This window comes from Lathyrus oleraceus, chromosome 7 (genome assembly GCF_024323335.1).
Source record: "Lathyrus oleraceus cultivar Zhongwan6 chromosome 7, CAAS_Psat_ZW6_1.0, whole genome shotgun sequence".
Taxonomy (NCBI): Eukaryota; Viridiplantae; Streptophyta; class Magnoliopsida; order Fabales; family Fabaceae; genus Lathyrus; species Lathyrus oleraceus.
Window position 1 is genome coordinate 236,404,519 of NC_066585.1, and position 63,242 is coordinate 236,467,760.

A 63,242-nucleotide genomic window follows, 5' to 3' on the forward strand; every position below is an offset into this window, starting at 1 on the left:
TAAAATCTAATTTCTAATCTAATTCTAATCTAATTCAAATTAAGAGGATTAATCCTAAAATTAATTGAGGTTAAATCCTAATGATATTTCTTAACTTGAAAAAAAACTCAACATTAAAATAAATATTTTCTTAATGAAAAAAAAAGAAAAAAATTTATTATGCCAGGGGGTGAGTAACCCAAATAGGGTGCGAAAGATTATTGGGGAGCTAGGCTCATGGTCACTTGGCCCAAGTTAATGTTTATATTCCAGAATGGGGGTGTAATGGGTCAAGAGGAGTGTGAATATAAATGGGGCCCTTAGGCCAAATTTCACTTAGCATAGAACACAAGTTGAAGGGGCAAATAGAGCTGAGTCGTTCACTCAGTCTCACTTAGCTCCTCTCTCTCTCTCTCTCTCTCTCTCTCTCTCTCTCTCTCTCACACACACACACACACACACACACACACACACACACACATTCTAATAAAAATCTATCCAACCATAAAACTTCTGGTCTCTTTAACCGCCTTAGGAGTCTCCCACTGCAACACCGCATCTACCTTTGACGGATCAACTACTATTCCACCACTAGAGATCATATGACAAAGGAAACTCACTTATCTTAACCAGAATTCACACTTGGACAACTTATCATACAACTTGTTCTCTTGCAAAGTCTTCAACACAACCCTCAGGTGTCCTACATGCTTTTCATCTAACTTGGAATACAACAAATATCATATATGAACATCACAACAACCTGATCCAAGTAAGGATGAAAAATCTTATTCATATATTCCCTAATTAATCCTTGCGCATTAGACACACCAAACAACATCACCAAATACTCATAATGACGGTAACGAGTTCTAAATGCAGTATTCGGTATATATTCTAACTTTACTCGAATATCATCATAACCTAATCTCAAATCAATCTTGCTAAACACACAAGCTCCAACCAACTGACCCATAAGGTCGTCAATACTAGGAAGATGATAATTGTTATCAATAATAACCTTATTCACCTGCTGATAGTCCATACACAACCTCATGCTCCCATCTTTCTTCTTAACCAGCAACATTGGCACTCCTTACGATAACACAATAGGTTTGACAAACTTCTTCTCAACATATCTTCTAGTTGTTTCTTCAGCTCGCTCAACTTTTATGCGAACATTATATACGGTGCCATCGATACAAGTCTAGTACTAAGTACTAAATCTATGGTGAACTCCACTTCACACTCCAACGATAAATCACTAATATCCCAAAAAAAACATCAGGGAACTCACACACAATTCACACACAACAGGCAGGTCAACACACACTACTTCGCTCTCCAATCTCAAGGAAGAAAACATCACGAGCACTTGATCGTCCTACTTTAAGCACATCTCTACTTAATTGGCGGATATGAATTTCAAATTCCTACTCTTTTCGGACTCAGGAAATAATACAGTCTTATCTCTACAAGCCATTTCTTCCTGCACAATCGGCCATAGAACCAGTTGCAATGGTAAAGTAAATAACAATTTACGAAAATAAACATCAATAATGTTTCACACACATGTTTCATACTAGGGTATAAAGAAGTTCACAAAACCTAGGCCGAATTGATCGACCTGCTCTGATACCAACTATGTAGTACCCTAAACTCCGAACATTTAATTTATAAAAACATGCGCATAAATTACTAAAAAATAGGGTGTAACGTTTTCACAACATAAACAACTTTCTCAATTATCATATTATAGTAGTGAATTAAATAATAACAAATTAATTTCATTTGTCTCATGAATAAAAATCAACTTCATTCCAACTCATAAAAGAAATATTCAACAACTCTTAGATAACACCAAACATAAAGATAACACATCCTAGTGTTACACTACCCCAACGACACACAGAAACTAAAATAACTCAAAAATGATAAATAATGAAGAAGGCTATCCTCCAAATACAACAACAACTAAGGCTCCTTTACCTGAGTATCCGCACCACATGTGTAAAGACAACAAAGAGAATAAATAGGGGTGATAAATAGACTCATATATGTTAATGGTGCATAAAATAATAGGGATAGTGTAATTAATATCACTCATCAATCACATAAATTAGCCACAACAAAAAAATCAACTACAATGCAATGTATCTAGTCTTATCTAGTTTGATGCAAGTGGTACCAAAGTTTATTTGGATATCATAGGTATGTTACTCATTAATCCACTCCTCACTAGTTCCATCTCTGAACCACTAGACTCGTTATTGGTTCCTCACTGAACATGGTTCCATTTTTGAGCCATCAGACTCGTCACAGGTTCCTCTCTAAACCTGAGACTCATCACTAGACTGAATTCCATCACTTATCTCTACTATACATGATGCATAAATGTGACAAACAAATGCAATACTCGTTTCAAACTTCCAAATCCAATACTCGTTATTTGTTCCTCTCTGAACTTACAACTCAGCATGAACATCGCCAATACAAGGCAACAACAATGATTTATCTATGAACAAACATCTCAGGATAACTCAACAATTCTATCATAACTTAACATAATAATTAAATACTCATCAATAATCATCATTATAATTAAAATATATAATTTTCTCATCAACATGCATCAAACAACATCAAACAATTGTCAGAGTCAAAACTCTGTTCACAAACAATCGAGTCAAACGACTCAATTACCACATTTAAAATATCTTCGGACATCACCATAAGATAATATTATGCATTATCTTTTCAACTCTTCGAACCGCGTCTCAACCGGAGTCACGAAACTCAAGTTATGATGAAAATAATATCTGAACAAAATCAACCTTTTTTGATTCGAATCATGTTGTTTTCCTGATTCGAATCAAATAAGTCAGAGGCATTTTTTTCTCTCTAAAATTTAACCTTTGATTTGAATCATGTTGAAATGGTGTTTCAAATCAAACTAGGCAATAACTTTTTCAGCTAAATTTTAACTTATGATTTGAATCATGTTGAAATACTGATTCAAATCTAACCCGGATGCAATGTTTTTCTCAATACAACAACCCTAACTCTAATTCTCTCGTCTATTTAAATAAAATCCTACTAACTTTATTAATTTACTAACTCTCCTCAATTCTCACTAATTCTACCATTTTCCTTAATTTTAATTAAAATTCTAATTTACTCCTCAAAGCTTAACTTCTCATTATTTTTATTATTTAAATAATTAAAAATTAGCGATAATTCTAAAAAAATTATAACCAACCACAACAATACCAATAAAATAAATATAGCACTTAAATAAAATAATATAAATCATTTTAACTTAATTCAAATAAAATTAATCAAAATCAGGGTGTTACGTATCTCCGTATCAACAATGGGGTGAGTCCGGAGATGAATCTCCGTAAAAACCCTTAATTCAAAATTTAAGAATTTTTTCGGAGATGCATCTCTGAATGTGTTATTTCATATACTTGCAAATAACCCTTTCCTCTTCCTTTTTCATTTTATGCAAAGTCACACAAAAATCCCATGTGAGCTCTTTTGGGAAAACTGATTTCCAAACCCTATCTGAGAAAGTTTCTTCAAGTTCATTAACTCCATTCTAATTCATTTGCTACAAAGTCATTCACCCTGTTCAAGCTTCTCTTCCACAAATTTAATTTGGTAAGTTTATCATCTCATTCCTTTTTTTTTGTGATTTGAATGATGCTTTAGGTAACATATGGCGTTTGAGATGCATTAGGTAGTTGTACATTCAAAATAGGTAGCTGATATAGATATGCATTCTCATTTGGTTAGAGATTAGAAAATCAATGAGGTTTATGTTATTTCTACATATCGTGAGTTTATCCGGAGATGCATCTCCAGATTTTGTATGAATATTTAGAGATATATATGTAGATTTTGCCTGGTTGCATTTTGATATGATTTTCTGGTTTTATTACTGGTACAATGGCTGAAAACAAATAGGACATAATTAATTTTGGAAGTGTGTCTCAACACGTATCTGTATGAAATGAGAGGGATAGGGGCATAGCCACGAGTAGATGCTAACTCGTTTAATGGGTCACAAGGTCGGGGTTCATAATCACCTGCTTCTACTTCCCGAAGTCGCTTGTCTCAGGAATCTACTTTACGAGAAGCCCATGAAGCTTATGAAATAAATTGGGAGGAACCCGTTGTTGATTCCCCTATAAATATTTATTCAAACTAACAATTTGATACCTCATTACTTCATCTATATGGATACCATGCCGCTAAGCATGTCTTAGCAGGAGAGGTCTATTTTTTTACTTTTGCATTACATATGTTATTACATATACTTTATAGTAATTTAATTGCGACTGACGTTCCATGTTTAAAATTCGTAAAGCATAGAAGGAAGATTTTAGATTTGGAACAACCCAAAGACGATTGGTTCAAGAATGTTATTCGCTACTCTATGCTTACAGGTTTATGTTCTGTTACGTATAATACCATAAACCATGGCATGCATGCGACATTTGTAGAGAGATGGCATTTAAAAACTTCATCTTTCCACCTTCCTCTTTGCGAGATGACCATTACCCTAGATGACGTCTCATGCCTTATACATCTTCCCATTAGAGGAAAGTTAATGGACCAAGGAATGCTCAATCAAGAGTAAGCCAACGAGGTGATGATTGCCTATTTGGGAGCTCACCCAACTGAGGTTGCAAATGAGATAGTTGACACCAAAGGTGCTGATGCTAGATTTAAACTTTTGGAAGAACTTTATAAATACCACCTGCAGATGGTTGTTGATGTCTAAGGTGATGATATGCATGTTAATTACCACCAAAAGTGTGCATTGAGGTGTTACCTCTTGTTCTTGGTTGACATGTTCATGTTTGTGAACAAAAGTGCAACCTGTGTTGATGTGGTCTTCCTAAAATACTTCATAAACTTGACGGTGATTCACAAGTACAAATGGGGGGCCACATGTTTGGTCTACCTGCACTCGAAGTTGATCGAATGTTGTCCTTGGAAGGAAAAATAGTTGACAAGAAACTGTATGATGCTTAAGATAATTTACCGTTACTAATATTTTCATAACTCTCTTATTACACTTGTTACTAATATTGTATCTGAACCATTTTCAAGGATGAACCTTCTCCCACTTTCCTCACATCTCCATGTGGGAACATATGCTTGAATACAATAAAGATTGGCCGCGTGCTTCCGCTTTTTCCCCGCTCATATGGAATCAGGAGATCAAGCACTTTTGGGTGTATTTTGACTGTCATGTAATATATGACATTGCCTTCTGCCCATACAGCGCTCACGCGAGACGACTCAGATGGGTGTCATTTCGTTATACTCTAGTTGGCTGCCCCATGGGTAAGCTCCAATGTATGCGCATATGCTCGAGCTGTGATGCACCTGTTTGGCTATTTGTAAGTTAATTTGAGACACCCTTAGAGTCTACTCCTCCCACTATCCGCCACAGAGATCTTGGTACCATACTTGAGGATCTTAAGAGTCATTTGGTACTAGAGGACTATCATTGGGTGTCAGATCTTGTATAGTGGGCTTATGTAGATAACTACATTACATGGTTCTATAGGGTGTCATATCCTATCATGACATCAGATGTTCCAGAAATACCACCTTGGTCGTCTAATCAGGAGGTACAAGAGGCTAGGGATGACCACACCTAGGACGTACATAGCGTTTGTCGATGTATTGCTGATATGGAGAGATCGAGCATAGAGGCATAATTTTTTTAGGAAGATAATTCCTAGTTGGACCTCTTGAAAGGTATTATTGTCGAGACCCAGAATGCTTTTCAATACAGGCGGAGAAGCCCGAGGGGTTAGACATACATAGTAGTTTTTGTTTGATTTTTTTTTGTTTGCACTTTCAAACAAATATTATGTATGGTCGATACTTTTTGAATTTACTTTAATTAATGCACATGTAGAATGTTTGAATCAATTAATGTACGCACTTTCTAATTTATGACCTAAAATGGTCTAAAATATAAGTTGATCTCAAAATGAAAAAGTTAGGACAATGTTGCTGCCTAAAAAACATTCATGGGATTTTCAGAGATGCATCTCCAAAATATTCTATACTATATGTAATAAACACACATTCAATAACTTAAAATGAATTCGGGAGGATTTACGAAGATGCATCTCCAAATACACTCCAAATAATATTCAGAGATGCATCTTCGAACTATATTTTAACATAAACCCCCCTCTAATTTACTTGTTTTGATGGATTACTACATGCCCTATGATTCTCATTTTATCCTTTTTCATATATTACAATAGGTGAATTGCACTCCCTTTACATAAAAATAAATAAAGAGTTTTGTTTTAAAAAAGAAATGGAGCAGGAAGGAAATTGGTAGTACTGTTGCTTTAATAGCAAAAGGTTAATGGGTGCATGTGCCCCCTAAGGTTGGTAAACCATGAGAGCCAAAAACCTATGTGCCCCACATGTATTTTGGAGATTTTCCCGCTCCCATTCTACACAACTGACCCACCCATTTCCTGCCACAAAAACAGCTTTTATGCAACACATACCGCTCTCTCTCACGTTTCAATTTAATTCAAACCTATAAAGCTCATCTTTGACTCAATAGCATTTAATGCCCACACAATTAAACTAATAACAAGTTTTATCTTTTAACTATATTTTTTATAAAACAAATTTTTCATCCAATCCAAAGGCATTTGGATAGATAATTAAGATATTTTTAAAATATAGTTATTCTTTTTAGAAATTAATTATTATACATTTACACTATCGATTTATCACCATCACCCGTTTGTATTATTTTATAAATTTTTAAAATAAAAATCAAATTTATTTTAATATCCAATGTAATAGTGTAAAATTCTTTTAATTTTTTTTTATTTTTTTTATTTTTATAAGTTAGTTAACTACTAATTGAAATTTGAAACTAACAACTTGCAAGGTCCAAACAGTTGAAAATAGTTAGTTAAAATTATGAGTGTGGTCCCATGCTATGTTCCTCAAACCCTTCAACCTCAAGCTCTATAAATTAAGGGGCACTCCCACCAACTCTCTTCACTCACTCATCAAACTAATTGCTCTCTCTCTCTAACTACCTTCTACTCCTCAAAGTAACTTCCTTTTTCATAACTACCTCATATTCCTTCTTCAGTTGAATAATAAAGTTAACATCTTTAACTAATTTCATGTTCTTAAATGCTATATTACAAAGAAATGTCTCAATGTTTTGTTTTGTTACATGTTCAGGAAACAAGAAATGGCTTTCATTGGCTTGCTTTTGGTGTGTTCCCTCACTATGTTCTCATCTGTTCATGCCTATGCTGAAGCATGGACTAATGCTCATGCTACCTTCTATGGAGGCAGTGATGCATCAGGAACAATGGGTATGCACCATTTCTCCATTTAAACCAGTCCTTGAATAAATTTCAATTTTTATATTTGTCTGTGAAAAAAATCAGATCTTGAAGTAACATAGAATAACCCTTTGATCTGATTTTCTTGTATAGGTGGGGCTTGTGGATATGGTAACCTTTACAGTCAAGGGTATGGAACAAACACTGCTGCTTTGAGCACAGCACTTTTCAACAACGGTTTAAGCTGTGGCTCTTGCTATGAAATTAAATGTGCAGGTGACCATAAATGGTGCCTTCCTGGCTCCATTGTTGTCACTGCTACCAACTTCTGTCCACCAAACAATGCCTTGCCTAATAATGCAGGTGGTTGGTGTAACCCTCCTCTCCAACATTTTGATCTTGCTCAACCTGTTTTTCTTCATATTGCTCAATACAAAGCTGGAATCGTTCCTGTATCTTACAGAAGGTAGATCACTCTTTCATATACTGTCGACAGTTTTCATCTTTTCTGTGTATTTTACAGTGGTGTTTTTTTTTGTATGTGTAGGGTATCCTGCAGGAGAAAGGGAGGTATAAGGTTCACTATCAATGGACATTCTTACTTCAACCTTGTTCTTATCACAAACGTTGGTGGTGCTGGTGATGTGGTTGCTGCTTTCATCAAAGGGTCAAAAACTGGTTGGATTTCGATGTCAAGAAACTGGGGACAGAACTGGCAGAGCAACAATTATCTTAACGGTCAAAGCTTGTCTTTTAAGGTTACAACAAGTGATGGTCGAACTGTGGTCTCCAATAATGTTGCTCCAGCTGGATGGTCATTTGGTCAAACATACACTGGTGCTCAAATCCACTAGAGCAGCAACATGTTGAAGTCTTCAATTTAGGAATACTATACATGTTAGTAGTTTAGTACCATTCAATAGTATACTAGGTTATTAGATAGTATGCTGTTTGGTAAGAGGGGTTTGGTTTTGGTTGGGAGTTTTAGAGGAAACTGAAGGGCATATATTATCATGGCTCTTCATTTTAGGTCTATCTTGGTTAGTGTGGTGTTTGCTTTTTGTGCTTTTGAGAAGTTTTCTTTTTTTTTTACCATTCTGCTAAGAAATAGTAGAAGTTAGCAGAAGGGGATATTTATGTTTTTTTTGAGTTAAGTACTAAATTGGAGGAGGTGGAATATGATACCACCCGCTATATTTAGTATTGGAGTGTGGTGTTTTTAATATTGGAGTATGTCTTTGTTTGTATTAGAGAGTGAAAGTGTAAAGTTTCTTATTAATGATCAATGAAGTAATTTAACTATTAAGCTTTGTTTGTGTGTATTTAGATTTACCTTTTAAGTGCTATTTAGTTGAGAAAAATGTTTGGAAAGATGGATTTAGAGAATGATTCTTAAGGCTTAGGAAGTTGGGCTACACATGAAATTGAAGCGCAATTTTGGGCACATATTTTGGATCTGGTAGTTTTTTGAGGATCAAATTATAGGCCTGGTCGCTTGAGATGTTCTTTGGAAGTTTCTCAAGTCAACCATTTAAGACAACCTATGACAAGTGACAAGTAAGGTACACTTTGAAAGGATTGATGTATTTAAAGAGGGTATAGCACACTAATTGTGTCCTGTGTTGTTACAATGCCCATGGGGTACAGTACAGGGTCAAGAAAGGGTTATTTTCTCTCTTTATTAGTTAGAACTCAAGTTAACTTTTGTGTAATTAAACAATAAGAGTAAAATGCGGATTTTTTACCAATATACCCCACATTTTCAATTAATTTCCCAAAATAACCCAGGTTTCAAAAAATTTCCCAATCTACCCCAGTTTTAGGAGGAGGCGCCAATTGGATTGGCGACCCCTCTTAAAAATTACAAGGAGGCGCCAATTGGATTGGCTAGGGCACCTGCCCTAGCCAATCCAATTGGCGCCTGTGTGTATTTTTTAAGAGGGGGCGCCAATCCAATTGGCGCCTCCCTTAAAAAAGCCTCAAATGGAAAAACTTCCAACATGAAAGTTGTAGATCTTTTCAAGACAATGAATTTGGATATAAATTTTGCAACATTTGGATTTGTTTTGAGAAAGTTATGGGCAGTTGAAGTTGGACTTCTGAGTTTTTCAACTGGTATCTGACCTATAATGTGTTGCATTATTTCATGTGTTTCTTTTAGAGTTATGAAATTTTGTCCAACATAACATTTGAAGTAGACATATTAAATTTTCCAACGCACTTGGTCCCACCTCAAAATAATTAAAAATGAGTGAGGTAGGTCCTTGCGAACTTGACCCAAAATTAGGGTTTCAACTGTAATCTGACCTATAATGTCTTGCATTATTTCATATGTTTCTTTTAGAGTTATAAAATTTTGTCCAACATAACATTTGAAGTAGACATCTTAAATTTTCTAATGCACTTGGTCCCACCTCAAAATAATTAAAAATGAGTGAGTTAGGTCCCTGCGAAGTTGACCTAAAATTAGGGTTTCTGTCAAAATGATCTATAATGTTTTGAAATGAATGATGAGCTTCCAAGTTTCAAATGGATTTTTGATGAACATGAAAGTTGCTCATATGGCGACTGTTGTTAAAACTTGAATGGAGGCGCCAGTTGGATTGGCTAGGGCAGGTGCCCTAGGCCAGGGCAGGTGCCCTAGGCTAGGGTAGGTGCCCTAGCCAATCCAATTGGCGCCTATGTGTATGTTTTAAAAGGAGGCGCCAACTCAATTAGCGAGTCCCTCATAAAATGCCTTTTTTGTCTTATAAATAGATGCGTTGTGTGACCTATTGTTCCACAACTCATATAATCATTTGCCTATCATGTTTGGTGTTCGTCGCCGATACGGTAAGGTGATTTATGCGAGAGACAAACCTCAATTGCTGATGCTGTTTTGGAACATCACCACGTTAGATCAACTGAAGAGGGAGCTGGTTCGATGGTTAGACGGGAAAATACCAGAAGGGGAAAAAATCAGAAGTATTGAGAGACTTGACAGTATCTTTGGTTGGGTGCGAATGAAGACTGATAAGGATGCTAGGGAAATGATGTTTGGTCGAGACGACATTAATTTGATTGTTGTAATCAGTTAGAATTATTTATGTTTTCAGATGTTTTGTACTGATGTTGGTTATGAAACTCGTTGTAACAAGAACTTAATGATATATATTGATTGATTGTTACAGAAATACAATGTTTTAAAAAGCATAAGAGCAAGATAAAATGTTACAAAAAGCTTAAGGTCTAGATAAAATGTTACAAAAATCTTAAGATCTAGATGATGCTCCTTGATTGGGACAGTTATTTTTGTTATGTCCTGGTTGACGACAGATACTACATAATCTTATCATTTTATCTGTGGAATCCATCTCTGTTCTGATACGTGTGCTGTTTGGCCTTCCTTTCTTCTTTCTACGCATCTCTTCATTGTGCCAAACAATATCTCCTTCATATGGAGGCCAGTAATCCTCCATTGGTAGTACTGAAAAGCTTTGACTATATACGTTCATGATGGTGTTTGCCTTGTACACATCAGATAAATGGGTGTAAGCGTCTTGACGAGTATAAGCGCATGCTGCAATGACATGGGAGCAAGGTATGCGGAAGGCCTGAAATTTTCCACAATCGCACCAACTTCTGTGTAGTTTAACCGCGTAGGCTAAGTTTGGTCTCCCGTCGCTGTTGCCCATTGTTTCCTGGACGCTGAAATTTTGTCTTTGACGGTCAAACACTGTTACAGCGTGTGTCGTAGCTTTGATGCTCTCCTCTTTCATGACCTTCATGCAACACTCACTGAATACTTGTCCAGACATTAACACTGCACTCCATCTTTCACCTCTGGTTGCGAACATAGAAGCCAACCTATAATAGGTTGATCTTACCAAGGCGGTTATCGGCAGGTTTCGAATTCCTTTGAAAACCCCGTTCATGCATTCCACAATGTTTGTTGTCATGTGGCCCCATCGACGACCACCGTCAAATGCTCTTGTCCACTGCTCAACTGGGATGTTATTTATCCATCTCCCCACGTCTTCATTAGACAAACGAATCTCATCACGATAATATTGAAAAGACGGTTGAGTTAAAGCATACCTAGCATTCACCACCTTCTTGCGAAGATTCTTATCTTTTATAGCACGCATGAAGTTTTGTGCAATGTGTCTGATACAGTAGACATGTGTAGAAGGAGGATCATGCCATCCGTTGTCATGGTTGTTGTAGGCACTTTCGATGGCAGCATGTCTATCAGAAATCAAACATAGATTGGCTTGTGGAGCGACATGCGTTCTGAGATGTCGAAGAAAGAAACCCCATCCACCAGCCGTTTCACCTTCAACAAGAGCAAAGGCAATGGGAAATACATTGTTGTTACCGTCTTGTGCAACTGCCATGAGCAACGTACCCTTATATTTTCCGTATAACCAAGTGCCATCAATTTGTAGGAGAGGTTTGCAGAAAGCGAAACCTCTGATGCACGGGTCAAATGCCCAAAAGAGACGGTGAAATATTCTATTACCTGTAGCACAGGTTCCGTCTGGCATCATTGCTGGCACTGTCTCCAGAATTGCCACAGTTCCTGGGACATAAGTTTTTAGTGCCCATAAAAACCGTGGTAATTCCTTGAATGAGTCCTCCCAGTTTCCGAAAACCTGCTCAACAGCCTTTGTCCTCGCAATCCATGCTTTCTTGTAAGATGGAGTATAATTATATGTTGTTCGGATATGGGATATAATTATACTCACCTTCACTGATGGGTCTTTATTTAACAATGGCAGAATGTCTCGACATATCAAAGCTGTGCTCAGTTTACGGTGATCTTGTTCAACCGTTGTTGCGACGCAACTGTGTGGTGGGTCTATTGAAGCGATCTCCCAAGAGTCATTTTTCTTCTTGTAAGATGCAGCCAAACGAAATTTACAAAGCATGTTACGACATTCGATAACATACCTTCTAGAATCAGTGCGTTTCACCGTAAAGTCAGCAAAGTTGTTCATGTGGTATTTTTTGATTGCCAAGACACATTCCTCTTTGGTACGAAACATGTCTCCCACCTTTAATTCGCCTACTGGTCTCGGATACGGATTATAGAAGACACTGTCGGACATTTCATCGTCGTTAAGAGCCATATTTGTCATATGTTGAGGAGGAATATAGGCATGAGTAGGAGGTATTGGTGGTGGTTGAGCCTCATCTTCATCGTCGTTATTCAGGATGTGATCAACCTGTATCTCAGTCTCCTCTTCTTCTTCATCAATAACGTCGACCTCTACTTCTGCTTCTGGGTTGAGTTCATCTGACCATTGTGCATCATCTGCAGCATCTCCACCAGCTGGATCCTGATCTGTTAGTTGAGACTGTTGAGACGGTATACATGGCTGTAGAGTAATGTACAACTCGATACAATCCATGCCTGAATGTTCATGACTAAGAAACATGCTTTCAACATCTTCATCGTCTCGTATCTTTAGGGGGAAAAACTTGCATTGACCATTCTCAAAAAATATAGGATTCTGATATGTCATCTTTGACACATTACCTGATGCTATGAAGGATTGTATTCTTTTTTTGAAATGCAAAAAGGTTGCATTTCTCTTCATCGTCACTCTAATGGTATCAGTGTTTTTAAAACAAAAACCATGAATCTCAGACTCAAAAGTTTCACCGTTGCAGTGAACGTTGATACTGTATAATGATGAAGATGACATTTTGGAGATGAAAACTATTTTGCAAGTGCAGATGAATGTGAGTGAAGATGCTAGGTATTTTGCAGATGATAAGTATTAATGTGAGTGAAGATGAATGTGAGTGAAGATGAAAAGGATTTTGCAAGTGCAGATGAATATGATAGTAAGACACTTAAATAGATGGTATCAGTGTCTCACATTGAAGCAAGTCTGAGATACCGTGTCAAGCATGCAAGTAATTTCATAGATGAGGTGTCTGTCATGCAATACAGTGTGACTTGATGTGTCAAGCATGCTAGGTAGTCAAGAGTTGATGTGTCTGTCATGCAAGACAGAAGTGAGTATTCAGCATGCAGGATAGTAGAGAGCCACGTGTCTGAGACGATGTGTCAATCCTGCAAGACAGTGTGAGTTGATGTGTCAGCCAGGCAAGCTATCAAGAAGGTAGTCATCAGCATACAGGAGACAATACAGACACGTGTCGGACACCTAAGATGGTCAGAGATGAGGTGTCAATCATGCAAGCCAACCATAAGTGTTTTGTTAAGCATGCAGGAGACAACAATGCCACGTGTCAGACATGCAGAAGGTGGCGCCAATTGGTTTGGCGCCTACCTTTATGGCTTGTACATGGTCGCCAATTTGAATGGCGCCCCCATGTAGTCAGTCCTCGAAACCATGCATTCAGAACTAGCCTTGCATGCATGTACCCTATGGTGTCGCCAATTTGAATGGCGCCCCCTCCTTAAAATTGTACATGGTCGCCAAATGAGGTGGAGACACCATGCAAACACATTTTTTCATGCACTCCTCCATTTGCCTATAAATTGATCTACTCCTTCAACAATTCTTCCACACAAACATTCTCACTACCTCATCTACATTTCTCACTACTTCATCTACATTACTTCTTTTCCATTTTCATCTACACCAACTCCCTAACAATATGTCTTTACTCACAATGGGCGAAGCACACAGAGGAACAGTTGCAAACATCGCGACATACGTAAGTTTTTTCGTGTACTTCTTTTTTATGTTTCATCTCCACCAACCCCATTTTATTTTGAAATACCGACTTAGTCAAGTGTTACATTATTTCTATTATAGGATGTCTCAAGGTTTCGCACTCGAGTCCACGAATTTGTCCCGATGGACCCGATGATTCAACCTTATGTTGAACTCGCCGGTTTTGGTCACCTTAGCAAAATTATGTCTTGGTCTATAGATAACAAATTCATTCTAGCCTTATGCGAAAGATGGAGGCCAGAGACACACACATTTTGGTTTCCAACCGGTGAGTGTACCGTGACGTTAGAAGACGTCTACATGCTTTTAGGACTACAAATTGAAGGCAAAGCTGTTAATGGTAAGACCAACTTTCCAAATTCAATTTGCATGGAGCTTTTAAACGTTGATTTGTTAGATGATAATGCTAGGGGACAAGGTATACTACTATCACGCCTAAAGTCATATTATAATAGTTTTTATTTAGATGAGCATTCTACCGAAGATGCTCGAATCATCAAAACTAGGTGTTACATTATGTTGTTACTAGGATCCTTTTTATTTCCCGAAGGTAGTGGTTCTAGCATGCATATTATGTACTTACCTTTACTTAGACATATAGATAGAATAGGTAGTTATAGTTGGGGATCCGCATGTCTAGCCTATCTGTATAGTTCTTTGTGCAAAAACTGCCACAAAGATACTTCTACATTTTCTGGATGTGCTGTTTTGCTACAAGCATGGGGATGGTCAAGACTACCGTCTCTAGCACCGGTCAATAGCAACCCCTTCACTTTTCCATATGCAAAAAAGTAAGTTGTTTAAATTGCTATATCTTTACTTCCTTCCTTACAGTTTATTACCCATAACTAATTTATTTTAACTTTTTGTTGTAGATGGTCGGCACGCGGTATGAATTACAGTAGATGTCCGAGACACTGTATTACTCAATATCGCAACCTTTTGGATCACCTTCGACCGGCAGACGTAAGCAAAATAATTACATTATTTCTTCATATTATATTGACTTTTTCTACATTCATTTAAATCCTATTGTCTTTAACATTTCAGTTCATTTGGCGTCCATACCTTAATATGGATCATGAGCATCAGATCAACCCTGAAGACGCAGCCGTATGGACAACATGCACACCAATAATACGGTTCACAACAGTGGAGCTGCACAACACCGATCGTGTGAAGCTGCAGTTTGGTATGGTCCAGAATATCCCAGATCCCCCAGCTAGCCTAGGAGAATGGCATATGCGTAAAGTGAACGACCAACGGAACTACAACCCTTGGCAACAATTCGCAAGATCAGAGTGTCGCAAGTGGAAGCACCGTCATGACCATGTCTTAACTGACGCAGTCATGCCAAATGAGGTAAAACCAAGTCGTACTTATATGGCTTGGTATAGATCAGTTGGATTTCAATTCATCGCCGATGATATGTACCTCTACGACCCACGCCAGACAAGTTACACACAAGAAGGCTCAACATCTAACCCCCAACAACATTCTCAGCCCGATTACTCACAACCACCTATCCGACAAACTTTCCGTTCCACAAACACACAAACATACAACCAAAACATGCCATTCACCCAACCCCAAAACCAAGAACATCCCCCATACCACCACCAACAAATGGACCATCAACCTTCGACCGAACATCGCTTCGCACCCACACCATCACCCTACCAAAGTCGCCTTACCCAAAACACTAACCGCCCCATCACCTACCGTAGCCAAGAACCCCAAACATCACAATACCAAAACATCCCACAACCATATCTCTTCCAAACACCCCAACAACCTTTCCAACCTTTCCTAGACCCATCATTGTCACCCATGTCCCCCTTCAACCGTCCTGGTCGCCCATCCATGAGTCAACCACACCCCAACTTCTCTGGCATGGGTCATGAGCTCAGCTACGCCGGTACACCATCATTGAATACTGAAGACTATGCTGAGTTGGCTGAATACCTCAACGGACCTTCTCCTGTAGGCGGTAATGACGCTCCTGGACCATCAGATGAACAAACACCGGTGCAGAATCGTCAACGTGGGTTAGGGCCAAGGGTTAGGGTAGCTAGGGGATGTGGGACCGGAGGTCGGTTAGGTGATCCCGGTCATCACCATTAGGATTCATTGTGTAAAATCCAAATTTTATTAATATCAATTCGTATTATGTCAAATTTATCTTTGTGTATTCTCCAAACATTAAGTTTCTTTCATAATTCTAAAATAAACACATATCATAAAACAAAAATTTATAGGTCAGAAACCCTAATTCAAGGACTTCTTATTGTTATGTTGAAGGGCTTGAATTTGGTCCCTTTTGGCAAAATACACATACACTTGTTTTGACAGAAACCCTAATTTTGGGTAAAGTTCGCAGGGACATAACTCACTCATTTTTAATTATTTTGATGTGGGACCAAGTGCATTGGAAAATTTAAGATGTCTACTTCAAATGTTATGTTGGACAAAAATTCATATTCCTAAAAGAAACACATGCAATAATACAAAACATTATGACTCAGATAACAGTTAAAATGTCAAAGAGTCCAAGTTCAGGTGCCCATACCTTTCTCATAAAAATTGCAAATGATGCAAAACTTTAGTCCAAATTCATTATCTTGAAAAGATCTACAACTTTTATGTTGAAGGTTTTATCATTTGAGGCTTTTATCATTCAAACTAAAGGGCTTGAAGTTGGTCCCTTTTGGCAAAATACACATACACTTGTTTTGACAGAAACCCTAATTTTGGGTCAAGTTCGCAGGGACATAACTCACTCATTTTTAATTATTTTGATGTGGGACCAAGTGCATTGGAAAATTTAAGATGTCTAATTCAAATGTTATGTTGGACAAAAATTCATATTCCTAAAAGAAACACATGCAATAATACAAAACATTATGACTCAGATAACAGTTAAAATGTCAAAGAGTCCAAGTTCAGGTGCCCATACCTTTCTCATAAAAATTGCAAATGATGCAAAACTTTAGTCCAAATTCATTATCTTGAAAAGATCTACAACTTTTATGTTGAAGGTTTTGTCATTTGAGGCTTTTATCATTCAAACTAAAGGGCTTGAAGTTGGTCCCTTTTGGCAAAATACACATACACTTGTTTTGACAGAAACCCTAATTTTGGGTCAAGTTCGCAGGGACATAACTCACTCATTTTTAATTATTTTGATGTGGGACCAAGTGCATTGGAAAATTTAAGATGTCTACTTCAAATGTTATGTTGGACAAAAATTCATATTCCTAAAAGAAACACATGCAATAATACAAAACATTATGACTCAGATACCAGTTGAAAAACTCAGAAGTCCAACTTCAACTGCCCATAACTTTCTCAAAAAAAATCCAAATGTTGCAAAATTTATATCCAAATTCATTGTCTTGAAAAGATCTACAACTTTCATGTTGGAAGTTTTTCCATTTGAGGCTTTTTTAAGGGAGGCGCCAATTGGATTGGCGCCCCCTCTTAAAAAATACACACAGGCGCCAATTGGATTGGCTAGGGCAGGTGCCCTAGCCAATCCAATTGGCGCCTCCTTGCAATTTTTAAGAGGGGGCGCCAATCCAATTGGCGCCTCCCTCTAAAAGTGGGGTATATTGGGAAATTTTTTGAAACCTGGGTTATTTTGGGAAATTAATTAAAAATGTGGGGTATATTGGTAAAAAATCCGTAAAATGCTGGAGAGACTTGAAAATTTAAGTTTGTATTGTACTTATCACTCACAATGTGCAACGACACTATGGACAGTTAAACTAGCACGCCAAAATTACAATGATATAAAGTATGAGTTTTTAACCAAACAAAAACCAAGGGTGTTAAAAATATAACCCATACACCATAACTATTAAAAAATACACCATACCTATTAAAAAAAAGGCACAGCTCAAACCCTTAAATTTCCTAAAATGTCACTCTAATACTGGGTTTTCATGCACGCATCCAATGCACAAATATTATTTAGGATTTTGTGTTTCAGGTAAACTTGAATATTTGTAGTGTTGGATTTTGAAATTTGAACGCGTTAGGATATCAAAATTCGAATAGGACTATTTGTGTATTGGATGCGTTTTTGGTTGAATTTAAGCTCTTTTATAATATGTGGTGCATTTGAAAATTAGGATTTTAAAATCTTGAAAAAGTTATTTATGTATTTGGTGATAATTCACATATACCCTGTACGAATATCGAATTGGATCACGCGTAAATATTAATGATAATATCAATTAAAACTAAAGTTTCGGTGAACATATATATGAGTGAGTATATGCTAACTATTTATAATTGATTTTTCAAGCAATGTTAATTAAGTGGTCGATACGAGACTATGAACTCTTTCTCCCAACTAATTTTCATTATAAATAAACAATATTTTTAATAATAACATACCGATTATTATATTTGATCATACCACGAATCCAAATAACGTACCGACTATATATACTCCTCAAGTATCTAATTCTTTGAGAGTTGCAAACTGCGTACCCGAATTCATACCACATACCAAAACGAATTGCGAATCATGTGACTATAGTTTCGAATGAACTTGAATTCTCTTATAATATGTGGTGCTTCCGGAGTTCAAAATTCTATCACTGTGAGTGGCATTTCCAAGAATTCCATGAGATTTGAAAGTAATACTAAGGGTGCAATAAGCAAGGGTTTACAAAAATGCCCACTTTGTTTGGGACTAAAACTGATCCAGACCATTACATTGAAACAAACAGAAAACCAGAACCTATTTTAAAAAACCATACCCAATTTGCAAAACCGCTTGCTTATAAACAGCTCGATGATAAAAGGAAAAGGAGTCATTGAGAGTGAGAGGAAAATCAAAGAGAAAGTGAAAGCAAGAAAAACAATAGAATGAGACGGAAGCAACAACTGCATAAAATTGGTTTATATTAAAAACCGGTTTTGAACCGGATCTGAATCAGTTAGATTGATTCACATAATTATTACATTTGTTTACGTATCATTATCAGTATCATGTCTGTGATGACCCTTCATTGAAGTGACGCGAGTTGTTGATTTTTTATGGTTTCGTGCCACATCATGCAAAAACATTAGGAGTTCATATTAAGTAGAGAACATTAGGAGTAGTGTCTATAGCACCATATCTAATTTATCACAATCTGTTCAATGACTGTATAATCGAACAATGCATTAGTATGTAACTCTACATAAAGACTAGTTTCGTATGGCCCAAGGAATGTTTGCAGGAATTATTGGAGGCCTTTGAAGGTATTGTAGAAAATACCCTGTTCTACATTGGTAATTCAGATCGATGAGAAACAAGGTTAATATTAAGCTCTTTAAATTGGGGGATCCACATATTATTTGCTGCACAAGGCTCCTTCCAACACTGATCGTTGAAGAGGTTTCGGTGGCTTAGCTTTTGCATCTACTTTGTTGCAAGTTAGGAAGTAATTAAATCCAATAGCACATGTTGATTTTTAATGATTATTTAAAGAGATTTCTTGTTGTGACCCCAATTAAACCCGACACCCCTCTATTATGTAAGAAAAGACAGCATTACATTGCAAAATCACTATCATTAATTGCCCAAATTTACATGATTCCAGCGGATTTTTTTGAAAATTCTGGGGCGATATTGAAAATTTAGAAGTAACTACGGAAAATTTTAAAAACAGTATGTTTTATACCGTATATGTCAAAATTTTCGAGATTTTATACTAGAAATTCCAAATTTTCCAATATTAATTCTAACAATTTTACCAGAAATTTCAAAATTTTCGATGCAAAATCCCATTTGATTTCTAAGAAAATTTTAAAATTTTCGGTAGTTATAAATAAAGACTTTGTTTTTTATCAGAAATTCTGAAATTTCCGGTATGAATAAAAACTGATTTTTATCGGAAATTTTGAAAATTTTGGTAGTTGCTATTTTTTAATAAATGTTTTCCTTCTTTTGCAGTGAAATATAGAGGCAGGGACGTCACTATTGTAGGCAGAACTATCGATAGAGCGACAGACAAGGTTAGGGCCGCTGAGGCTATGTTTTCTCTGATACGGGTTGGACGAGTGGTTCAAACTGATTCACACCGGAAATGGTTTGCTGAGTAGGGTCAATTCTGCACACCTCATAACACTCAACCTCGAGATATACAACCAGTTGAGCAACCCATAGATGAGGTGGCGGATGAGGTGGGAGATGAGGTTGTTGTTAGAGATGTTGGAGAAGTTGCTGAGGAGGTTGCTGATGAGGTTGGTGAAAATTCTGTTGGGGAGGTTGCTAGAGCTGGAGAGGTTGTCAGGGTGGTTGTTGATGAGGTGAATGCTGAGGTGGTCCAGGAAGATGTTTTTGTTGTTGATCCGATCTCATATGTTACTGCTGATACAAATGTTACAACTCCTTCGACCGAACCCTCTTTGCACACTGACGGAGGATTCTTTAAAGGACCCGTTGACTAGTCGATGCTTACCGAGTATGGAAACCATATGGCGTTACGACTATGGTAGGGAGAGTTATATGTATTTTATGTTTAACTTTAATTTGTTTATTATTGTGCCATGAAATCTAACTGCAAATGTTTTTTTATATTTGTTTGTCATAGGACCGTCCCACACTGAAGGTGACTTCGCACAGGTCGAAGCGGAAGGACTTCCCAAAGATTTCGATGCCTGAGCAAGTCAGCCGGATTGTACGAGATTTTGAGCTACTTGATTTTGCCCACTACTCCTTCACCATACTTGATACAACGCTACTTACTGTGTTTGTTGAGAGATGGCACAATGAGACATCTTTCGTTTAGGGAGATGACTATCATTCTAGATGATGTCTCCTCTTTGTTCCATCTCCCCATCAACGGCAGAATCTGGACGACCCTTGTTCTTCGCATGCCACTTGCATGTATGACTACTTCACAAGATTTTGGAGTTTCGGAGGCGGACGTGCAGAAGGAGTCTACCTTCAATAGGGGTGCTCACCTTCGTATGTCTTGGCTTCGACAAACGTACGATGAGCTTGTAGCGGCTAGGAGTTAAGAGACTTCCGCTAGGGTATGTACTCTCTTTGCAAACAAGTCAGGTGTTTACGTTGATGCCTGGTACATGTGCCTGTTCAGTAGCCTTGACGTTACTAGTTGGGCTCGGGGTTGCATTGCATTGACTATCTTATATACAACACTTCAAGTGGCGACAATATTTGAGATCAGACAACTTGCTGGTTATTTGAGTTTATCACAGGTACGATATCACTTATTATTTTTTGTTGATTTCTTATTTAATTGTTACTAATAACATTTCTTATTTCTTATTTGTTATGTCTGTATTTTGATATTAGTGTTGATACGAGCATTTCCTTACCATCTGTGACATGAGGGTGCATCAGTTGGATGGTATTGCTGAGTATCGAAGGAGACTCGATGCGTTGATTGTAGATGATGTCATCTGGACACCATACATTGATAATAGAGTCTACCGTGAGTTCGAGGAGTCTTCTTATATTCAGGTTATATATGGTGGGAGACCATGGTTGCTAGACACTTTCCTTAAAGGTGTCTGCGAAAATCTGATTATGTTCAGAGTATTCCACGACCAGTTCCAGATATATCATCTGAGGGAATTAATTGGTGGTTTTAGAGTAACTTCATCAGCTCCGACCGTGCCATTAGAGATCGAGCAGTTAAGGTTCAACACCTATCACAGTATGAGGATGGTTACTTAGAGTGGTACCTCACTGTATCACATCTCCGTATCATTCCATATGTTACAGATATAAGTGATGTTGGGCCTTTTGATGTTGGGGTACACGTGTTGCCGCCTCCTCCTACAGCTGATGCTGATGCCAATGACCATCAACGCTTTCAGATGATTGTAGTTATTATGGATAACCTCATGGGTTTGGTGAATACAAATGGAGAGGTTTGTACTGGATTAGCTCAGGCTGCACACGTAGCTCGTGGTGGGTCTATTTAGACATCTTTTATAAATTATGTATTATTTGTATTATTTGTATATTACACAGACATCTTCATCATAAACTTTTTTGTTAGATAATATTTTTGATCTTTCATTCATGCAACATCAACATAAACTAACATTTGATAAACGATTACATAACTTAAACATAACCTAAAAAAACTGTGATAAATAAGAAAACCTAGACACTACTAGATGATTCTGGACGTTTCATCATCTTCATTATGTCGTCAACAGACCTTAAAATCTTAACATCTAACTCGATCGGCCCCTTTGTTATCCTACAACAAAATGATCTCCACATATTCTTCACATCATCATCCGTCTTCAACTCAACAAGGTTGTATTTCACTCTCCCGCCAATATCAATTCAATCTTCACAAAAATCGATCTTTCTCACCTTTCTATTTTCGGTATCAGACAATAATTCATTTAACTTGGACGTCAGGCCGGCGAGAGTTATGGTGCCATCTGGAAGCCGGAACTCTACGGGAGGTGAAACTCTGTTGAAATACACTTCTGCCTTAATCAAAAATTGAGGAAGGGACATTTTTTGAGATGTTTTTATGAAACAATATGCCACCCCTTATTTATACAACGTGGTATTTACTCAGGACCACACAAAATTGTCGCTGCAATCACATCCATCCAAAATTGTCGGCAAAATCTTGAGCGTTTAAAATTTCAAACAAATAACATGACCGAAAATTTTACTATGGTTCAAATTTCCGGTATCATCTAGTAAATTTCAAATTTCCGGAATTATATGGAATATACCAAAATTTTTGAAATTTTCAGTATATCGAAAATTTAGACTGCACTATCAGAAATTTTATTTATACCTGAAATTTCATTTTTGTTTATCAGAAATTTCAAACATAAATTTCATTCAAATTTTAATTAGGGACAGTTTTGATAATATGAAAATATAGAAGATAATATAGAAGATGTCAGATTTAATCAAGTGCTGTCAAGTTAAATGCTATTAAAAATCCATAGCAGTACAAAGCTTATGGTGATTGTATCCTTTGTTTTATATTAAGTTACATATATGCATCATCTATTTAGTTAAAAAGAAGTATGGTAGATTGAATATTGTAAACTAATTTAATTGTCACATGGGGTGGGAAAAAAGTTTACAGCATAATATTGCTAACATGAAATAGGAGGACATAACATCTATAGTATGATCAAAGTGTATGAAATAGGAGGACATAACATCTTCACTTTGCAGTCTTCATTATTGTTCATATATTTAGCTGTTAATAAATGTATATGAAAATATTTAGACTACGATACTGAACATGAAAATTTTAGGAGGACATAACAATAACAATAATGAACATGAATATGAAATGGGAGGACATAACAATCTTCATTATTGTTCATCACTAATAACATAGTTGGTAGTGATGCTTCATAAAGACAAATGAACATGAATGACAAGAATTTGAGAGTGGACAAAAGTGGCATCTCTTGGAAGTGAGGAAAAAATGTTAAAGTAAAGCAAAGCCCCACTACGTTTTTTAAACACTTATTTTAAGTGTTTATATAACACTAGCATCCAAACGAGTCTGTGTTCGTCTATCTATTTTTTTTAGTATTCATCAATGAAAATATAAATTATATTTTATATTTAAATATAATTTTAAAAGATTATAGTATGTGAAAATTAATAGTAGAAAATTTATAATAGTAGTTTTAATTGAAGTTATTAAGTAATTTACATAATAAAACAAAATGTTCATTTTTATATTTTTATAGATAAACAAACAGTCTCTATTATTAACTTGTATGTTGGACTCATGCTGAAATGGAATGGGCCTAAGACCCAATGATTAAAAATAAAAAATCTCTAAACTATAAGGACAAAAAAAACATTCAAACTTAATTTTTTTAAGTTATACCCTTGCATTTATCCATATATCCCTATATTTTATAAAAAATATTAATTTAATCTTATATTTTTTAAACTAATTTATTATTTTATTTTTTAAATATTTTTTAATTTTAGTTTTGTGTACCGGAAGACTTTGTAAAATTGTTTCTTTAGTCATTTTTCAAATATTTTTTAACATTTTTGTGTGCAGCGGAAAATTTTGCAAAAGAGTTTCGGTAGTCATTTTTCAAGTATTTTTTTAAATATTTTTGTGTGTACCAGAAGACTTTATAAAAGAGATTCGGTAATCCATTTTTGTGTACTAGAAGACTTTGCAAAAGAGTTCTGATACTCATTTTTCAAATATTTTTTTAATTTTTTTTATACCGGAAGACTTTGCAAAAGAGTTTCGGTAGTCAATTTTTGTGTATCGGAAGACTTTGCAAAAGAGTTTCGGTACTCATTTTTCAAGCATTTTTCAAACATTTTTTTTGTGTTACGGAAGACTTTGCAAAAGAGTTTCGGTAGTCAATTTTTGTGTACCTGAAGATTTTGTAAAAGAGTGTCGATACTCATTTTTCAAATATTTTTTAACTTTTTCTTATACCGGAAGACTTTGTTAAAAAATTTCAGTAGTCAATTTTTGTGTACCAGAATTCTTTTTGCAAAGTCTTCCGATACACAAAAAAATATTTAAAAAATACTTGAAAACTTAGGATTTTTTACCAATATACCCCACATTTTCAATTAATTTCCCAAAATAACCCAGGTTTCAAAAAATTTCCCAATATACCCCACTTTTAGAGGGAGGCGCCAATTGGATTGGCGCCCCCTCTTAAAAATTGCAAGGAGGCGCCAATTGGATTGGCTAGGGCAGGTGCCCTAGCCAATCCAATTGGCGCCTATGTGTAATTTTTAAGAGGGGGCGCCAATCCAATTGGCGCCTCCCTTAAAAAAGCCTCAAATGGAAAAACTTCCAACATGAAAGTTGTAGATCTTTTCAAGACAATGAATTTGGATATAAATTTTGCAACATTTGGATTTTTTTTGAGAAAGTTATGGGCAGTTGAAGTTGGACTTCTGAGTTTTTCAACTGGTATCTGAGTCATAATGTTTTGTATTATTGCATGTGTTTCTTTTAGGAATATGAATTTTTGTCCAACATAACATTTGAAGTAGACATCTTAAATTTTCCAATGCACTTGGTCCCACATCAAAATAATTAAAAATGAGTGAGTTATGTCCCTACGAACTTGACCTAAAATTAGGGTTTCTGTCAAAACAAGTGTATGTGAATTTTGCCAAAAGGGACCAACTTCAAGCCCTTTAGTTTGAATGATAAAAGCCTCAAATGACAAAACCTTCAACATAAAAGTTGTAGATCTTTTCAAGATAATGAATTTGGACTAAAGTTTTGCATCATTTGCAATTTTTATGAGAAAGGTATGGGCACCTGAACTTGGACTCTTTGACATTTTAACTGTTATCTGAGTCATAATGTTTTGTATTATTGCATGTGTTTCTTTTAGGAATATGAATTTTTGTCCAACATAACATTTGAAGTAAACATCTTAAATTTTCCAATGCATTTGGTCCCACCTCAAAATAATTAAAAATGAGTGAGGTAGGTCCTTGCGAACTTGACCCAAAATTAGGGTTTCTGTCAAAACATGTGTATGTGAATTTTGCCAAAAGGGACCAAATTCAAGCCCTTCAACATAACAATAAGAAGTCCTTGAATTAGGGTTTCTGACCTATAAATTTTTGTTTTATGATATGTGTTTATTTTAGAATTATGAAAGAAACTTAATGTTTGGAGAATACACAAAGATAAATTTGACATAATACGAATTGATATTAATAAAATTTGGATTTTACACAATGAATCCTAATGGTGATGACCGGGATCACCTAACCGACCTCCGGTCTCACATCCCCTAGCTACCCTAACCCTTGGCCCTAACCCACGTTGACGATTCTGCACCGGTGTTTGTTCATCTGATGGTCCAGGAGCGTCATTACCGCCTACAGGAGAAGGTCCGTTGAGGTATTCAGCCAACTCAGCATAGTCTTCAGTATTCAATGATGGTGTACCGGCGTAGCTGAGCTCATGACCCATGCCAGAGAAGTTGGGGTGTGGTTGACTCATGGATGGGCGACCAGGACGGTTGAAGGGGGACATGGGTGACAATGATGGGTCTAGGAAAGGTTGTTGGGGTGTTTGGAAGAGATATGGTTGTGGGATGTTTTGGTATTGTGATGTTTGGGGTTCTTGGCTACGGTAGGTGATGGGGCGGTTAGTGTTTTGGGTAAGGCGACTTTGGTAGGGTGATGGTGTGGGTGCGAAGCGATGTTCGGTCGAAGGTTGATGGTCCATTTGTTGGTGGTGGTATGGGGGATGTTCTTGGTTTTGGGGTTGGGTGAATGGCATGTTTTGGTTGTATGTTTGTGTGTTTGTGGAACGGAAAGTTTGTCGGATAGGTGGTTGTGAGTAATCGGGCTGAGAATGTTGTTGGGGGTTAGATGTTGAGCCTTCTTGTGTGTAACTTGTCTGGCGTGGGTCGTAGAGGTACATATCATCGGCGATGAATTGAAATCCAACTGATCTATACCAAGCCATATAAGTACGACTTGGTTTTACCTCATTTGGCATGACTGCGTCAGTTAAGACATGGTCATGACGGTGCTTCCACTTGCGACACTCTGATCTTGCGAATTGTTGCCAAGGGTTGTAGTTCCATTGGTCGTTCACTTTACGCATATGCCATTCTCCTAGGCTAGCTGGGGGATCTGGGATATTCTGGACCATACCAAACTGCAGCTTCACACGATCGGTGTTGTGCAGCTCCACTGTTGTGAACCGTATTATTGGTGTGCATGTTGTCCATACGGCTGCGTCTTCAGGGTTGATCTGATGCTCATGATCCATATTAAGGTATGGACGCCAAATGAACTGAAATGTTAAAGACAATAGGATTTAAATGAATGTAGAAAAAGTCAATATAATATGAAGAAATAATGTAATTATTTTGCTTACGTCTGCCGGTCGAAGGTGATCCAAAAGGTTGCGATATTGAGTAATACAGTGTCTCGGACATCTACTGTAATTCATACCGCGTGCCGACCATCTACACCAAAAAGTTAAAATAAATTAGTTATGGGTAATAAACTGTAAGGAAGGAAGTAAAGATATAGCAATTTAAACAACTTACTTTTTTGCATATGGAAAAGTGAAGGGGTTGCTATTGACCGGTGCTAGAGACGGTAGTCTTGACCATCCCCATGCTTGTAGCAAAACAGCACATCCAGAAAATGTAGAAGTATCTTTGTGGCAGTTTTTGCACAAAGAACTATACAGATAGGCTAGACATGCGGATCCCCAACTATAACTACCTATTCTATCTATATGTCTAAGTAAAGGTAAGTACATAATATGCATGCTAGAACCACTACCTTCGGGAAATAAAAAGGATCCTAGTAACAACATAATGTAACACCTAGTTTTGATGATTCGAGCATCTTCGGTAGAATGCTCATCTAAATAAAAACTATTATAATATGACTTTAGGCGTGATAGTAGTATACCTTGTCCCCTAGCATTATCATCTAACAAATCAACGTTTAAAAGCTCCATGCAAATTGAATTTGGAAAGTTGGTCTTACCATTAACAGCTTTGCCTTCAATTCGTAGTCCTAAAAGCATGTAGACGTCTTCTAACGTCACGGTACACTCACCGGTTGGAAACCAAAATGTGTGTGTCTCTGGCCTCCATCTTTCGCATAAGGCTAGAATGAATTTGTTATCTATAGACCAAGACATAATTTTGCTAAGGTGACCAAAACCGGCGAGTTCAACATAAGGTTGAATCATCGGGTCCATTGGGACAAATTCGTGGACTCGAGTGCGAAACCTTGAGACATCCTATAATAGAAATAATGTAACACTTGACTAAGTCGGTATTTCAAAATAAAATGGGGTTGGTGGAGATGAAACATAAAAAAGAAGTACACGAAAAAACTTACGTATGTCGCGATGTTTGCAACTGTTCCTCTGTGTGCTTCGCCCATTGTGAGTAAAGACATATTGTTGGGGAGTTGGTGTAGATGAAAATGGAAAAGAAGTAATGTAGATGAAGTAGTGAGAAATGTAGATGAGGTAGTGAGAATGTTTGTGTGGAAGATTTGTTGAAGGAGTGGATCAATTTATAGGCAAATGGAGGAGTGCATGAAAAAATGTGTTTGCATGGTGTCTCCACCTCATTTGGCGACCATGTACAATTTTAAGGAGGGGGCGCCATTCAAATTGGCGACACCATAGGGTACATGCATGCAAGGCTAGTTCTGAATGCATGGTTTCGAGGACTGACTACATGGGGGCGCCATTCAAATTGGCGACCATGTACAAGCCATAAAGCTAGGCGCCAAACCAATTGGCGCCACCTTCTGCATGTCTGACACGTGGCATTGTTGTCTCCTGCATGCTTAACAAAACACTTATGGTTGGCTTGCATGATTGACACGTCATCTCTGACCATCTTAGGTGTCCGACACGTGTCTGTCTTGTCTCCTGTATGCTGATGACTACCTTCTTGATAGCTTGCCTGGCTGACACATCAACTCACACTGTCTTGCAGGATTGACACATCATCTCAGACACGTGGCTCTCTACTATCCTGCATGCTGAATACTCACTTCTGTCTTGCATGACAGACACATCAACTCTTGACTACCTAGCATGCTTGACACATCAAGTCACACTGTATTGCATGACAGACACCTCATCTATGAAATTACTTGCATGCTTGACACGGTATCTCAGACTTGCTTCAATGTGAGACACTGATACCATCTATTTAAGTGTCTTACTATCATATTCATCTGCACTTGCAAAATCCTTTTCATCTTCACTCACATTCATCTTCACTCACATTCACCTTCACTCACATTAATACTTATCATCTGCAAAATACCTAGCATCTTCACTCACATTCATCTGCACTTGCAAAATAGTTTTCATCTCCAAAATGTCATCTTCATCATTATACAGTATCAACGTTCACTGCAACGGTGAAACTTTTGAGTCTGAGATTCATGGTTTTTGTTTTAAAAACACTGATACCATTAGAGTGACGATGAAGAGAAATGCAACCTTTTTGCATTTCAAAAAAAGAATACAATCCTTCATAGCATCAGGTAATGTGTCAAAGATGACATATCAGAATCCTATATTTTTTGAGAATGGTCAATGCAAGTTTTTCCCCCTAAAGATACGAGACGATGAAGATGTTGAAAGCATGTTTCTTAGTCATGAACATTCAGGCATGGATTGTATCGAGTTGTACATTACTCTACAGCCATGTATACCGTCTCAACAGTCTCAACTAACAGATCAGGATCCAGCTGGTGGAGATGCTGCAGATGATGCACAATGGTCAGATGAACTCAACCCAGAAGCAGAAGTAGAGGTCGACGTTATTGATGAAGAAGAAGAGGAGACTGAGATACAGGTTGATCACATCCTGAATAACGACGATGAAGATGAGGCTCAACCACCACCAATACCTCCTACTCATGCCTATATTCCTCCTCAACATATGACAAATATGGCTCTTAACGACGATGAAATGTCCGACAGTGTCTTCTATAATCCGTATCCGAGACCAGTAGGCGAATTAAAGGTGGGAGACATGTTTCGTACCAAAGAGGAATGTGTCTTGGCAATCAAAAAATACCACATGAACAACTTTGCTGACTTTACGGTGAAACGCACTGATTCTAGAAGGTATGTTATCGAATGTCGTAACATGCTTTGTAAATTTCGTTTGGCTGCATCTTACAAGAAGAAAAATGACTCTTGGGAGATCGCTTCAATAGACCCACCACACAGTTGCGTCGCAACAACGGTTGAACAAGATCACCGTAAACTGAGCACAGCTTTGATATGTCGAGACATTCTGCCATTGGTAAATAAAGACCCATCAGTGAAGGTGAGTATAATTATATCCCATATCCGAACAACATATAATTATACTCCATCTTACAAGAAAGCATGGATTGCGAGGACAAAGGCTGTTGAGCAGGTTTTCGGAAACTGGGAGGACTCATTCAAGGAATTACCACGGTTTTTATGGGCACTAAAAACTTATGTCCCAGGAACTGTGGCAATTCTGGAGACAGTGCCAGCAATGATGCCAGACGGAACCTGTGCTACAGGTAATAGAATATTTCACCGTCTCTTTTGGGCATTTGACCCGTGCATCAGAGGTTTCGCTTTCTGCAAACCTCTCCTACAAATTGATGGCACTTGGTTATACGGAAAATATAAGGGTACGTTGCTCATGGCAGTTGCACAAGACGGTAACAACAATGTATTTCCCATTGCCTTTGCTCTTGTTGAAGGTGAAACGGCTGGTGGATGGGGTTTCTTTCTTTGACATCTCAGAACGCATGTCGCTCCACAAGCCAATCTATGTTTGATTTCTGATAGACATGCTGCCATCGAAAGTGCCTACAACAACCATGACAACGGATGGCATGATCCTCCTTCTACACATGTCTACTGTATCAGACACATTGCACAAAACTTCATGCGTGCTATAAAAGATAAGAATCTTCGCAAGAAGGTGGTGAATGCTGGGTATGCTTTAACTCAACCGTCTTTTCAATATTATCGTGATGAGATTCGTATGTCTAATGAAGACGCGGGGAGATGGATAAATAACATCCCAGTTGAGCAGTGGACAAGAGCATTTGACGGTGGTCGTCGATGGGGCCACATGACAACAAACATTGTGGAATGCATGAACGGGGTTTTCAAAGGAATTCGAAACCTGCCGATAACCGCCTTGGTAAGATCAACCTATTATAGGTTGGCTTCTATGTTCGCAACCAAAGGTGAAAGATGGAGTGCAGTGTTAATGTCTGGACAAGTATTCAGTGAGTGTTGCATGAAGGTCATGAAAGAGGAGAGCATCAAAGCTACGACACACGCTGTAACAGTGTTTGACCGTCAAAGACAAAATTTCAGCGTCCAGGAAACAATGGGCAACAGCGACGGGAGACCAAACTTAGCCTACGCGGTTAAACTACACAGAAGTTGGTGCGATTGTGGAAAATTTCAGGCCTTCCGCATACCTTGCTCCCATGTCATTGCAGCATGCGCTTATACTCGTCAAGACGCTTACACCCATTTATCTGATGTGTACAAGGCAAACACCATCATGAACGTATATAGTCAAAGCTTTTCAGTACTACCAATGGAGGATTACTGGCCTCCATATGAAGGAGATATTGTTTGGCACAATGAAGAGATGCGTAGAAAGAAGAAAGGAAGGCCAAACAGCACACGTATCAGAACAGAGATGGATTCCACAGATAAAATGATAAGATTATGTAGTATCTGTCGTCAACCAGGACACAACAAAAATAACTGTCCCAATCAAGGAGCATCATCTAGATCTTAAGATTTTTGTAACATTTTATCTAGACCTTAAGCTTTTTGTAACATTTTATCTTGCTCTTATGCTTTTTGTAACATTGTATTTCTGTAACAATCAATCAATATATATCATTAAGTTCTTGTTACAACGAGTTTCATAACCAACATCAGTACAAAACATCTGAAAACATAAATAATTCTAACTGATTACAACAATCAAATTAATGTCGTCTCGACCAAACATCATTTCCCTAGCATCCTTATCAGTCTTCATTCGCACCCAACCAAAGATACTGTCAAGTCTCTCAATACTTCTGATTTTTTCCCCTTCTGGTATTTTCCCGTCTAACCATCGAACCAGCTCCCTCTTCAGTTGATCTAACGTGGTGATGTTCCAAAACAGCATCAGCAATTGAGGTTTGTCTCTCGCATAAATCACCTTACCGTATCGGCGACGAACACCAAACATGATAGGCAAATGATTATATGAGTTGTGGAACAATAGGTCACACAACGCATCTATTTATAAGACAAAAAAGGCATTTTATGAGGGACTCGCCAATTGAGTTGGCGCCTCCTTTTAAAACATACACATAGGCGCCAATTGGATTGGCTAGGGCACCTACCCTAGCCTAGGGCACCTGCCCTAGCCTAGGGCACCTGCCCTAGCCAATCCAACTGGCGCCTCCATTCAAGTTTTAACAACAGTCGCCATATGAGCAACTTTCATGTTCATCAAAAATCCATTTGAAACTTGGAAGCTCATCATTCATTTCAAAACATTATAGATCATTTTGACAGAAACCCTAATTTTAGGTCAACTTCACAGGGACCTAACTCACTCATTTTTAATTATTTTGAGGTGGGACCAAGTGCATTAGAAAATTTAAGATGTCTACTTCAAATGTTATGTTGGACAAAATTTCATAACTCTAAAAGAAACACATGAAATAATGCAAGACATTATAGGTCAGATTACAGTTGAAACCCTAATTTTGGGTCAAGTTCGCAAGGACCTACCTCACTCATTTTTAATTATTTTGAGGTGGGACCAAGTGCATTGGAAAATTTAATATGTCTACTTCAAATGTTATGTTGGACAAAATTTCATAACTCTAAAAGAAACACATGAAATAATGCAAGACATTATAGGTCAGATACTAGTTGAAAAACTCAGAAGTCCAACTTCAACTGCCCATAACTTTCTCATAAAAAATTCAAATGATGCAAAATTTATATCCAAATTCATTGTCTTGAAAAGATCTACAACTTTCATGTTGAAGGTTTTTTCATTTGAGGCTTTTTTAAGGGAGTCGCCAATTGGATTGGCGCCTCCTTGTAATTTTTAAGAGGGGTCGCCAATCCAATTGGCGCCTCCTCCTAAAAGTGGGGTAGATTGGGAAATTTTTTGAAACCTGGGTTATTTTGGGAAATTAATTGAAAATGTGGGGTATATTGGTAAAAAATCCGAAAACTTACTATCAGAACTCTTTTTAATAAAATTTAAAAAATATTTTAAAAATAAAATAACAAATTAATTAAAAACATATAAGAATAAAATTGGTATTTTTTATAAAATGTAGAGATATAAGGATAAATATACGGGTATGAGATAAAATTTTCTCAAAATTATTATTTAGTTTAGCTAGTAACTAATATTATTTAGTTTTGATGGTGACTAAGTCATTATAACATGAGAGATAGTTATAATAATACTAAGATATGCGTTTATTTAATGAATAATATTAATATAGATATGTATGTCCATTTTTCTAATCTTTTTATATTCCTTACCTCTTATGAGTTAATTGTTTAATCTTTCAATTTTTTTCAACTTTTATGAGTTAATTTTTGTTATTGGTCATGTACTATAAATAAATGTTAGTTAGACTTGAGAAGAAGAATATAATATTATATTTTCTTATTTTATTGGTATCTATTCTCATAATATAATATATATGATTAATTTTATAACATGTTATCAACACAAAACTCTATTGTGTGAGTGATTTTAGAATCAATTTGCATAATTTTATTTCTTCTCTTTCATGTAAGTTTTAAATATTTTTATTCATCTTGTAGATTAAATTTTAATATATTAATTTATTATACTTTTGTATAAAATTTTATTGAAAATTTTGTTTAGTTAACACAATTATATTTTAAAGGTTGTTTATCATTGCTGAATTCTTGAAGAATTCACATTTAAGCATCCATGTAGGGTTTTAAAAATATTGATATTTTAATCTTGATTTATGAAATTATCTGTGATATATAATTCACAAAGAACCTAAAATTTAATATTAAAGCATCTATAAAGGATTGATCAAAGAATGATTGGTCAATGTTTATGAAAAATATCATTTGTGATTTTCATGCATCCCTAAAAGGATTGTATGAATTATATAAAAATATGAATTTTACAAAAGTTTTTATGTTTTGATATAAATATTTTTAATATACTCATAAAATGAGTGTCATTCCAGAAAATGACATGAATGATTCTAATAATATCAGAAGGATAACTATATTTTTTAAATAATTGTTTATAAATATTTATATTATTGTAATTTTTTCTAACATTTAATTATATTAGAAACTTCTTAAATTTGTTAAACTATCATATATTGGATGTTTAGAATTATAAATCTATATATTTCATCTTCTTAAATTTAATTAGTTTATACAAACATATTTGATCTAATATATCTCAATTGAAAATGACTAGCATATAGAAATTCAAAATTTTATCTTAGATTTTTGTTAACTTTTCACCATAATTTTCAAATTAAATAAATGATAAAAAAAATTCTAAAGTTAATTTATATCTATACAACCTTTGTGTTAATTTAATATTATCTTAAATGACTCTCTCCTTGATAATGTCTAACATTTCTTTCTTAATTATTTGAATTTTTATGTGTCATGGTTTAATATTTTTGATGTCATTGATTACAATAAAATTTGTGTTACATTGTGATATTTGTGAGTCAATACATCCATCTTCTATATCATTTAGATATTTTGTGGTTTTATTTGATACATCAATTAGATAGTCACAAGTTTGTTTGTTGTCAACTTGTAACCAGACGTTTGTGAGATTCATAGCTCAACTAATTCGAATAAGAACTCATTTTCCCGATTATTCTATCAAGAAAATATGTCTTGATAATGCTCCAGAATTTTGATCTCAAGCATTTAATGAGTATTGTACGTCAATTCAAATTGACATTGTTCGTAGACCTGGATAATCATTTATTAAACCTATTAAATTAATTGCAATACCACTTATCATGAGATGCAAACTTCCAATTTCTACTTGAGAACATGCAATTTTGCATGCCGCAATATTGATTCGCATCAGGTCAACAAGTTATCACACCTCTTCCCATTTATAATTAGTTTTTGGTAAAAAAAACTAATATTTCCCATCTATTTTTTTTTTGGGATGTGCGTTTTATGTTCCAATTTTCCTACGACATCGCACCAAGATGGGTCTTCAAAGGAGGATGAAAATATATGTTGGATATGACTCCCCATTTATTATAAAGTACCTTGAACCAACAACAAGAAATTTATTCACTGCTCGATTTACTAATTGTCATTTACTAATTATCATTAGGGGGAGAATAAGAAGTTTGGAAAAGACATTAGTTGGAATGAATTATCATTGTATCATCTTGATCCTCAAACAAAGTAACATGAACTAGAAATTCAAAAGATAATTCACTTGTAAATCTTAGCAAAATAATTATCAAATGCATTCACTCATCCAAAAAGTGTGATTAAATCATATATACCGACAGTTAATGCTCCAATAAAGATAGATGTCCTTGTTGGACAATCTAACGAGTCTCAACCATGCTTGAAGCATGGTTAACCAATCAGTTTCACAGATATAAATCCTCGAACAAGAAACAGAGCTAAGAATAAAGATGGCCTGGGTGAGGATATAGAAAACTTAAAAGAATCTTGAGACATAATAAACATTTTAGCTCTTGAAGAGGTTGACCAGGTACCTAAAATTCATGAAAATAATGAGATTTCGATAAATTATGTCCATAATGTAATAAAATGAAACCGACAAGAAGTCGACGTTGATGATATTTTTGCATAAAATATAGCGTCAAGTGTGATAAATAAAAAAGAGGATCATGAACCAGCGTCTATTAAAAAATGTAGACAAAGTGAGAATTGATCAAAATGGAAAGATACAATTAAAACAAAATTAAACTAATTTTACAAGAGACAAGTTTTTGGACTTGTAGTCCGAACACGTCAATGTGTGAAGCCAGTTGGACACAAATGAGTTTTCATGCGAAAATGAAATGAAAGTAATGAAATTGTGAAGTCGTGAGATACAAAGTTTTTGGACCTATCCCTGAATTCTACACATTCGAACTACTTGTGGAGGTTACCTAGATGCTCGACTTCAGACTAAAATATTGACAAATATTATCATAATTAGAAGGAGACATGAGAAGTGAAAATGGTTAAGAGACGAACCTTTATCTTTCCTCTTGTTTAATTTTCTTGTTTGGGACAATGGTAGATGAACTACCTCCTCTTTTTCGACTATGCAACAAAATGGGAATTATAATGTCATTGATGTAGAATGCAAAAAAGGGGATTGAGAGGGGATATCTGTTTCGCCTTAGTTGGTTGACCAGGCTTTCCGCTAGCATCAACCATGCCCTTTTCTAGATTTTCTTAGAGCACCCGCTGCAAGAATTCAACACAATCACATTAAAAAGACATAATAGGACTAAGAAGGTTAATTTGAAAGGTGTTGTTCCTCACCTATTGATTGTCATTCCGATGTCGACATGAATGTGACCTCTATAACTGTGTATATTGTGCTTAGTCGAAACTACTCTTTAAGAAGGTTTTTTACATTAATTTTCCAAAACTTCTAAAGAAAACCCACAAGTAAACCACCGTGAGAATGAAGGTAGAAAAGCCAAAGCAAGCTCACAAGTGGGCAAAGGTGGGAATTTGGGTGGATGAAGTGCTAAATCAAAATCATACTTATCTTTTACATAAGAAGGAATTTTCAGTTTAAGTATTTTTTTCGACAAGTTTTTCTCTTAAAGTGAGGGCTGCCTCGTAGATAATTCGACTAAGGTTATTTGGGTTATACACAGTTTCAAAGTAATGTGTGTACCCCGACTAATGTGTGTACTCCGACTAACGAAAGGGACCATAGAAGGAGTGAACACATGACGCCTTGCAAACATCATAAAATACTCAGTAAAGACTTCTTGTGTCGAACTCCCTGTGTGAGTTTGGGTAATTATGGTAAGTCTGGTGCCTTAAATATGTCGGTTTTCAATTTCTTCAGCATGGCCGGTTGGAATGTCTGCCTTCAAAGAAGACTCAAACATGGCATTGAGCCAAATTTGTAGAAGTAAAAAAGGGCTAGCAAACAAGAGGTTGACTTTAGGTTCAAAGTTTTTTAGGACATGAGATGCGAGCCCCAATGATTTATAGAGGGAGGCTAAAGTCAACTAGCTTAAACAAATGTTTCTCCCTTCATGTAATAGGTTAGCCAAAGTGATAAACTTTTTTACTACTTTAAGAGATTTAGAACAAAAAATGTAGTGTGATAACCAAAGTGTCAAAAAAGAGACGTGTTCTTCATCTGACACATTTTTAGTTTGGTATTCAAAATGGTCAATGATGAAGTTGTTGTATCTAGCACGTCTGGAGTTGAAGATGATGGTAAATTCATCCTGCATGGTAGGTTTAAAAATGTCACCAGTCGGTCAAAGACTAGTGATAGAAGTTATGTCAAGTAGAGTCGATGTGATCATCCTACAACATAGATGAAAGGTGTTTATCAAACTATCCTATAATTGCAATGTTGTGATGTGCATGTTTGAACTGTACATAGTGCCAACCCTTGACAATTGGATCAAGTTGAAGAAACCTTGTTCCTTCCAAACTTGTGTTTTCTTCGACTACGCCTTTTCTAGCCCAAGTATGTACTCTTTTTGATTGGTATATGACGCAGAGCGGAAGATGCGAGAAGAGGAACTCATGAAGCTTAAATCATTGTTTTGATTCAAACAAACACGAGGTTTGGTATGATAGTAGCAAGGGAATATTTCTCTCTCTTTCTTAATATTTATAGTAGGGTTAGGAAATGAACCCAGACATGCAAGTATATTATCAGAAATGGAAAAGGGAATCAATACCTGAGATTTCCATATTATAGATTTTTCCTCCTCCATTGGTGACTCGGGAACGTAAGCTTGGTTCCCAACACGAATAAGAACCTTAATGGCTATTGTAAGACCCCAATTTTGACCCTAAGTACCCTCATGCTATCTCATCATATGCATTAGCTTTTGGGATCACACCTTGACATCCTCCTTACCCCTCATTCATTGGGTTTGCATTGAGGGAGGTCACCAAACACATTTGATTGTATCATACTTTATTTTTCATTACTTACCAACCTAAATGCAAAAAATATGTCAATATATAGTATGTTGCTTTTGTAGGTATTGTGTGTGTTCACCCATACTCCACCAAGCTCATATCTAGGGTTTGAGACCCTCAATGCAGGAAGACTAATCAAGACATGGTTCACATTGACTCTATACATCATATATGGATCCCCGTGGTCCTAACATATCATTTTGATCAATAATCCATCAAGAGTTTGAAGCTTGTTTGCCTTGGAAGCCCTAATTCATTTGGGTATCTAGTGTGACTTCCTCAACAAGTTTCCTCATCAGTTGATCAAATATTTCAAAGGATACTTCATATTACATCATCTTATGCATATATGATCCTCCATTAGTCCAAGAGATCAATAGAACTTCAAGTTTGCAAGTTGGTTCATGGTGGTTGACCAGAGAAGTCAACTAGTCAAAACTAGGGTTCCATAATCCCTATCTCCTACAATGTTTCTCATATGAAAATGATTCCAAGATAAACGTTACTCCTTATGACAATCCAAACAACTTTCATGTTGATGTCAAGAGCTAGTTGTGCTTTGAAAGTCATTTTTTATGGTGAAAAATTATAGGTTATTTTGTTTGAACCCTAGTTTGGAGGTCAACTTCTAAGGACCATAACTTTCTCAATTATTATGAGATTAAATCAATTCAAGTTACATGATTAACTTCAAGATGTCCTATCCAACTTTAATGTTTGTAAGAAGTTATAATTCAACTTGCAAATTCATGTTCCAAGAGTAAACATTATAGGTCACTTTGGGCCATTACCATTGAACAAGTGATTTTCCTCAACTTCTAAAATGCATAACTCTTTCATGACAAATCCAAATAAGGTCAAATTTGTAACCAAATTGAAGTAGTTTTAAATAGATACAACTTTGATGAAGGAACATTTTCCATTTGAAGCCCCTATGAAAAGTTATTCAAGGTGGAAGAAGTGAACATTTGACATGGTACTTAGAAAACTTTCAAATATGTTTGTTTTTCCAAACTTCCACCTCAAAATTCATCATGATCCAAGATTCAAATGGGAAAGTGTTAAACATGAAAGTTGTTCCCATTATCTCACCTTTCCAAAAAGTCCAAGATCATCTCATTTGGCCAAGAAATAAAGGACTTGTGCATATGTTCTTTTCCAAGGTTCTTTTGGATGGATTTCACATACACTTTCCAATCTCCATTTCATGACCATATGACATGATTTAAGCATTGCACATTGGTGATTTTGGACCTGAATACATCACTTGATGGGCCTATCACACTCCCATGCGAGCATATAAGGCAATTACTAAATTTGGCAAATTTTGGAAGTGTGTGGAAATGAATCACAATGCCTATAAATACAACCCTCTTGGCCTAGAATTAAGGACCTCATGCCCAAGCTTTGAACCTGCAATCCAAACCCTCACCATTAAAGGATAATCTTGAAGGTTTTCATTTGGAAATCAAGCTTCAAATCTCATTCTGTTTTGAGATTGAAACTCCAAGAGTCCAAGCTTTTCTTTGATCCAATTCATCTCCTACAAGCTTATGAACCCAAGTCAAGGACAATTGGAAGCAAGATCAAGCAAGGTTGAAGCTCACTCGAAGGTGATTTTCCAGAATTTTCATCTCTTTGATTCTCACTCAATTATTCACTATTCTGTGTGATTTTTGGTTGGCTGAAGTCTTACCAATGTAGGCAACAAGATTGAGTTGCTTTGAGGTCAAATCGAGGCAACTCAGTTCATGATCCTTAAAATTCAAATTCCTGTATCTTTTTATATACTTAGAATTAGAGAAAATTGAGGCCAAATTCGTGATCCTGAGCATTTTCTCTTTAAAATAGTGTCCTTGTTTTTCATTTTTCATTGAGTTGAGGGTGGACCAGTCCGGTGAGGTCCACCAAAGAAGATGACCGGAGCTAGGGCTCCGGTGGTGCGTCGGCAAGGCCCAAACCATCTGATTTGATTGCAACATTTTAATCTTAAGCGTCCATTTTGATTACCAGCTTTACAACGCGTTTGACTCAGGTGTTTGGTGCACTCTAGCGTGTGACCATCAGATCTACCATCTCAATTAAGTAGGGAGATCTGATGGCCCTTATTTTTTCTATTTTATTTTTAATTTATGATTTTATGTTTAATCCACTTATTTTATTTAATTAATAGAAATTTCATTTTTAATCCAAAAAATAGAGACATTCACAAAAAATCTTTAAATATTTTTATCTTTCATATTCTAAATTTAAATTATTTTTTTGGATTAACTTTGATATTTTTCATGAATTAAATGTTTTTGTGAATATTTTTAATTGTTTAAAAATACTTCTGACTTTTCAAAAATCATGAAATTTTTTGTCTAAGGTCCTTTGACCTTGTTTGACCTAGGATAAATCTCTTGGACATTTATTTGGTGTTTTGAAGAGATTTTAGGTTTTGACCAAATTAAATTGTATTCTAATGCATTTTTATTTTTATTTTAATTGATTAAATGTGTAAAAGTTATGTTGAGCCATTTTTAGGGTCTTGTGATGTTTGACTATTTGTTTGGGCCTTGGTCAAGGTTGATTTGACTTTTGTTGGATTAAAACCATTGGATTTAGGGGATGGATGAAATGTATATTTTAATCTCCCAAAATGAATGAATGGTTTTAATTTGATAAAATTTCTCCCATGACCAATTTGTATTTCTCTCATTCCCCCCTCTTCATCTTCATCCCTATTCTTTCCCATTCCCCCCATTTGACCAATGAAATCTTTAATGTCTTAAGGCTAATTGGTTCATCAATGACCTTGTGTTAGATGAACCAATATAAGTATGACTGAGATAGGTCCATCCCTCTTGTTCTTTTCTTTTAGTGTGTGGTATATTTTAGGAGTTTGGTTCATTATACCAAATCTCTAACATGCATTAACACCTAAATTTTTATTGCCTGACCTCAGATAGTTGTGACTTCTACATAAGTCTAATTATGATTGCTTAACATAGAGCTAAATTTGACCTTAAAGGCATAACATTCTAGTAAGTGAGATTGTAAGTCTCCCATCCTTCATGGTATTGTTTGGAAACTTGACCTTTTTTTCTTCCCATGGAAGATGTCTTGGTATAAGGATCCATGCTTGTGAGTGGATGGTTGAATATTCTCCAAAGAATGACTTAATCAATTAAAAGACATCACTAACACTTGACTAACCTTTAACTAACATTTGACTAACTCTTATTAATATTACTTTATTTTCAAGTCATTTACTTTATGCAATTTAACTTTCAGTCATTTATCATTCATTACCATTTACATTTCATTTAACTTATTTATGTTTATGTCATTTTCCCTTTGCTTATTTGAGCCATATCTTATAATTTTGTATATTGTTTGTGCATTTTGATTTTTGTTTATGGTCTTAGGACCTTAAAACATTTAACAAACAACAAAAAACCCTAAAAAATATTTGGTGGACTGTTGATCTTTATATGAACTTTTGGACTTAGGATTAGGCAATATTCCCTGTGCAAAAAGGACTTGGCCAATGCCAACATTCTGAGACCAAGTTATTGTGAACCAAGCCTTCATCTGATGCAAGTCTCGGGATTTATTTGAATTCATCTATTACTTTGTCCTTGTGCTAATTGTTATTGTGTCTGATGCTTTGTTCTGAGTTGATCAAGGAATATTTCATTTGGTACATAAGAAGACAAAGTGGAATGCTAGCTAGGGGATTTGCTTGCTTGGATGTGGTTATCTTTATTTGGTGCCTTAACCTTCTTGATGTCTGGATATTGCTGATTTACTTATTGCTTGTTGTTTGTCAAAGTCCAAAGGGAAAGTGGGTTTTCTATATGACATTCTTGTGTGTTGGATTGCATCCCATGGGTTAGATCTTTTCAACTCTTATCTTTTAATTTTATAATTAGGATAACCTCTTCATCTTCTCCCACTTCTTAAATTTCAAAATATCTCCCCCTTTTCAAAAACTTTCTTTGCTTGTGATTTCAAAATTATACCTTATTTCAAGTAGAAACTTTGGCCTTAGGCCATTGAATTTTTGAACTTCTTTTCTGAAATCAAACTTGTAAATAAACTTAATCATATTGACTTAAAATTTCAAAAGACAAAAAGAACTAACAACTCCATTCAAACTTTTGGCCCTTTGTGCCCTTCTCAATCAATTTTTTTGTTAAAAGAAATTCATCGACTTTGAAATTGTTACCATGAACTACGAGGTTTTGATCCCTCATTTTTATGTTGGTACGTAGGCACAATTCTGAAGGTCTTGTCAAACACAAAAATATAATCAATGAATTATTTTCTCATCCCCACACTCCATTTTTCTCAAACATCTTTTATACTAAACACATATGCACACATAAAAAAGGGCTCCTAGGAGTACCTAAGACAATTTGGGTGCTAACACCTTTCCTCCGTGTAACCAACCCCCTTACTTGTAATCTCTGGAATTTTATTAGTTTTCATTTGAAAACTTCTTATCTTTGGGTTTTGTTCGTGCTTTTCCCTTTTCCATTGGAAATAATAAAAGCGCGGTGGCGACTCTAGTTTTATTGATGTTAAGCTTATCCATAACTTGGTGGTCATGAATTTACCGCTACAGTTGCACCAAGTGGTAACATTTTCTCTAGGTTTGATGAAGACACCATTGTTTAAAATTGGGGAGTAGGTTTAGAGAAGATGAAGTTTTGAAGGAAGTTTTTGGTTTCTTCTAAATACTAGGAAGTTGAAGATTAAGTTGGGAAAAGAAAAAAATTGTGAAATAGGGGATATTTATAGTCATATTAGAAATACCTTTCATTTATCCTTTTCTCACTCTTGAAAGTAAACAATTGAAACTTTTTAGTTGACACATGTCTTTTAATTTAAAGGTGAAATGGAAAAGGTTGATTGTTGTATGACCCATATTCTTTATGCAAAAATGGAGCCATGATTGAAATATTTTAGGTGCGTGTCTCGAAAAGACGTTTTGATTAAGTGGTTATGATGATGATGTTAGCGCTGTAACACCCTAGTTTTTGATTTATTGAATTTATTTGATTTATTATGACTTTTGTGTATTTATTTTATTATGTGTAATACTAATTAAATAAATAAGGGTAGTGGGGTGTGTGACTTTCAGGTGAAAGTATGGAGAGTAATTAGAGACTAGTAGAATTTGATTAAATTGTTAGAGTTTATTTTAATAATTAAAATAATAGTATTTTATTATATTTATTTGATTTAATAGAAAATAGAGAGTTTTGGGCCAAAGTATGATTTATGAAGAGTGGAAGGGAGGAAGGAGTAAGAGGAATAAGAGTTTGGGCTAGAATTGGAATTTTAACCCGACATGCTTCCCAGACTTGTATTTCAAGTCGTTCGTCATATAATGGATGTTCTGCAGTATTAGGGACGGTGACGAGCGCCACGACCGTGACAGGTAGCTCGTCATGAGTTTGAAGTGGACACAAATACTTATTTTGATGATATTAAGTTGCATTTTTTGATTCTTCGACTTTTGTGGATGTTTTGGGTACTGTTATACTCAGTTAGTTTTGCTTAAATGATATGTTGGTATGATTTAACGATTAAACATGATTTTAATCGGATCCATATGGTATTTGATGAATGATGGATATGTGTATATGTGATGATGATGTTGTTTTAATTGCTTTGAATTGTGATGATGATATGCTACTGTATGAGCATGAATTATGTTTTTGAATTATGAGTATGTTATTGTAGGATGATAGTTCGGGAAGGGAACTATTTTCGTTGGGTTAATGCATATTTTGTTTATTGTCAGGAGGGGACTTTAAAAAATATGTTGTTGTTGCATTGACGTATTGTGACATGCATTATTTATATCGTTGATGTTGATAAAAGAGGCAAGTTACAATCCGAGCAGGATGGATTGTGACTTGTCCCGAATCCGAGCAGGGTGGATTTGGTGTTCAAGCAGGGTGAACTTGGTTCCTGAGTGAACGAATTGATGATGATATGGTACCACATGCATATGAGTCTCGTTGAAGTTGTGAGTCTCATTACAAAATTTAAATGATGTATATGTGATTGAATTGAGTATATTGATGGATTAGGTGTAAGAATATTGTTGTGTGATTGTTGTCGAATGTCTAGATGTTTGAATTCTACCTTGCCGCTTATGTCATTAAATTATTGATGTGAATTCTCACCCCCTTTGCTTTGATGTTGTCCATCATGAACATCTTGCAGATACTCAGGATTAGAGTTTCTGCTATGAGTAGGAAATAGCTCTTGGAGTTGTTTTCATTAGTTATCGCATTTAACGTCAGTTGCTATGCTCTATTTCTGTAACATTAGGGGAGAATGATGTTTTCTTTTATTACATTTGATGTCGAATTACTTGCTTTTATGAAAGTTCAATAACTATTATGTTAAAGTTGTGAAGAGTTGGGTATTGAAATTCCTTTTCGAATCATTTTGTGAAAGTTAAGTCTTTATAAGACCCAAATTGAAGATAAAATGTCTTATTGCCATGATTGATGTGATGCCGCTATGATGATACCCAAAGTGAATGTGAGCATGTGATGACATATGTTGTATGTTGTTTGTTTTTCCTCTGCATATTTTCAAAATGATTATGTTTTGTTGAAGGGTTGTCGTTGGTGACACCTTAAATTGTCGAGTAATCCTTTTTATATAAGTTTCAAGGTTTAGGGTGTTACATAATGGTACCAGAGTAGGTCGGTCTGTTCGGCCGGGTTTTTGTATGATAATTGATCCCTAGTATGTGACATGTGTGTGTACACGATCGATGCATTTTTTCTTCTAATGTCTGTTTGATGATATGCGTAATGGCTGGAAGAAAAAGTCGTGCAATTGCTGATGCTTTGGAATCAATGGCTCAAGCACTACATGGGCAACAGAATCAGGCCGTTTATGAGTTTCGTGGCTTGGGAAAAGTTTAGAGGAATAATCCACTAACGTTCAAGGGTAGATATGACCTGGAGGGTGCTCATGCATGGCTGAAAGAGATTGAAAATATTTTCCGAGTAATGGACTATATTGAGGAGCATAAGGTATTGTTTGGAACTCACATGTTGTCTGAGGAAGCTGAGGATTGGTGGGATAATACATGCCAAATACTAGAGGTTACTGGTACTGAGGTTACTTTAGTCGTGTCCAGAGTGCAGTTTCTAGAGAAGTACTTCTCTAAGGATGAGCGCATCAAGAAAGAAATTGAATTCCTTGAGTTGAAGCAAGGAAATTCGACGGTTGTAGAGTATGCTGCAAAGTTTGAGGAACTAGTGAAATATTTTCCGCACTATAACAAGGTTGTTGCTAAGGGTTCAATGTGCATAAATTTTGAGAGTGGGATACGTCCCAAGATCAAACAAGTTGTTGGTTATCAGGAGATCGATCGCTTTTGTATGCTAGTGAATAAGTGCATAATCTATGATAAATACAATATAACCCAATCTACTCACTACAAGAGTATTAGTGAAAGGAAAGGGAAGGGAAATTTTCGAAGAAAGTGGTATATAACTCATGTTGACAAAGGGAAATAGAAATCTACAATTGAGAATAAGCCAAGTGGGGGAGGAGCTCCTACTTTGATCAAATGTTATAGGTATGGTGTGATAGGTCATTATGCCAATGAGTACTCCAGTGCTGAGAAGAAATGTTACAAGTGTGAGAAGAAAGGGAACCTTATCGCTTATTGTAAATGTAATGATAAGACTTGATAGAATTACGGAGAGAAAAGTCACACGAGTACTAATAGCTAGAATTCGAAGAAGGCCCAGTCTAAAGGAAAGGTTTTTGCCTTGTCTGGGATATAGACTACTAGTGATGACAGGTTGATTTGAGGTACGTGTTTTATCAATAGTATCCCTCTAATCTCTATTATTGACATGGGTACAACACATTCTTTTATTTTGCTTGATTGTGATAAGAGGTTGGATTTAAAGTTATCTTCTATGGTGAGAAGTATGGTTATTGATACCCCAACCAATGGTTCAATAACTACTTCATTGGCGTGTTTGAAATGTCCATTGACTATTTATGATAAGAGTTTTGCGATGGACCTAGTTTGTCTACGGTTGAGTCAACTTGATGTTATCCTTGGAATGAATTGGTTGGATTTCAATCATGTTCGTATCACCTGTTTCGCCAAGACGGTGGTGTTTCTAGAGGTGGGCGGAGATGGAAAGTTGATGTTTATATCTGCTAAGCAAGTAGAAAAATTCTTGAAAGAGGAGACACATGTGTTCACTATGTTTGCTACTTTGGGAATTGAGAATAAAGTTGTGATGGAAGAGTTACCAGTTGTGTGTGATTTTTCCAAAGTGTTTCCTGATGATATCACTGATTTTTCGCCAGAGCGTAAAATGGAGTTTTCTATAGACTTAGTACCTGATACTAGTCCAGTGTCATTGGCTCCTTATAGAATGTTCGCTTCAAAGCTGAGTGAGCTGAAGAAATAATTGGAATAGTTGCTTGATAAGAGGTTTTTCTGACCGAATGTTTCGGTGTAGGGAGTGCTAATGCTGTTAGTTAAGAAGAAGGATGGTAGCATAAGGTTGTGTGTTGATTATCAACAACTGAACAAAGTGACTATCAAGAACAAGTATCCACTTTAGAGAATCGGCGACTTGATGAATCATTTAGTTGGAACTTGTGTTTTCATCAAGATTGATTTGTGGTCAAGTTATCATCAAAGTCGAGTGAAACTAGAGGATATTTTGAAGACTACATTCAAAATAAGATATGGTCAGTACGAGTATTTTGTGATGTCGTTTGGTGTATCTAACAGGCCTAGAGTGTTCATGGAGTACATGAATCTAATATTCCATTCATATCTAGATCAGTTTGTGGTTGTGTTTATCGACGACCTTATGATATATTCAAAGTCAGATGAAGATCATGCTGAGCATTTAAGGATCATGTTACAGACCTTAAGAGAAAAGAAGTTGTATGTAAAGTTATCTAAGTGCGAGTTATGGCTAAATGAAGTGATTTTATTTTGTCATGTACCTTCTAGTGAAGGTATTGTTGTTGATCTGTCGAAGGTTGACACTGTGGTTACAATGGGAAACTTCGAAGTCTGTAAATGAGATAAGAAGTTTTCTAGGTTTGGCTGGTTACTACAGAAGGTTTATTGAAGGTTTTTAAAGTTGGTGATGCCTTTGACTCGGTTAACTCGAAAGGGTCAAGCATATGCGTGGGATGCTTTGTGTGAGGAGAGTTTTGTAGGACTCAAGAAGAAATTGACATTGGCTCTAGTATTGATTTTTCCGAATCTGAGTTAGTCTTTTGTTGTGTATTGTGATGCTTTAATGATGGGTGTGAGTGGTGTACTGATGCAGAATAGATAGGTTATGGCTTACGCTTCTAGAAAATTGAAGGTTCATGAGAGGAATTATTCTACACATGATCTGGAATTAGTCGCCATTGTGTTTGTACTTAAGATTTGGAGGCATTACATGTTTGGTTCCAGATTTGAAGTGTTCAATGATCACAAGAGTTTCAAGTACTTATTCGATCAAAAAGACATGAATATGAGGTAGAGAAGGTGGATAAATTTTTTGAAAGACTATGATTTTAGTTTGAATTAACATCCTAGTAAAGCAAATTTCATAGCTGATGCTCTAAGTATGAAGTCGTTTCATATGTCAATGCTTATAGTTCGAGAGTTGGAGTTGATTGAATTCTGAGATCTGAGTTTAATGTGTGAAAGGACTCGTAATAGCATGTGGTTGGGCATGTTGAAGTTGACCCGTGGTATTCTTGAAGAGATCAGAGAAGGTCAAAAGATCGACTTAGGATTAAATGACTGGTTGGTGTCGATTAATCAAGTTCAAGGTGGTGATTTCAGAATTGACGAAAATGATGTGATAAGGTTTAGAGATAGAGTTTGTGTACCAAATGTGACCTAACTTAAGAAGAGTATTCTTGAGGAAGGTCACAAGAGTGACTTGAGTATTCATCCCGGTGCTACTAAAATGTATCAAAACTTGAACAAGTTCTTTTGCTGGCCAAGAATGAAGAAGGAAATTGTTGAGTTTGTGTATGCTGTTTGACTTACAAGAAGTCAAAGATTGAACATCAGAAGTCGTTGAGTCTGATGCAATTGTTGTTTATCCCTTAGTGGAAATGGGATAACATTTTGATGGACTTTGTGTTTGGGTTAACACAAACAGTGAAGATTTGTGATACCATTTGGGCTATTGTGGATAGGTTGATTAAATTGGCATACCTTATTCTGATTGGACTTAACTATCCATTGGACATGCTACTAGAGTTATATACTAAGAATATTGTGAGTTTGCATGGGATCCCATCCAATATTGTATATGGCAGGGATCTGAGGTTTATGTCGAGGTTTTGGGAGAGTTTGCAGAAAGCTTTGGGTACAGAGTTATGTTTGAGTTCTGCTTATCACCCGCAGACAAATTGTCAGATATAAAGTACTATATAATCCTTAGAAGACTTGTTAAGGGCCTGTGTGCTAGAACAAGGAGGTGATTGGGATAACTTTTTATTGTTGGCCGAGTTTACCTACAATAACAGTTCCATTCGAGCATTGGAATGGAACCGTTTGAGGCGTAGTATGGTAGAAGGCATAAAGAAACCTTTATGTTGGTTTGAGTCAGGAGAGAGTGTTGTGATTGGACCAGAGGTTGTCCAACATAATATAGAGAAGATCAAAGTGATCCAAGATAATATGAGAACTTCACAGAGTCTCCAGAAGAGCTATCATGATAAGCGAAGGAAGGCACTTGAGTTCCAAGAGGGGGATCACATGTTTCTAAGAGTTACTCTGGTAACTGGTGTTGGTCGAGCGTTGAAGTCTCGAAACCTCACTCCATGTTTCATTGGCCTATACCAGATTTTGCAGCGGATCAGATAAGTGGCCCATTGGATTGCCTTACGGTCATCGCTTGTTGATCTTCATGATATATTTCATGTGTCTCAGTTGATGAGGTACATTCTGGATCCGTCTCATGTGATCCAAGTGAATGATGTGCAAGTGAGAGATAACCTGACTGTTGAGGCATCACCTAGGAAAATAAAGGATCGGGAAGTGGAGTAGTTGTGTGTTTGACAAACTCTGTTTTGAGGAGTTAACATATATTATGTTTTGAGGAGTCTGTCTCATGTGATCCATGTGTGACAAATTCTATTTTGAGGAGTTAACATCTTTTCACCATTGTTATTATTTTGAAGGTTTGGGAATAATATGATTTTATGAAAACCATGGATTAAAGTCGTTAATTTGATAAAATTAGATGTTATTAATGAATATATAACATATGTGTAATATGTTGGATCGATTTTTGATGCATGGTTTGAGAAATAGAAGTTTTGCAGTTGACTCCATAAAAAAACGAGTTATGCAAGCCTGCCGTTACATAGGTGACGTTTTGGATTTTTGAGGGCGCTGACGGGCGTCACGCTAGTGACGGGTAACCCGACATGCTTCCCAGGCTTGTGTTCCAAGTCAGTCGTCACATAGGTGAAGTTCTGTAGTATTAGGGACGGTGACAAGCGCCACGGCCGTGACGGGTAGCCTGTCATGAGTCTGTAGTGGGTGCAAATACTTGTTTTGATGATATTAAGTTGCAAATTTAGATTCTTCGACTTTTGTGGATGTTTTGGATTTATTATGCTCAATTAATTCTGCTTATATGATGTGTTAGTATGATTTAACGATTAGACATGATTTTAATTGGATCCATGTGGTATTTGATGAATGATGGATATGTGCATATGTGATGATGATGTTGTGTTAATTACTTTGAATTGTGATGATGATATGATGTTGTATGAGCATGAATTATGTTGTTGAATTGTGAGTATGTTGTTGTAGGATGATAGTTCAAGAGGGGAACTATTTTCGTTGGGACAATGCGTGTTTTATTTATTATCAGGAGTGGACTTTAAACAATATGTTATTGTTGCATTGACGTGTTGTGACATAAATTCATTATGTCACTGATGTTGATAAAAGAGGCAAGTTACAATCCGAGCAGGGTGGATTGGTGACTTGTCCCGAATCTGAGTAGGGTGGATTTGGGGTTCGAGCAGGGTAACCTTGTTCCTGAGTGAATCAATTGATGATGATATGGTACCACATGCATATGAGTCTAATTGAAGTTGTGAGTCTGATTGTGTAATTTAAATGCTGAATATGTGATTGCTTTGTGTATGTTGATGGATTGGGTATGAGAATATTGTTGTGTGATTGTTTTCGAATGTGTAGATGTTTGAATTCTACCTTGTAGGTTATGTCGTTAATTTTTTGTTAGGTTATGTGATTGGCAGCATTTTGTTAAAATAAGTGAAATAGAAATATGTTGGACAAGATGTCTCTACATGCTTGTACGACATCGTGGCGTGTTGTGGTTTTACATTTTTGGAAGATTTGTTTTGTAGTGTGAGATTAGTAAATATTATTTGATGATTTTTTTCACGTATTCTGCGATTCAAAGTGCTTATTTTAGAAGCTCAAAGATCGGTTCCAGTTGTGCCTTGTTTCTTAAGAAAGGATGTCAAAAACATTTAAGGAAACATTAGATTTGATTCTTCCGAAGATTGTGCATAATGGATGTCAAAATATTTAAGGAGACATCATATTTGATTTAATCAAACTTGATTTGATTTGATTTGATCAGATCTACTGATTATTTAACCCAAAGCCCATGCTATTCTAGGGCTATATAAAGGACGGTTCTAAACCTAAGAAAATAAGGAAGAACCACATGAGATAGTATGTGTTAGGGTTTAGTTTTTTCATTATTTTTGTGAGTCATTCTTGTATCACTTAGATACTAGAATTGCACTGAGTTTTTGAGTTGTAATTGTGAATCACTCATAAGATTTTAAGAAAAAGTGGATTATGTTTCATTGGAAGTGTATCTTCTGTTTATTGTTAGAAGTTCTTATCATTATTGTGTGATTGAAGGGAAGTGAGAAGAGTTTCATATCTAGGAGAGCCTTAGATAGAAATTCCAAAGGTAGTGATTAGGTGAGAAGTTTGTAAAACTAACGGTTGTTTAGAACTTGAAACTAAAACTATTATACTGGATTTCCTTACTGGATTGGATTCCCCCGGATGTAGGTGACGTTGCACCGAACTGGGTTAGCAATTGACTTGTGTTATTTAGTTTATGCTATTTACTTTAACACTGTAAATGTTTATGGTGTGATAATGTCTTGATCTTGGTGTCGTGACATCATATACGACATCTGGTATCTGCATACCAAAATTTCAATTGGTATCAGAGTTGGTACCTTGTTCTATTTTGGGTGAGCTCCATGGAGATATTTTCTGGTACTATGGACAAGGAATGATGATTTATCAATAGACCACCTATTCTGGAAGGCACCAACTATGATTACTGGAAGGTGCATATGATGGCTTTTCTAAAATCTATGTATAGAAAAACCTAAAAAGCAGTTACCAAAGGTTAGGAACATCATGTGGTGCAAGATAAAGATGAGAAGGACACAACTAATTTAAAGCCTAGAGAGGACTGGTCTAATGAAGAAGATGAACTTGCTCTTGGAAACTCCAAAGCCTTGAATGCCTTGTTTAATGGAGTTGACAAAAACATATTCAGGATAATAAATACTTGTAATATGGCCAAAGATGCATGAGAAATCCGTAGAACCACTCATGAAGGCACATAAAAAGTTAAAATGTCAAGACTTTAACTTCTCACCACCAAATTTGAGAATCTCAGGATGAAAGATGATGAGTGTATTCATGATTTTCACATGAATATCCTTGATAGTGCCAATTAATCTAGTGCCTTGGGAGAGAAGACGTCAGAGGAGAAGCTTGTTAGAAAAATCCTCAGGTATTTACCTAAGAAGTTTGACATGAAGGTCACAACTATTGAAGAAGAACAAGACATCTGCGACATGAATGTGGAGGAGCTTATTGGGTCACTTCAAAATTTTGAATTGGTTATCAGTGATAGATATGAAAAGAAGAACAAAAACATAGATTTTATCTCCAACACTAATGATGATAAAGCTCAATGTGACATGGAGACTGATGAAGAAATTTCTAATGTTATTGTGATTCTTAGGAGGCAATTCAATAAGATGTTGAAGAGAATGGATAGAAAGCTAAAACCTAATGTCAAGAACATATCATTCAACATCAGTAAGAACAATGACTTTCAGAGAAAAACAAGAACAGAGGAAAAGCCCAATCAAGGAAAAGGTATTCAATGTCATGAATGTGAGGGATTTGGTCACATTAGATCAGAACATCCCACGTACCTCAAGAAACAAACGAAGGGTTTGTCTGTTACTTGGTCTGATGAGGATTTTAAAGGTGAAACTGATGATGAAACTGCTAAGCATGTTATAACCTTCACAGGTAGATATGAATCTGATGAAGATTCCTGTAACGAGGATGTTTCTTATGAAGAATTGGCTATTTCAAACAGAGATGTGTAAGATAGGAGAAAAGCATAAGAGAATCATAGCTCAACTACAGGATGAGAAAGAGAATATTTTGTCTACTATCTCTGGTCTTCAAGATGAAGTAACCCTATTGAATTCTAAACTTGAAAACATGACCAAATTAGTAAGAATGTTGAACAATGGGTCTGATATGTTAGATGAAATTCTTCAAGTAGGAAAAAGGGCTGGAAACTTAAAAGGCATAGGTTTTGATTACCAATATCTGAAAGGAAAAACCCATGTGACAAAATTTATTCCTCCAGAAAGGAAGTATGAGTCCATGATGTCCGACCAAATGTTACAATATCCTATCAGTCATCAAGAAACTCAAAGTAAAGTCAAGTTTTTTCCTTGGAAATGCCATTAATGTGGTAAATATGGACATATAAAGCCCTTATGCTACAGACTGTATGGTTATCCAAAACACCCAACATATCCTAGGACTAATCATGTGATGATTAAAACTAGAAAGGAGTGGAAACCTAAGATTGTTGTCTCTAGTCTTATAGCCCATACTTCTCTTAGAGCTTCATCTAGAGAAGATTGGTACTTTGACAGTGGTTGCTTAAGACACGTGACATGGTTAAAGAAGTATTTGGTGGACATTAAATCTTATTCCTCTAGTTTTGTCACGTTTGGTGATGAAGCTAAAGGTGAAATCAAGGGTATAAGAAAGATAGGTGGCACTGGTCTTCCTAGACTAGATGATGTGCTGCACGAGAAATGATTGACTACAAATCTCATCAGTATAGTCAATTATATGATCAAGGTTTAAAAGTTAACTTAACCAAGTCCGAATGTTTGGTTACAAATGAAAAGAATGATGTTCTGATGATAGGAGTTAGGTCTAAAGACAATTACTATTTATGGATACCAAAAGAAACTACTTGCTCTTCCACATGCTTAATGTACAAGGAAGATGAAGTCAATCTATGGCACTCGAAGCTTGGACATATGAATCTCAAAGGTCTGAAGAAGATTATGTTTGAAGAAGCTATTAAGGTGTACCAAAGATCAAAATTGAGGAGGGTAAATCTGTGGTGAGTGTAAAATTGAGAAGCAAACTAAGATGTCACATCCGAAGTTGCAACATCAGACTACTTCCAAAGTTTTAGAACTTCTTCATATGGAGTTAATGGGGCTTATGCAAGTTGAAAGTCTTTGTGGAAATAGGTATTTTTATGTGATTATTGATGATTTTTCAAGGTTTACTTGGGTGAATTTTATCAGAAAAAAATCATATACTTTTGAGGTATTCAAAGATCTTTATCAACGCCTTCAAAGAGAAAAGGAAAACGTGATTGTCAGAATCAGAAGTGACCATGGCAAGGAATTTGAAAATAAAACTTTTTTCTGAATTTTGTTCTTCTGAAGGTATTGATCATGAGTTCTCATCTCCCATTACTCCTCAACAAAATAGAGTTGTTGAATGCAAGAATATAACATTACAATAATCAGCTAGAGTCATGCTTCATGCAAAAAATCTTCCTTATCATTTTTGGGCTGAAGAAATGAACACTACTTGATATATCCACAATCGTGTTACTCTAAGAGCTGGTACTTCATCTACTCTCTATGAAATGTGGAAAGGAAGGAAACCTATTGTTAAGTATTTTCATGTGTTTGGGAGTAAATGCAATATTTTGGATGATCGTGATTAGAGGAGAAAGATGGATCCCAAAAGTGATGAAGGGATATTTCTTGTTTACTCTAGAAAAAATGGAGCTTACAGGGTAGTTAACTCCAGAACCAAGGTCATGATGGGATCCATTAATGTTGTGGTTAATAATATTGTAAAAGGGACTGATGTTGATGAAGATGTTTGAACATCATCTCAGTAGACGGATGCTTCAGAAAATATGGAAGAAATTAAGTCCAACATTGATCCAACAATGACTGAATCAGATAACCCTCAAGCCAACAAAGGTCCCTCTATCAGAATTCAGAAAGATCATCCAAAGGAACTTATTATTGGAAATCTAAATGAAGGGATCACCACTAGATCCAGAGATGTGATATCCAATGCTTGCTTTGTCTCAAAGATTGAACCTAAAAATGTGAAGGAGGCCTTGATTGATGAATTCTTGATAAATGCTATGCAATAAGAATTAGGGAAGTTCAAAAGGAATGAAGTGTGGGACCTAGTTCCAAGGTCTGAAGGGATGGATGTTATTGGCACGAAATGGATTTATAAGAACAAATTTGATGAAAATGGAACTGTGACAAAAAACAAGGTTAGGCTTGTTGCTCAAGGATACACTCAAATTGAAGGGATTGATTTTGATGAGACTTTTGCACCTGTTGCTCGTCTTGAATCCATAAGATTGCTCTTAGGAGTGGCATGTATGCTAAAGTTCAAGTTATTTTAGAGGGATGTGAAAAGTGCCTTCTTGAATGGGTACTTGAATGAAGAAGTGTATGTTGAACAACCTAAAGGATTCATAGATCCTAGTTTTACAGTTCATGTTTATAAACTAAGGAAAACTCTTTATGGATTGAAGTAAGCACCTAGAGCTTGGTATGAAAGGTTAATTGAGTTTCTTGTCAACAATGGCTATATGAAAGGGGGAGCAGAAGAGACCTTGTTTTTTAAAGAAGAGCATGGTAAAATCATGATAGTCCAAATATATGTAGATGACATTGTGTTTGGGGGGATGTCGGACCAGATGGTTCAATATTTTGTCAAGCAAATGCAATATGAATTTGAGACGAGTCTTGTTGGTGAATTAACCGCTTTTCTTGGTCTTCAAGTTAAACAAATGGATGATACTATCTTCATTACTCAAAGAAAGTATGCTAAGAATATAGTGAAGAAGTTTGGCCTAAAAAGTGATAATCACAAAAGGACACCTGTAACAACTCACTTGAAATTAACTAAGGATGAAAAAGGTGTTGATATGGATCAAAGTTTGTACAGGAGTATGATTGGTAGTATTTTGTATCTTACAGCTAGCAGACCAAACATCATTTGTTGTAGGAGTATATGCTAGATGTCAGGCTGAGCCTAAAATCAGTGACATCACTCAAGTGAAGAGGATCTTGAAATACATCAATGGAACTAGTGAGTATGGCATGTTGTATTCTCATAGTTCTAATTCCATGCTAGTAGGGTATTTTAATGTAGATTGGGCAGGTAATACTGATGATAGAAAAAGTACTTCTAGATGATGCTTCTTTTTGGGAAATAATTAAATATCTTGGTTCATCAAGAAGAAAATTTGTATGTTCTTGTTTACTAATGAAGTTGAGTATATTATAGGAGGAAGCAGTTTCTCTCAATTGATTTGGATGAAACAAATGCTAAAAGAATATAATGTCAAGTAGGATGTCATGACATTATATTATGATAATCTGAGTTCAATAATATATCCAAGAATCCCATTCAAAATAGCAGAACAAAGCATATTGATATTCGTCATCATTTTATTAGGGATCTTGTTGAGGACAAAATTATTACTTTTGAGCATGTGGCCACTGAGAAGCAACTGTTGTATATATTTATGAAAGCTTTGGATGAAAATTAATTTGAGAAGCTAAGGGGCGAATTGGGAATTTACATGTTTGAAGAATTATAACAATTACGATGTGGAGGCGTGCAATCAATATTTTCTCTTCCCTCCATTTAGTGGTGCATGAAACTCCAGGGAAATCATTACAAACTTTCCTTATTTTTATTCCAACATGCCATCATCTCTCTCATACTTGCTCCATCGAGTCCATTCCCTCTACCCTCAGTAAACTGTTCATCATTATTCTCATTTACTTTCATCTCTCTACAATCAATCTCAACTCCAAATTTGTCATCAAGATGTCTAAACCTTCTGACTCAACACCAAGCAAAAGCATTATAGATCAATCTCCCCATAGGATTGCATGTGCTAATATGGATTATTTAGATGTTGTAACTGATGTCATTCCTCTCTCCATGGTTCCAAGACACGTTCCTACTAAAAGAAGGGCTAGAACACATACTGGGAAAAAGGTTAGGCCTTCAACTGTAAGTAAATCTTCTAACCCCTATGGGTCGGTTCAAATTCTTTCTAGTGAGATTAGGAATATTGATCCCTCTGTTGCTGTCAAGAAACCTCACTATATGAATAACTTATATCTTGGTCCGATTAAAACCACGAATGTCGAACCTGATGTTGTTGCATCGGCTAAAGGTTCTATTGTTCCAAAAGCAGTGGGTAGTGTTGAATCAACTGAAAAACCAGAGTTTGAAAAACCAGAATCTGACTCTGGTATTGTAAGTATAGATAACCCTAGATCTGATAAAACCCTAGGTCAATCTAGTATAAATGATGCTGATAAAAATATTGTTGATAAAATTATTAGTGTGTTAATCTCTCAAATTTTGGGTATTGAATCTAATTCGGATGTTGTATCGGATGTCACGACATCCTTGGCCCAAACTGATCATTCTATTGAAACCCTTCCTGAAAAATATGATGGAAAGTCTAATAGTGAGTCTGTTATAGTTAAGTCCCCTAAAAAATATAAAGAGAAAGATGATTCTAATTGTATGTTTGTTGATATATCTGATAAAGAAGAGAATGTTGGTGTGAAGAAGGATCAATCTACATACATTGTAAATGTAGAAGATCTGGACTCTGATGATGAGTCCATTGGTAAGAGATTGGCTATAGGGGTAGCTAAGAGGTTAAAGAGTAGAAAAGGGAAGGTTGTTAAGTCTATAAGCAAGTATCCCAAGGCTCCTAATAAAAGTACAAGTGTTGGTCCTGCTAAAAGGTGGAGCAAGGTTGTAACCATTGCCACCAAGAAAAGATCTCTAAAGAGGAAGAAAGTCCCCTATAGTTCTAGTGACTATGATTATGATGTCGAACAAAATGTTCAATACATCATGCCTCTAAAGAAATCTAGTGGGAAAAAGGTCCCTATTAATGTGCCTGAAGTTCCCATTGACAACATCTATTTTGACTCTGTTGAGAATGTTGAAAAATGGAAGTTTGTGTACCAAAGGAGGTTGGCTTTGGAAAGGGAACTTGGCAAGGATGCCTTTGAGTGCAAAGAAGTGATGGATCTGATTAAAGAAGTTGGGTTGATGAAAAGTGTGTCTGGTTTTGGCAAGTGTTATAAGATGCTTGTAAAAGAGTTCATTGTGAATATTTCTAATAAGTGTGATAACAAAAGGAGTAAGGAGTTCAAAAAAGTGTATGTGAGATGAAAGTGTGTGGAATTTTCTCCAGAAATCATTAACAGGTTCATGGGAAGAAGTGAAGAGGAACAAGCTGAAGTGGAGGTTTCTGATAATGTCATTTGTAGGGAAATTACTGCAAAACAGGTAAGGGAATGACCAAGAAAAGGGAAGTTTTCAGCGAGTTTCTTGAGTGTGAAGTATGCAGTACTTCATATAATTGAAGCTGCTAATTGGGTCCCAACAAATCACACTTCCAACATTGCTACAGGGTTGAGTAAGTTTATTTACATTGTAGGAACCAAAACCAAGTTTGACTTTGGGTCCTATGTTTTTTACCAAACCATGAAGCATGCTACCTCTTTTGCTGTGATGATGCCTATAACATTCCCTCCTTAATTTGTGGTGTGATTCTGAGTTAGCATCCTAGTATTTTGATAAGCTCAAATGATGTCTGCAAGAGAGAATATCCTTTTTCTTTTTATTATAGGCTGGTTACATGGAAACATGTCCTAAAAGTTGTCATGACATTTGGTAAGGAAACTGCCAACTCAACCTTAAAGGATGGAATCATTGCTGAACTAAAAGTTTCTCTGCAGAAAGTTTGTGTTGTGAGCATTCACTTCTCTCTTATGTGATACTATTTGTGAGGTTGGTTTTATCTTATTCTGTTGTGTATGCCTCTGATGTATCTTAGAGAAGTTCCAAGTTTGTTTATTGTTTTTTTTTCTTTGAAGAAGTTCTCGTGTGTTTATTGGTGTGTACAAGATATGTTTTGCAAAGGTTATTTAAGCCAATTTTTTTCAAAGGGGGGGATTGTTAGGTTGTGTGATTGACAACATTTTGTTAAAACAAGTGAAATAGCAAGATGTTGGATAAGATATCTTGACATGCCTGTACAACATCGTGGCATGCTGTGATTTTACATTCTTAGAAGATTTGTTTTTTAGCATGAGATCAGTAAAGATTCTTTGGTGATTTGTTTCACGTATTCTGCGGTTCAAATTGCTTATTTTAGAAGCTCAAAGATCAGTTCCATCTATGCCTTGTTTCCTAAGAAAGGTTGTTAAACACATTTAAGAAAACATTAGATTTGATTATACAGAATAGATGTCAAAACATTTAAGGAGACATCATATTTGATTTGATTTGATTTGGTTTAATAACGAAGTTGCACATGAGATAGCCTTTGTTAGGGTTTAGTTTTTTCATTGCTTTTGTGAGCCATTCTTGTATCACTTAGATACTAGAATTAGATTGAGTTTTGAATTGTAATCATGAATCACTCATAAGCTTTTAAGTAAGAGTGGATTCTATTTCATTGGAAGTGTGTCTTCTATTTATTGTTAGAAGTTGTTATCACTATTGTGTGATTGAAGGGAAGTGAGAAGGGTCTCATATCTAGGAGAGTCTTAGATAGAAATTTCAAGGGCATGGATTAGGTGAGAAGTTTGTAAAATCAGAGGTTGTTTAAAATTGTAAACTAATACTATTGTAGTGGATTTCCTTCCTGCCTTGGATGCCCCCAGATGTAGATGACGGTGCACCAAACTAGGTTAACAATTGACCTGTGTTATTTATTGCCTGCTATTTACTTTAACACTATAATTGTTTCTGGTGTGGCAATGTCCTGATTCTGGTGTCGTGACATCGTATACGACATCTCGTATCTGTGTACCAAAATTTCAATTATTGATGTCATTTTTTACCCCCTTTGCTTTGATGTTGTCCATCATAGACATTTTGCAGATACTCAGAAGTAGAGTTGCCGGTGTGAGTGGAAATAGATCTTGGAGTTATTTTCATTAGTTATCATATTTACTGTTAGTCGCTATGCTCTTATTCTGTAACACTAGGGGCGAATAATGTTTTCTTTTATTACATTTGATGTCGACTTACTTACTTTCGTGAAAGTTCAATAACTATTATGTTTAAGTTGTTGAGGATTGGGTATTGAAATTCCTTTTCAAATTAATTTGTGAAAGTTAAGTCTTTATAAGACCAAAATTGAAGTTAACATGTTTTATTACTGCGATGATACCATAAGTGAAAGTGAGCATGCAATGATATGTGTTGTATGTTGTTTGTGTTTTTGTTGCATGTTTTTAAAATGTTTATGTTTTGTCGAAGGGTTGTCGTTGGTGACACCTTAAATTCTCGAGTAATCCTTTTTATATATGTTTCGGGGTTTAGGGTGTTACAAGCGCACATTCTAAATAGTATTGGAAGTTCTAAAAATGACATTTGTCTCTCAAATGATCGAAAGTGACATTTGTGTGTGTGTGTGTGTGTTGGGGGGGGGGATTTCTTAGCATAGAATTCTCGGCGTGCCGAGATCGATAAAGAGAATATAATGTTAAGACAATTGTTAGTTAAATATGAGGACACATGGTTATATGTGCGACAAGAATAATGTTCGACCATGATACCGAATTCGACACACTGGCCATGGGTTTTAGACTTAGCATTTTTCCAAAATTATGAGAATGCTTCTCTTCAAAATTCGACAAGTTGAGCCATCACCCGTGACCATTGAGATGAGGTAAAAGGATCAGATTGAGTAACTATTTTTTGATCTTATCCAGACATCGAAGACACATGGGAATAAGTTGGAGGACTAGAAGTTACACAAAGGGTTACACGTCGAACGCTGGAGATATATCCGTTATAAGTAGTTATTTATGTATTATTATATATAGTGGTTCTAGCGTTAGGAATCGTGTTTCAATGTCATTACAAAATCTCTATAGAACTCAAAGTACCCATGTCAGAGTGAGAAACAAATTTGTGAGGAATATGTATGATTCTCTATACTAACCTTCATTTATTTAATCGAAATAACGTTGTTACATTTTTCTTTACTATGTTTTAGCCTTTATTACTTTTCTCAACTCATTTTAGAGTGGATTTCGACTCAGTCAAAATCTTTAATTTCTTTTCACCTTTAAATTTTTTTGTTACTTTATTAAACACTTGACTTTAAACTCACAACGACATTCGAACATCTTTTTTAGAGAAATTATGCACAAAATATATTAGAATTTTCTAATTTGTTTTTGCAAGTAATTATCAAAACTAAGTGATTGTTTATCAAAAATATCGGTAAACAGTAAGAAATTATTTAAATATTTATTATATTTGTAATAATAAAAAAATATATATTACACTTTCTCCTAATTCCTCTTGACAAAAAAAACATAAGTCCTTTTTATAATTAAAATGTTATGCCTTTATATTTATCAACTATATATATTTTTTTTACATTTTGTTAATATTTGTATTTGGACAGGTTTTAAAAAAATTACTTACACCTATTAGTGATCCAAACATTATTAAATGCATCCCTCCAGACAGATTTATGGAGTTTGTGAAAAGATTTTTTTTTTAAATTAAAATTTAAAGATTCGAGGAAAGCATTTATGAGTGTTGCTCCTATATAAATAAAAGTTTGCTGGAAGAGGTATTCATGGATTGAAGAAAGAAATTGCCCATAGTAGAGAGCAAATAATGCTTTGGAAAATACAGAAAACGTGCTAAGTATAAGCACATCTACAAACAAAATGGCATCAAATGCACGAAAAAGACAAAGTCAACCATGATAATTAAATTTTTCTTATATTAAAATATTATGTTAAAGATTAACACAAGGATAAAGGACATACATGGAAAAAGAAACCGAGATGTGAACATGGAAAAAGTTAGGTAATTTTATTATCTTATATATTTAATCCATAATAAAACAAACTATTTTTTTTAAAGTAGTAAATATTTTAATAGCATAGGAAAACCTCTCAACCCTAATTCTATTAGATACTCAGCACTAACAAAGGGCAAGAAAACAAATGGATGCTTAAGCACACACATTTATATAACTATGAATTGATAAGTTTATTGATTGTATAATTAAAATTTAAAACTATGATTCTATGAATTGCTACAATGTCGGATTATACATGTTGTTGGTTGTTTTCTTTATTGAAAGACAAGACTTCAAAAGTTGAAAATTTTATTTAAATAACCAACTTTTTTAATTTTAATATCAAATTAATTAACTTTTTCATATAGTTTTTAATAAAATTATATTTCAAACAAGAAAAATGAATTAAAAAAAGAGTCGTCAATTAAATTGACGTCACCTATATTTTTAAATATTTTTATGAATTTTTCTACAAATTTTCCGATGAATTTATCCACAGATAAAAAATTAAAATTTCACAACTTTTCACATGTAAATCCACAAGTAGCATTAAATCTAGGTAGATGAAAAAAAATTGACACCTTTAATCAATTTTTTTGAAACATAGATATTGAGAATTATAGATAGTTAATTTGATATTAAAATTGAAAATTTTGATTATTTACATAAATTTTTTTCAAAAGTCATATTTAATTTATGAGAGAAATTATTTATGTGATATATTTAATATTCAAAATTAATTTAAAAATTACATGTTAAATTTTTTTGTCTTTCCTTTAACTAATATGTTTATTTTTTAAATTTCTAAAGTAAAAAAAAGTAAAATCATCAATTTTAAATAAAATTTAATCTTAACTTATCCTTTTCAAATGTAACTCCAAAGATCTAGCTAGACCTCACGAAATTGTGCCAGCCTCCTATTTCTCTTTGGAATCTTTGAAATATGAAGAATTGAACGAAGAAGGAATTATAAGTGGTCCATCACCAAAAGCCACTTACTACAAGCTAGCTAAACAAGTTTGCAACTTTGAAAATCATTGTTAAAAAGGACAATATACCATCACACATGCCTACCTGAAGGCAAGTCATAAGTTTTTTTTATCATCGTTGCATCCGACGTAACATATGCAAATAAGAGTTTTCTCCTATCACTTCTTAAGAAATATGAATTCCATTGCTTAGTAAATGGCTGACATAAAAGGAAATGAGTCATACAGTTTTTATGCATCATATTTTTCTAGAAACTAATTCTAATAACATCATAGCGGGTCAAATAAGATTGAACTCCATCACGAAGGAAGTGGTGAAGAAGGAAATCATAGAGTGACAGGATGTTGGGATCATATACGCCATTTTTAACAGCGTCTGGGTAAGCGCAGTACAATGTGTTTCAAAGAAGGGTGACATAACAAGAATAAAGAAGGATGGCATAACAAGAATAAACTTACTAGATGGAAAATTTTAATTGATCATATGAATCTATTGCTGGAAAATGGCTGAAATGGCTTAAATTCATATGATCAAGATTCACAAGAATAAACCCAGTTCAATGTGTTTCAAAGAAGGGTGGCATAACAAGAATAAACTTACTAGATGGAAATATTTACTCTCGAGATACCGTATGGTGAAGTTCCACCTTTGCAGATTCCATACAATCTTTCTTAAATGTCCCTCTTAGTAACTCCTATCACTCTAATGGTGATAACAGTCCCGACTTCGTTTCTCTATAATGACACCAAGGCAGTTCCGTGGGTGTATGACTCTACAATTTATATCCATGGCCAGAAGATGCAAGAAAAGTCTATAACGTCCAACAAACCAATGATTAGTATAGTCGGAACCAGCGGGGTCACTAGAAGCGATATAATATTTGCTGCCACACCTTTCCCAACTGACAATAGTGGTCCTTCGACCCAAGACAAAGGCTCGACCCAAGACAAAGGCAAACAAATTGATAATTCCCAGCAGAGGCAAGATTCTCTACCGGCCAATGACATAGACGAGTTCTTGCGCATCAAAAGAGAAGTAATTATCGAGTGGTTGAACAACTCAACCAAACTCCATTAAAGATCTTTATGTTGTCTCTATTTATGTGCTCCGAAGCACATTGTGTTGTCTTGGTCAAGTTTCTAAAAGCTGCTTACGTACTGCATGAGATATCTGTTTGCCAATTTGAGGGAGTGG

General features: G+C 35.6%; 5 protein-coding genes and 1 pseudogene across 5 annotated transcripts; all 6 read left to right on the forward strand.

Moving 5' to 3' along the window:
* Window positions 1-6,999: 6,999 nt before the first annotated feature.
* On the forward strand, window positions 7,000-8,650 carry LOC127105211 (expansin-A15). The gene is made up of 4 exons (XM_051042373.1): window positions 7,000-7,097; window positions 7,234-7,370; window positions 7,494-7,806; window positions 7,888-8,650. Exons 2-4 carry the CDS (start codon window positions 7,244-7,246, stop codon window positions 8,192-8,194), a joined length of 747 nt encoding a protein of 248 aa, XP_050898330.1. The 5' UTR covers window positions 7,000-7,097; window positions 7,234-7,243; the 3' UTR covers window positions 8,195-8,650.
* Window positions 8,651-14,416: 5,766 nt separating this feature from the next.
* LOC127106274 (serine/threonine-protein phosphatase 7 long form homolog) lies at window positions 14,417-16,216 on the forward strand. Its single transcript, XM_051043577.1, has 3 exons — window positions 14,417-14,826; window positions 14,911-15,001; window positions 15,086-16,216. The coding sequence occupies exons 1-3, from the start codon at window positions 14,552-14,554 to the stop codon at window positions 16,157-16,159; spliced, it is 1,440 nt and encodes a 479-aa protein (XP_050899534.1). The 5' UTR covers window positions 14,417-14,551; the 3' UTR covers window positions 16,160-16,216.
* A 28,564-nt stretch (window positions 16,217-44,780) lies between these two features.
* On the forward strand, window positions 44,781-45,470 carry LOC127103147 (uncharacterized). The gene is made up of 2 exons (XM_051040427.1): window positions 44,781-45,262; window positions 45,356-45,470. Exons 1-2 carry the CDS (start codon window positions 44,781-44,783, stop codon window positions 45,468-45,470), a joined length of 597 nt encoding a protein of 198 aa, XP_050896384.1.
* A 168-nt stretch (window positions 45,471-45,638) lies between these two features.
* On the forward strand, window positions 45,639-46,211 carry LOC127103148 (uncharacterized). The gene has a single exon (XM_051040428.1). It carries the CDS (start codon window positions 45,639-45,641, stop codon window positions 46,209-46,211), a length of 573 nt encoding a protein of 190 aa, XP_050896385.1.
* Window positions 46,212-47,105: 894 nt separating this feature from the next.
* On the forward strand, window positions 47,106-52,933 carry LOC127103150 (uncharacterized; annotated as a pseudogene).
* A 3,156-nt stretch (window positions 52,934-56,089) lies between these two features.
* On the forward strand, window positions 56,090-57,391 carry LOC127103151 (uncharacterized). The gene has a single exon (XM_051040429.1). The coding sequence runs from the start codon at window positions 56,090-56,092 to the stop codon at window positions 57,389-57,391; it is 1,302 nt and encodes a 433-aa protein (XP_050896386.1).
* The last annotated feature ends 5,851 nt before the right edge of the window (window positions 57,392-63,242 follow it).

Bases quoted from the DNA above. Each gene is read 5' to 3' on its own strand.
- LOC127105211 (XM_051042373.1), top strand. From the start codon at position 7,244: ATGGCTTTCATTGGCTTGCTTTTGGTGTGTTCCCTCACTATGTTCTCA. The intron at 7,371-7,493 runs GTATGCACCATT...TTTCTTGTATAG, and splicing joins TGATGCATCAGGAACAATGG to GTGGGGCTTGTGGATATGGT. The intron at 7,807-7,887 runs GTAGATCACTCT...TTGTATGTGTAG, and splicing joins GTTCCTGTATCTTACAGAAG to GGTATCCTGCAGGAGAAAGG.
- LOC127106274 (XM_051043577.1), top strand. From the start codon at position 14,552: ATGTTGTTACTAGGATCCTTTTTATTTCCCGAAGGTAGTGGTTCTAGC. The intron at 14,827-14,910 runs GTAAGTTGTTTA...TTTTTGTTGTAG, and splicing joins ACTTTTCCATATGCAAAAAA to ATGGTCGGCACGCGGTATGA. The intron at 15,002-15,085 runs GTAAGCAAAATA...TTAACATTTCAG, and splicing joins ATCACCTTCGACCGGCAGAC to TTCATTTGGCGTCCATACCT.
- LOC127103147 (XM_051040427.1), top strand. From the start codon at position 44,781: ATGGACTATATTGAGGAGCATAAGGTATTGTTTGGAACTCACATGTTG. The intron at 45,263-45,355 runs GTATATAACTCA...CAAATGTTATAG, and splicing joins GGAAATTTTCGAAGAAAGTG to GTATGGTGTGATAGGTCATT.
- LOC127103148 (XM_051040428.1), top strand. From the start codon at position 45,639: ATGGGTACAACACATTCTTTTATTTTGCTTGATTGTGATAAGAGGTTG.
- LOC127103151 (XM_051040429.1), top strand. From the start codon at position 56,090: ATGGATTATTTAGATGTTGTAACTGATGTCATTCCTCTCTCCATGGTT.